This window comes from Fundulus heteroclitus, chromosome 16 (genome assembly GCF_011125445.2).
Source record: "Fundulus heteroclitus isolate FHET01 chromosome 16, MU-UCD_Fhet_4.1, whole genome shotgun sequence".
NCBI lineage: Eukaryota > Metazoa > Chordata > Actinopteri > Cyprinodontiformes > Fundulidae > Fundulus > Fundulus heteroclitus.
In genome coordinates this window covers 36621767-36681823 of record NC_046376.1, presented here as the reverse complement: position 1 = coordinate 36681823, position 60057 = coordinate 36621767, and the positions used below count along the sequence as shown (strand labels likewise).

The window sequence follows — 60057 nt, the reverse complement described above, 5'->3', positions numbered from 1 at the left end:
GTCCCGATTCACACTCCATTCAGACAAATTTCAGAGATTTTAATATAATACCAGCTTCCTTACCGTGCCACATGATTTCCAGAGATGATTCTGCTTAGCAGTGTGATGAACCTCAGTGTCTGTTGTGTGTTTTCCTGCGTCTGTAAATCCTGATTAGACGTTAGTTTGTCTTATCCATCACGTCCCAAAAGCCGACTCTGTCTAACCATAACATCCAGAATGTTACGGGTGCTGCATTTTGATTTGCTCGGTCCCGCCTTCTTACCTGACTCCGCCAGATAGATTTGCTTCACATATCCATCTGGAAACCTTCTGTTAAAGTAATTTTGGGAAGGGGCGAAAATACTGGTTAGCTGATTGGCCTATGTTGGTGATAGACGGGCCAAATAAACCAATCAGATTCGTCGTCACTCGTAACAGAGCGACGACGAAAACACAACCACAAGCCAAGCTACTCTTGCTGCTGCAGGTAAAGAGCTCGTTAGCTCAGCAAAGAAATACTCTGTAATTCTGATAAAACTTGCTCGATAGCCACGCTAACGCTAGTTTCATCGGCTGAAGCCGCCATGTTGTTTAGACTGAACTGTCGCTCCTCGTTGCGTCACACCTCAACCCGCCTCAAAGCCAACGCTGATTGGACGTTCGTTTGGTGAACGGCTCCAAATTTTCTTAACGGAGAGTAGCCAGACTGATCTGCGAGTGAAACCTTGAAAGCTCGCGAGATCAGGATGGTCTCACGAGACTACCTGCCTTCAATCCCAGAGAGCAGCAGTACCGCAGATCGTCACTAGGAGGCGAGGAGCAACCAAGGAACCGGGATAGTGTGGTGTGTAAACGGTCGTCTCGGCTTGGTTAACTGATCCAAGCTCAGACTGGTCTCGGCTCGGCTCGGTTAAAAAAGTGTAGTGTGAACAGGCCTTTTGTTATCCAGTCTCAGGAAGTGGAGAGGTTAACACAGGGGGGCCATGCATACGCTAATTATCAAGTTTATTTTAATTAATCATGTAATTAAAATTTATCGTGCGCTTAGCTGAGTTATTGGTTATGGCGACAGGCCTATTTGTTTTAGGGCACAAGACTAAGTTTTGTCTGAAGTCCTATATTTGTGACCTAAGTGCGACGCGAGTCAGAGTGTCAAACTGGAGTCGTCATCTCTGGAAAAATGTAATGATTCCGTTTTCTAAATTTGCCAGCAGAAAATAACAAACTGTCTCTTTATCCACTTAATTAGTTTGAGAAATTAAAGTTATTCTGTTATAACAATAACTATATACTGCAGGTCTGGACACAGTCTGTTTAGGAGTCACACAGCATCAATTTCTCCGGAAAGCCTGGAGAAAAACAAAGGCTTTCCAGAGTCCAGCAGCGACTTTCTTTCTCTTCTCATCTCGTCTTTTCATCTGTCCAGCTTTAAAATTCGTCTTGATTTCCTAGAAATTCCTGCCAAATCCAAATCTCTGGCCGGTGAACTATTCTCACACAAAATCTCAAGAAAATCCTCCAGAAAACCTTGAATTACACGTGCGCAAGTTATTATAAATCACACTAAGAATGAAATCTATTATCATCTAATGACGGCACAAGAGTTTTATGTTATTGTCTAGATTCTAGTCAGAGTCCTAAAGAGAACAAAGACTCTAGCACTCCCTTTATCAGTTCAAGGCCTAAACTAAAGCATTCCCCATGAGCTGGAACAGGAACCTGCTAGTCTGAATTCTCCTGGGGAGAAACCAAAAGTGTCACATCGGACAGTAAAGCTAGTTATTCAAATCAGTAGCCCATTGTGACAAAGCGATTTTTAAAAGAAAAAAAAAACAGTATTTTATGTGTAAATGTGCCAAGCTGTTTGTTTGTCATGTATTGAGTAACCTGAAGAGTGCTACTTTTTATCTGCTCTTATGTTAGGCATGTCAGAGCCTGCAGATCGTAGATGTTCTGTCTCGTCGGTCTCGCTGATAGAGATCAAGGCTGAGACTCATCTAGTCCTCCAGGCATTCCTTGAACGAGCTCTATCCACATCTCACAAAGAGAGGCCCGGCAGGATCGCTGGAGCCTATGAGGATTATAACCAGTACAGGTAACGCTGCTCATCCATGTTTTTCTTTTTTTTTATCTAAGCACAGTAAAGCCCAATCGTTATTTAAGTAATATCTTCTTATTTTAAATCAGTTTTTCTCTTTAATTAGATATTAATATAAGTCAATTTTTTTCTTTTTTATATGTTTACTGTTGAATCTTAATTGTATTATATATAAAATAGAAAGTAACTTTAGTTTTAACATTTCCCCATGTGCTGGGAGTGCTGTTGCTGATCAGCATTGAGGATGAGCTGCAATCATGATGCTTTGTTGAGTCTGTAGTGACTTATTGTGATTAAAAAAATCTCTTGTTTGGGTTTTTCTGATTGAAAGGTAAAATGTTTGTGAATAAAACTTTGGGGTTGTGGTGTTTTTTTGCTCCTTTGGCATCTCTAGATTGATTTCAGTTTAGAAGCCATGTAAGGGATAACGCCCAACGAGTTGTCCATTATCAGAGAGTAATGGAGGCATCCGCGGAGGCGAGGAAGCAACCATCCCACGTGAAGTGGAGGAAGGTTGCTTCTGTGAACTCCATTCATTTCTGATAATGAACACCTCCAAAGCCATTATCCTGCTTATACCATGGCCACTTACAAAAGAAAGAAATATTAAATCAATTACCAGTTCTTTAATGCTGTGCTCAATTCATCATCTGAGAAAAGAATTGACACAATGAATGGTTTAGACCAAAGCATACTGCAGGTATAAGTACTGAACACATCAACTCTTTTCTCAGTTGCGGCCATGGAAATAAAATCAACTCCAGAAGTCGGTAACAGCCCGAGTAATTCACACATATACCAAAATCAAAGCTAATTAGTCTACAATGGACGTTATGGATAACTAATTGGGGATACACAGATAATAGGTATTGAACACCTGAAATAAAGTATGTGCAAAAGCAGAAAAAACAATTTACTGTGAAAAAGTCTTTCTAGGTATTTTTTTTTAATCTTTGTTTAACCAGGAAGGTCAGCTGAGAACAAATTCTCATTTACAATGACAACCAGGGCAAGAGGCAGCATAAAAGCTAGATACAAATTATGAACAAAAAGAGCATAAAACATAGAAATAACATATGAAATATATACATGGGATGACATATATAAAATTGACAAGGAAGTTCAATAGTCTTGTACTGTTGATAATAGTAACTTTCCTTTAAGGGTTCTCCCTATATGGAGAAACTAGTCAGAGGCTTTTCTCATGTGATTTCTCTCATTTTTCCTTCTGATCTTCAAGGTTCTGGGGGTCCTTTCTATGCATTCTGAAAGGGCCGATTCTGTGGCCCTATTTGACCAGACTATACTTTCCCACTATTTCACTGGCTTGTCTGAATCTTCTCTAGCAAACTTTAATTGAGCTTCCACATGCTTTTTCTTAGACTATTGCGGTTGAGTCCATTATTCCATGTCCACAACTGTTTTCTTGGGAAAAACTCTAGCTGCCACTTCCATGTCTTTCTGAAGCTCTATGTGGGTACTCCTTGGGTATTGGACAATTCCTTTGATTATTTTCGTGACTCATTTGTCAGAAGTCTTGTGAGGGTCACCTGCCCGGGGCTGGTTTATGGTGAAATTATTTTCTTTTCCCCTCAGGATTATAGTTATAATGGAGCTCCATCAAACATTCAGAATTTTTAAACATCCAGCAGTAACCAGACTTTTTATGTAAAGGTTTCTTTGCTTTTACCAAATTTCCAACTCTGTGCAATACTTGGCTAATGAGAGCCCTTTTTCTAGGCCATTAGTATATATTAAACCAGGCGATATTAATTTGCACACACTGTATCTACTAGGATGCTCTCTGCATCCTGACAGATTTCAGCTGCTTTCTTGGTTTTCTTTTCCTTTTTGCACATGCTTTACTTTAGGGGCTCAATACATATGCCCTGTGTCATTCCACTTCTTCCCCTTAACTTAATTTGTAGATTTATCTGCTTTGATTTCTTTGTAAGGATTACTTGGATTGTTAGGAACATATGCAAATTTTATTTTGATGGCTCCATAAGAAAAATTTCAGCTGAGAAACAAAGTTGACATGATAGGTGCTTATCGTACGTGCTGTATTCAAGACGTCTGTACTTATTGCATAACAGCAGTGTACATCAAAACTGCTGTAAAAGGTGAACAGATTTTACACTTCATTTCTAAACTAAGATAAGTTGAATAGTGAAGCCCATGCATGTCCTGTGGTTGAGCATCTATTTTTCATACTAGCTTGACACTACAGTCCAAACAAAAGGATGGATCTGATTCTCAAGCAGAAAAGGAAGATGAGAAGAAGACTGGATTCAAGGACCTCATGAAGAACTTCCCTCGCACTTCAATTATCCGTGGTAAAGGATCACTGGGCAAGAGCAGCAAGGCAAAGCAGTCCCACCAAACAGACGTAAGAAACTGTTGGTTTTATTAGACACTGTCTGTGTTTTTATTTTCCGTAAAAGTCATAGACTTAATTAAAAAAGACAATTGAAGCCTTGATTCTGTAGTAGCCTTGGTAAGCAAATGTTTTCTTAAGGCCATGAAGAGGTTTAGTCCCAGCTGCCTGAATCCTCTTTTGAGGGTGTGAAAGTAATTATCACCTGACAAATAATTGTCATACTCACACTTCTCTATTGGTTTTATGTAAAAAAAGGGATCTTAGATTGTGAACCTTTAAACTAATTATAAAACCACAGTTTTACTTGAAGACCACTTTCACTGATGGTCTCATCTAGAGCTGCACAATATATTACATCTCAGTTGGCTTTGAAGTTGCAGTTTGAGCAACACTGCAGTGCTATTTGGTATGCAATAATATTTCAAGTGCCCTGCATTCAAAGCAATAATTCAAAACATTCAAAACAATAATGTATTTAGTGAGTTAGGTTGCCTTCCATTACCTTTTATGATAGCTGCTGATGTAGATCTTGGTGATGGAAGAGAATAGGGGGGACATCGTAGGGTAAATTAATGAGGATTTTAGACCGAAGCATTGGACTTCCTCTTTATACAGACAACTGAATGATTTCAATGTGACAGGGAAGAACTGAAAAGCATACTATGCCCCCTTTAATGTCTTGGGACTTTCTCACTGTGGAGGACAGAATTAAGAATAAAAGCAGAAATATATAAAGGGCCCAATAAATAAACCAATACACTTGAATGTACTAATTATTAAAAAAAGTAGAAATGATATTTATACTTATTAATATTTGTTTGTTTGAAACATACAGTTTTTTACTTTACCACATTTTATAATTTAATTGACCTGGCCAGGCCCACTCAGCGATCACAGAGATTCGGGTCATTGTTAATAAAAAACATTGATGCCGTTCATGCGACTCACCCGAGTATCTGCCTGTAATTCCCCAAACTGCAGTTGCAAGAGGGAAAAGATCCCTGCTCCACTGATTTATTAATAAAAAAACCACAACTTATCATCCTTTTTCTGTTATTGAGGGAGCCGTGATTCCCTTTCCACCTCTGTAGTCAGCCTCATAGACAGCTGCTGCTGTCTCCTCATGACTGCAAACCCTGCTATGGAGATTCTTACCTCCCTGCAGACGGAGCAAAGAAATCACAATATCCACTCCATTTGCACTTTGCAAAAATGTGTCAAACGCAGCGCAGAGAGATACACAGCTAGTTGCGTACCGGAACCCTTATAGACCATGTAAAATGGAATGAGAAAGTAAAAAAAGAAAGAAAGGGGAGCAAAGAGGGAGAGGTCGAAAAAACAAGCACTGGCCACTGATGTAGTAATTTGCACTAAACTGATATTTTTCTCTCTCCATAAAGGAGCAGATAGGCTAAGAAATAAACACTAGAGGTGAACAGTAAAAAGGCCAGCAGCCAATCCTGCACGATAGTTTAATACATATATGAGTCTCTCTGTGAGGAACCAAGGGTCAAAACTGATGCAATTAAACAAAGGTTTTAAGGTACTGATTTAAAAAAAAAAAAAAAAAAAGGTTAAAAAAGAGCCAGTGGAAAATAAGTGAAATTCTAAAATGTCTTTGAATTCAGATTTAGTTTACCCTGGATAAACTCAAATTCTAAAAATATTGAAATTGTTGTTATATTACTTTGTTTAATCTGGCAAAATCCCAATGGGTTTCAGAAAATATTTGTTGTTTTCTTAATATAGCCAATGTATTAAATAGTACATTAAAAAATTAAGTGGATTTGAATAGATTTTTTTACATGAAAGCAGTGTCAGTTGAGTGCAGCAGTAGTGCCGCAATAGCTCCTGCTGGCATGGAGGTGGTGAAAAGCAGCAATAAGGAGTCAGAGCAGGAACCTTCAGGTACCTTGTAGAGCACAAAACACACCTGCAGCTTCTAAGGTAATGCTGGTGGTGGCATGGCCTGAGATGGTATGAGATTCCTGGACAGAATTATTGTCCCAGTCCACCCCTGGTTCAAACTGTCATGCGAAAAATATCACCTGTCATTGTGGTCAAAAGAAAGTATAGCTGGACAGACAACGGAGAGAGAGAGAACAGTCTGACTGGAGGAACACAAAGACAAAGGTTTTGTGATCGCTTGCTGTGGTTTTAATTATGTTTATTATACCACTATGCTTAGCTGTAGGCAAGACACACTTGCCTGTGTCCACACCTGGATGCTGCCACGCATGCTTTGTATGGCATATGGTCTGAGGACTAACAGGCTGGCCCCCACCCCTTCAACCTCTACAACAACGCTAGCAGTTGTCAACTTCTTTGTTCTGATGGCCTCGGCCATCTTTATGAAGAGCAGCTGTTCGTTTTTTTTTTCAGATCTTCTGAGTTCTCTGGCTTGAGGCGTCATGTTGAACTACTAGTGAGCAGTCTGAGAGCGATAACACCATTTCTAACGCACCTGCTCCCCATTCACACCCGAGACCTTCTAACATTAACGGATCACATGACCTCATGGAGGGAAAATGATTGGGCACAATTTGGACATTTTCACTTAGGGTTGCACTCACTTAGTTGCCAGCGGTTTAGACATCAGTGATTTAAATTGACACTGTTTTATAAGCTGAACACTGAATACTTTACATTGGATCAGAGTGTCTTCAGTGTTGTCCCATAAAATGGTACAGTAAAAATACTAAGAAAATATGAAGGGTGTACTCACTTAACTGAGATACTGTAAATTATACTTGGTGTAAAGATTCAGTGTTAAAATGAAAAAGTTGTTTTGGCAGGATAGCTTGTCTCCCTCCTCATCGTCGGATGAAGATGAAAGTGAAAAGAAGATGAAGTTAAGACAAGCAAACATTAAAAAAAAGCTTGCTTCGTTCTTCAAAAAGAAGGTAAAGGAGATAAAAGAGCAGAGTGACCTGCCATCTGGCAGGAGTGCAACCAATGACCTGGTCTCTCCTGGTAAGTTCCACATTTACACCCGTCCCACTGAAAGCTCAAATACAGATTTGACACTATTTAATGTCTTCTTCAGAACCTTAAACTTTGTGATTGTTAAAGAAGCAAATTGTTACCTATGATACCTTGATTGCAGAAGAAGTGTTTTTTTATCTAAAATGTATTTATGATTTTTATTGAAACAGGTCACTCAGCTGACTACTACGATGAAATAGCACAGAAGCTGGAAAACATTGTAAAGAAGTCCACCAAGATAAAGAGCCCAAGTCCAGGATTAAAGCCTCCGTCTGGTAATCAGACTCCAACTTATTCATTGCTATGTAGCACAAGTGCATCTCAGTAAATTAGATCATAGAGAAGTTCATTTATTTTAGTCATTCAGTTTGGTTTTAGTTCATTATATTGTTCATTGCCAATTCACAGCAAACGTTCCCCTAAGGCACTTTTACGAAACAGATTCAACTAATAAATCCTATAGATAGATTCCAAGTAAATACATAGATTCCAACTTGAGCCTAGTTCTAAAATATTGATGTCAAATTCTCTGAGATAAGTAAATTCACTTTTCAACTCAAATTTATTGAGCTTCTCAGAATAAAGGCCCCGACATTCTTGCGCAGACAGAGTCAGCCTTGAGTATGTGCGGACTCCGCTGACTACCTGATAGCTCCCACCAATCAGATGTCTGTACCATTTGAAATGGTAGGAACCTATTTGAATTAACGGAGAGTAACAAGGCAAGCAAATGTTTGCTGGATTAATCCACCTCATCAGTTCATTTGGTGGATCAGTTCATTGTGAGCAGCTTCGGATACATTTCCATTGACTATGGCAAGTTGTAGTTGATCTGGTGGATTGATACATGTGGCAGGCTGAAACACATAAAACACTGATGTATTTCTGCCCCAAACTGCATTGTTATGTTTGGTGATGTATTACTGTTCAAAAAGTGATGTTGTAGACTGCTGATCTACTAACAGCTTTCTGTCTCACTGATATGCACATTTGCAGTTTGAGTCTTGAAATAATAGGTCAGGTAAAACAGGTAGAGTTGGTCTGACTACCTGATAGCTTCCACCAATCAGATGTCTGTATTTACTCTCTGGCTCTCTGTGATACATATTTCTGCTGCAGGTAAAGGAAACTATTACTGATAATAACTTTAGAGAAGCTAAAATCAAAAAATCCAAACTAACCTCTTTAATGACCAATGTGATAAAATACTTTTAAGTACTCCATGTACTTAAATGTTTATACTAAACAATTTAGAATAAGAATATTGACATTTTAGTCTAAATTATTATGTATATGGCCATCTGATACTTTATTTATAGCTTGTTAGAGCTAAATGAACCTTTAAGTTTAGTCATGTCTTGAGTCAAAAGACATTGCTCCAGGCAGGTTTATTTGTATAGTACCATTCCTACACAGGGTAGTTCAATGGGTGGAAAAATAAAGCACAGATAAGACATAATAAAAACACCAGATATATAAAAACACAAAGCATCATATAAAAAGAAAGATCTGGTAAATAGACAAATTTATGCAAATAAAAAGCTGAATGAAATGAGTTAATAAAGTTAACATTGAGCTTGATGGGGGAGCTTCGGGAAACAGAAATGTTTCAGTCCAGATATGAAGGAATAAACAGTTTGTGCACATCAGGGAGTTTATTCCAGATCTCACAAGCATAGAAACTAAAGTGCTAACCCTAACCCTGCCTCACCTTGTTCAGTTCTGGTCCAGGCAATACTGCACAAGAATGATTACATGAGGGATTAGCGTGCTTTATAGAAATTTGCATTGCAGTTTGCTGCAAACCTGTTTTCTGCTGCCATGTTGTTTTTATAGAAAATACATTTCCTCAAGCTTTGTTGGTCATTTTTCAGTCTCTTTTTAGCCATACCAAAGCTAAATGGGCTGGATTTATACAGTGCTTCTCTAGTCATACTGACTGCTGAAACCGCTTCACAGTGGAACTGCACTCACCCAGGGCAAGGCAGTGGAACTGGGCACATTCACGTAACGGGAGGAAGCAGGAATCTGAGCCACAGTTGCCCTGAACCACGACTTGAGACGTAGCGCTCTAGCTTTCTCTGAGCATTGCATGGTCTTCCCTGTGGAAAGAAACCAGTACCACCAACAACTGAGACAGAAGGTTCCTGCTGCCCTTGTAATGCTCTGAATAGCCGAGGTGAACAAGGACTGGATTAGGTCATTATTATTGAATAGAAACAATCACATTTTCATTCTTTGTCAAGGGCAGTAATAGTGGAGGGAGAAAGGCAGCCATTTTTGGTCGGTCTGAATCATTTATTGCAGACAGACACCCAGAGCTTTAAGATGCATTCATGGAACTAAACTGATGCCTCTATATTTTTGCAGTGGATGATAACGAAGCACTGGCACAGCAACTTGTGAAGCTGCTGTGTTCAGAAGGCGATGTTATGAACACTAAGGTATGTATTATTATGTAATAAGATGTGTAATTGTAGATGATACATCTGTTGGATATTAAACGTTATTTGGTTTAGCTGTAAACAAAGCTGAATGTATGATATTTTCTTATTTCCTAAGATATAATTGTCAAAACTCAGTTACTTTAATGCAAATTATTTGGTAGGACATTGGTAGGTTTAACATGCTGAATGTGACTGCCTGTCTTCTATTCAGCAAAATAAACTTTGATAATATACCAGGCATGTAAACTGGATGTTTAATGTAGAATAAAATAAAGTTTACGATAAACAATACCTGCTGCTGTCACTTTGTGTGCAGATCCAGGAGAATCCAGAGCTGATCAACAAATTATCACGGCTTTCCTACAGATCATTCGAGAATATTTTAGACTTCTTTGGAAAAAGTCAGGCAGCTGAGGCTCCCCCCATGAAACCATCTGCTAGTCCAACTCTGCAACGAATAGCTGTTTCTATGGAGGTGTACCGGCGGATGGTGACAGCCACAGGAACGCAACGGCTGAATGGCCACGCAGAGCGCTACATGGACAACTTTGTCCCATGGGTCAAAAGTCATGGAGGATGGGTGAGTGATCTTATTACATTCTCAGGAAATTACAATACCATCAAAAAGTTAATTTATGTGATAGTCATATATTTGTTAATGTTGGAGGGTTTTGCAGAAGAAAATGATGTTAAAAGGGTCTAAATATGCTTTTATAAAGTCGTTCAGTAACTACAACTAAGCTGTTTCTTTGTTAAAAGAGCAGGTGATGTCAGGTGAAACTTTTTTCAAGAAAACCATGTTCTTAAGATGGATGTAATTCAATAGAGTTTTATTCATAAAGCAGCTATTCACAACAAATTGTCTCAGGGCACTTTACAAAGTCGATCCTATCTAATGAAACCCAGCAGATTGCATCAAGTCTTTGACTTAGCCACGGTGGACAGTTGTCTGCGTTGGGTCTTTGACTTTGCAGCAATTTTTTTTTTTTAGTAAAGTTTGGCTTTGATTTAGAAATCAAGTTCCCAGAGTCTGGCAGAAAAGTGGGGAGAAACAGAATCCAAGCTGCTTAAGGTCCGGTGTGAAGTTTCCACAATCAGTGATGACTTGGGGAGATAAGTCGTCTTCTGATGTGGGTCTGTTGGGTTTTATCAATTCCTAGTGAGAGCAGATACCTAGCAGGACATTTTAGAGTGTTTATGATGGAAAAGAACTTTATGATGGTGCTGGTTTCATTTTCTCGTATCATATTACTGAAAGAAATAACTTTTTCTGGTACTATTTTACTGAGATAAGGTTGTATTACCCTGAAAGCATGATACAAAAGCTGATTTTCTCTCAACTCATAAATGCTTGTGTTTTATCTCCAGGAAAATGTGCTCAATATAGAGAGGACAGAGGAGTGGGATTGACTGCCCAGATGTCTGTTTATTGCAAACAAATGCTGAACTGGATGATGCCTGCCATCTAACAGAGAGACAGAGGAACCCTGCTTCTCTTCAGAAACTGACCAACAGAGTTTTATCTGCTCTGTCGCATTACATGGAACGAGTCTGTTTGATTGCTGTTGGATCAGAGGAATCGATCAAAACAATGTTACCCAGAGTTTGTTTTAAGGACCTGTCTGTCAGTTTGAAAGTAAGAACTGTTTTCACTTCCACTAGTGTGTGATTACCATATTTACCACATCTAAGCCCACTACAACAGGTAAGCTGAACTATGTATTGGAGGAAACAAACAAACAAAAAACTACTCATATGTTACATATTGGATTATGTAGTCCCACAGTGAGACAGAAATCTCCTTGTATACATGATGTTTTATGGCAAGTTTTATTGTCAGGTATGTTCAGTGTGAGTGGCAAAGGCACAGGAGCAGCTTTTTTTTTAGTATTTTTAAAATTGGAAACGCTCATGGAAGATTGTTTACAATGTTTAGCTTGCTATGACCAAAAAAAATATCAGCAAGACATGGCCAAGTCCGACCTTCTCACGGTGTGATAAAAACTAACAGTATCACTTTGTCACAGTTTGTAAACGTGAATTTAAAATGAAATATTCAGAACATCATGAAATATCTTTTTAAGGGGAAAATTTACAATAATTTCTTGTGATGCCAACAATACATGCCATATTCCAGTTGTAATATTGTAATTTATAACATTTATGTATATTTATTTTGATTGATACATTGAGTGAGACAAAAATATACAATCTGGTGAAGCTTTTGTTGTTGGTTCCAAGTGAATGTGGTGTTGAAGATTATCTCTTTTAGCTGTTTTGCTCTTCATTGAGCAGCACAAGCACAGCGGCAGATATTTGCTGGGTAATCAGCCCGGGTGGTGCTGCGGCAGAGGAGTGGCTGTACAGCCACCCTGCAATTTTCTCAGGCAACTCAATAAAAACCCCTTTAGACTGTAGGAACAACATGAGAGAATTTATGCGGTTAGGAAACTGAAATTTTTAGCATACTATGATATTTTAACCGGCCCAAGGCTCTTAGAAACCGTTTCTTCACTAGCCATAGTTGATCATGTATCCTGAACATGTTCTGAAAAACCTTTTAGTTAGAATAGTTAGTTTTACAGAAATGACGAGCATGTCAACATGACTTCCCATTTCGATGCCCCATAGATGCATAGATAAATGAACATTATGTGATTTAGATTGATTATACTATGTGAAAATTGTTTGGGAAAATTCAGTGGTTGTTGAAGTTTATGGGTTCAACTGCAACTGACTGATGGCCAGCTCCTAAACCTGACCATATGTTTTTTTAAAGACATAAAAATGTGTTTCCTTTTAGTCAAAATATTGGCATAGGCTTCTCATTTTGAGTTGAAGAGTTTCTGATGAGTACATCTAATATGTACTGATCTAAATGGTACGAGTACTGTTAAAAAGCATTTGTTCAAATGTCAGCTGCTAATACATTACTGTACTATTATCACTACTTTTGTTTTTTGGTGGGGTTTTCTAAAAAAACAAAAAAAAAAAAACTACAAAATATTTGATAAATACAAAAAGATTTGGGGATGGTGCTGGATCAGGACTTTGTGGAACATGTTTACAATAATCTTCTGTTGATAGACCAACAGGATGTCAGAGTTCTTTTAGTCATTCTTGTTCACATCTGGTTTGAAAATAATTTCTGTTAATGTGAAAAAGAGTGTATATTTCTCCTTTGTGTTTGCTCTCTGACAGGAGATTCCTGATACTACAGTCAGTACTAAGCCTGCTGTGTTCTGTTAGTTTAAGGAGCAGCAGGAGATGTGACACAGGTTTAAAGTAGTTTCTAAGCCACCTGGAACACAACCTAAACTCTGCATTGCACAACAGTGAAGAAGGGAAGCTGTGATGTTTTTGCTATTTAAATATTATTGTATTTTAGATTTTTGCCTAGTCATATAAGGCAGAGTAAAAAAGTTTTATGTCTTTATTTATTCTGAGAAATTGCTGATGTAAAAAAAATAATGTTCTATAGTCAGCATCCAATGTCTCTAACTGACTGTTAAATTAAATGTTGATATATGTCCTCCCTTGTTTTTTTTATTAAACTTGAAAGAATATATTGATAACTACACTCTTATGGTTGTTTTCTGTAGTGTACAAGTTAATTATTTTGGAGCTATTGAATCCATTCTCTCTAGAAAATATCTGACTGGAATAATTGTCCACTCCTTTATTTGATAAATGTTTTACATTCCATAACCAGATATTTCAAATGTCCCATTGACCTTGTGGCATAAAAGAGGACCCTGAACCAAGAACAGTAAATTTGACCTCCTAAATAGAACCTTCTGCAAGCAACCATTCTATACCATATCAACTTCTAGGGGTTTTAATAATAAAACCTAAATCCAGGTTCAGACAGTAAAAAGCCAGTCCAGAGATTAGTTCCAACCATTTGCATCTTTAACTACACAGCATAGACAGGGGCTCAATCTGAATACCCTTATAGAGTAGGAACTCTTCAGTCAAAGCAGAAATGTGTTAGCAGTCGCCATAATAAGCGCTTTCCAAATAGTGCAGTCATGTGAGTTTCCGTCACGTAATGACATGGGAGTTAAAGGCTGTCTGAATTCGGCACATCATCCGTAGCTCCTTTCTTACCTTATGATAGAGTTCTTACTGTTGACCCCACGAAAGGTCAAGCAACAGGAGCTAGGAACAGGAGCTAGAAGCTACCATTAAGGGTATTTGGATGAAGCCATGGACTAGAATCCCCTGATTAAGTAACCAGGATGAAGGAAAACTAGGCCGAGTTTTCACTTTCTGAATCCAGATTTATCAACCTCTGCCCAATGGGAGCTAAACAAAAATAGACATTACGTGCTGGGCCATGTATAATAACAGAGAGGGGTTAGTGGATGCTGAGGCACGAACTACACAAAGGTCACAAACTTTCAGCAGAGTCAATAGCTACATATCTCTAAACTTCCTGTGCCTTTCAGATTGGCTGAGTAACATAAGAATGCATAGAACGGGTTTCCATGGCAGAGCAGCTGCACCCATGTCTTGCATCACCAAGTGCAATGCAAGACCTCTTGATAGCACTTTGTAAAGTGTCTTGGGATGATATGTTGTGAATTTGTGCTATATAAATAAAACTGAATGGAAAAATTTAAAGAATGTGGAAAGTGGAGAAGAGTTCTATAGAGTGACAAATCATGCCCCTCTGTCTAGTAATCTGATAGGGGAGTCTTTATTTGGCATTTGTTTGAAGAACACTGCTTTTCTGACTGCTTTTAATTTTAGTTGGTTGAAATTTGGGCTCATCCCCTTAGTTCCAGTGGAAGGAACTCTTGATGATTCAGCATACCAAAGTCTCCGGGACAATTTCGGAATCCTTAATTTGAGGTTACAGTTTAATTCAATTCAATTTTATTTCTGTAGCACCAATTCACAACACATCATCTCAAGCACTTTACAAAGTCAAATTAAATCAAATCATATAGACAGATTGGTCAAAAAGTTTCCTATCTAAGGGAACCTAGCAGATTGCATCGAGTCTTGACAAGCAATATTCACTCCTCCTTAAAGAGTAGAGCCACAGTGGACAGTCATCTGCATTGTCAATGACTTTGCAGCAAGCCTTCATACTGGACATGCATGAAGAAACAGTGGAAAGGAAAACTCCTCTTTAACAGGGAGGAGAACCTCAAGCGGAACCAGGCTCAGTGTGAACTGCCATCTGACACGACCGACTGGGGGTTAGAGGAGACAGAGCAGAGACACAAAAGCACAGAAGCTCACATTAATCCAGTCTTATTGTAGGGCATAATGTCATTTGTCACTATGGCTGAGTTAATTTCTCCTGTATTGCACAGGATGCCTCTAAGTTCGTAATTACGCATGCTAATGGCCGAGTTTGTGGTTGTTCTCCGAGCAGATGTTCTATGTGGACCGAGTGGACCCAGTGAGGTATGGACATCCTGCTTCCCCTTTAACCCACTACCAATAGTTTTAAAGGGCGAAGCCTACACAAAATACCACTTTTAAGTATGGATTGTAACCCCAGATTCTATGAGTATAGGTGCAGCCCTTTAATCTCTGTGCATCATTGGTTCCTAAATGACTGTAGAATAAATAATATTTGGAAACCAATCGTCTGGTCCCATCAGAATCTATTGTTAATGATACCCATATATATACATATATATATATATATATATATATATATATATATATATATATATATATATATATATATATATATATATATATATATATATATATATATATATATATATATATATATATATATATTAAGATGCTTTTATTTTTCATTATACATACAAGGTACATACAACAAAATTTCGTAGATCAGATGCTGTGACTGAGCACGCCGCCTCTAATGGCCGACTTGACCAGCATATCTTTAGTGGTAGGGGAAACCGGAGTGCCCAGAGGAAACCTACGCAGACACGGGGAGAACATGTAAACTCCTCACACAAAGGCCCAGGACTCAAACCCGGGACCTTCTTGCTTGGAGGCAAGAGTGGTAACCTCTCATCCGCCAAAAAATGGTAAATGGCTTGTACTTGTATAGCGCTTTACACTACAATCAGTCATTCACACACACATTTACACCCTGACGGTGGTGAGCTATGTTAGTTGCCACAGCTGCCCTGGGGCAGACTGACAGAGGTGAGGCTGCCATACAACAGCACCACTGGACCCTCTGACCACCGCCAGCAGGCAATATGGGTGAAGTGTCTTTCCCAAGGACACAACGACTGAGACAGTCAGAGCAGGGGATCAAACCTGCAACCTGTCAATTACAGGATGACAACAAATTCCAAAGTCCAGTGAACATCCCAATGGCAGACATCCAACAAAGACTCTTAGGTATGAAGAACTGGATAGCACCTGGCACAGATATGATCCACGCCTACTGGCTGAAGAAGCTGACTTTCCTCCAAGGGATGAAGCGCTCAGTGAATGTCTCAGACAATGGAAGCTGGAAGACAAGGAACTGAAGGAACAATCGTGGGAGGAAAAAACCCTGCATGGGATTTACCACAGACAGATAGATGAAGTGGCTTATATGACCAAATCCTACCAATGGATAGAGAGGGCTGGACTGAAGGACAGCACTGAAGCACTGATCATGGCAGCACACGAGCAGGTATCGAGCACCAGAGTAATAGAGGCTCAGATCTACCATACCAGGCAAGATCCCAAGTGCAAATTATGTAAAGAGGCCCCAGAAACCATCCAACATCTCACAGCAGGGTGTAAGATACTAGCAGGGAAGGAATACATGGAACACCGTAACCAAGTGGATGGTATAGTGTACAGAATCTGGACATCTGTTCAGAATACCAACTGGAGACCCCCAGGTCAAAATGGCAGTCACCTCCCAAGGTGGTGGAGAATGACAGAGCTAAGAACCTGTGGGTCTTTTTTATTATTATTATTTTTTATTAAAAAGTGGGTCTTCCAGATACAAACAGACAAAATGGTAATGGCCAACCGAATGTACATTGTGATGATCATTGATAGGTAGCAGAGGACAGCCATTGTGATTGTGTGGCCATCCTGAGTGATGGAAACATCAGGAAAAAAGAGCATGAGAAACTGGATAAATATCAAGGGCTCAAGGAAGAACTAGAAAGAGCCTGGAATGTAAAGACAACAGTAGTGCCCATGGTCATTAGAGCACTCGGGGCAGTAACCCACACTCTAGAGAAGTGGCTCCAACAGATACCTGGCGAAACATCAGACATCTCAGTCCAGGTGAGCGCAATCTTAGCAACAGCTAAGATCCTAAGAAAAATCCTCAATCCTGATTGGTCTCTTTGGGCTCCTCTGATCAACACCATCACTTAGTGGAATAGGGGGCGGTGGGTTGCTTCCTGCAGGGCGCAGTGGCTGGATGGAGGGGTTCCTGGGGCCCTGGGGGCACTTGGAGTAGGGCACCTGGTGGATCCGGCTCCGGCGTCTGTTGCCCCCATCTGGGAGGAGCTTGGGAGGCCTACGGGTGGCCTACAGCAGCCGCTTGCGACGCTCTTTGGGTGCTGCGTGTTGACGGACGTGGGTTACTGACCTGGTAGCTGTGCTGCCGCTGGGTGGGGCCGGGTTGGGTCTGGGGTCTGGGGTCCCCGGGGCGCGCCGCCCTCGGGCGGGGGCCCCGGCGGGGCCTCGGTGGTTCCGGTTCCGGGGGGTGTGCCGCTTTTGGTGTGGGCTGGCGCGCGCCCGGGTGTCCGCCCCTGCACGGGGCCTCTGGTGCGCTGGGGGGCCTCGGGGCCCGTTGAGCTGGTAGGGGGGCATGGTCATTAACATCTCTGGGCAGATGCTCTTCTCCTTCATTGGATAGGCACTCTGCCAGTGGGGGGAGGGGGAAAGGAGGGGGAGTAGGGACCTACCCAGCCTGGATGTCTACTGTCGAATGTATGGTGAGTTGTTTGAACGTTAGTGTTGGGGAGGGATTAAATCTACGGGTGGGGGGGGGGGGGGGGGCGGTGGACGTTCTGGTGGGCTTGTGTCCGGCCCCCTGTCCCAGTCCTGATCCGTGTCGTCTTCCGGTGCGGGTTTCACTTGGGGGGTGGGGTTTGGGATGGCTCGTGCGGGCCGGCTGGCCAGGGTCCCCCGCTCTTATTTATTAATTATTATTATTATTATTATTTATTTATTTAGTTAGTTAGTTTTTTTTGGGGGGGGGGGGGGAAGCCAGTAGGCTTGGTGGGTGGGCTGGGGGGGGTTGAGGTGTTGGTCCTGGTGGGTGGTTGGCTGGCGGGCCCTGCGGCCTCTCCCTGGCCCCTGGGCTACGGTGGTGCCGCTGGCAAGGCCCCCTTCTCTGGGTGGGGCTTTCGGGGAGCGGGGGTGCCTATTGGTGTCAGTAGGGGAGCTGGCTCCCTGGGTTGGCTTCCCAGTCATTTGCTCCCCATCCCCGGACTCCTCCCTCTGCCTGCTCCATCACGCCGCCACACATGTAGGTCCTGGGGGAGGGGGAGTTACTGGAGGTTGCCACTTTCTGGTGACGCCCCTCTCCCCAATTTTATCATGCATCTTAGACACTTTCACTTCAAACATTTTTCACATCGCACACTCATGTAGGCCATGGTAGGGGGTGGGGTGGGGGGAAGACGTCTGGGGGTGGGGGGGGGTGGGGGGGGGGGACTTATGTTGTGTGAGCCTCACCTCGGACGGCTCCCTTCACCTCCTCTCCCACTTAGACATTGAGGGTTCTGGGCAGTCGCCCGGAGGGGGTGCGCTGGCACCCCCTCCGGGGGTGTTGTGAGTGTTGTGTTGTGGGAATGTGTGTACAGCGTCTTTTTCTTTTTTTTTCTCTCTGTGTGTGGTGAGTGGGGCACAAGGAAGGGATGGTGTGAATGAGTTTTCCATTTTTTTTTTCCAGGTATGGGTGTGGTCCGCTCCCTCTCCCAAGAACATCTCAACTCTCCGCTAGGTGCGGAGCCCATCCCCCCACGTCCTGCCCTCCTCCACTTCGTTGGCGGGCGCCTTGGCCCTCTGGCGCATTGGTTGGCTTCGGATTTGGGGCGGGTTCCCGGGCGTGCGCCGGCCCACTCCCGGCGGCCTCTTCGCGGGGCCTGGCCCCCCGGGGGGCGGCCGGGGCCCCCGTCGCGGGGGCGGGGCGCCCCTGGGGCCGGGACCACTTCAGCGGGGCTAGCTGCCGGCGGAGCCCATGGGCTCGTCCCCACGGCTCTTGAGGGCGTCGGCATTGCGGTGGCTGGGGGATTTCCTCAGGGTCGTCTCTCCTCCTTCCTTGGGGGGGGGGGGGGGGGGGGGGGGGTGCAGATATCCTGTGTCGGCCCCTCCTGGGCGACCTGCTTTAGGGACCCCTTTGGGAGTCCGGGGTTACGGGTCCCCTGACGCCTGCCTCTGTGCTCGGGGAAGGTGGGTTTTTGGTTCTCCACAATCACTATCAAGCTATTTCTGGATAATTTTTACCTAAACTAGTGTACTCTCACATCTCCCACAGGTGCTGGGTCCCAGGTATTAAGTGTTCACTTATATACAGTAATCTTATAATTTATTTATTTATTTATGTTCTTTCACTTTCTTTTTTCAAGTATCACATTACACATGTCAGCTTACATAATAATATATATGATTTAGCAATGGCATCTAGGTGTTATTCGATTGTATCTGTTGCTTTATGTCTGTTGGTTGTGCTGTTCTTTTTGTGTCTCTTTCCAGGTGATGGAGCAGACAAAGAAGGTTTTATCATTCTCTCCCTTTTATCTCCTCTTTCTTTCACCTCTACTCTTTTTTCTTTTCTTTCACTTTTTGTTCTTCCTTTACTCTCCCATCGTCATGTCCATATAATTTGAAATTCTCCTTGCAGGAATCATAATAAAGCTATTTACAAGCATAAATCAAGTGGAGCACTATGGCGAAAGCTGTACGCTCCACTTGTAAAAGCAAAATCTGTCGCGCTCTATCTGGCATTGAGACATCAATTCCTATAGCCATATTGCTAGACAGGACACTGGGGAAAAAAAAGAAGAAAAATCCTCAAGCTCCCAGGCCTCTGGTAGAGGACACGAGAATGAGAAATGGAGAGCCATGGAGAACCTTGCAGAGGAGCATGAGGGGCAGATATTAGCGCTGCTTTTTTTTTTTTTATCTATCCTACCCTATGCCCCTGTTATGATCTTAATTTCACAGCTGCAATCAAGACTCACTGGAACAGGGGACGTTTTTACAATCAGTTTTTGTCAATTGTTGGTGACCATGTGCCAATTATAGCCAAAATCTCCTGTCCTTAGTTGGCAATAAAGGCACCTGCTGTGGCCCATCTGCTTCAAAGTTATATTTTTCTTGCTTTCAGACCTTGGCTGTGATGGATGGTTGTTTAGACTATTATTATCCATTATTTTACCTCCGATATTAGCACGGCATTTTTCCCCACATTTCCCTTTTTTATGATTTTGTGTGAAAATCCCAATAGATCAACAGTTTCTAAAATCCTCAGACCAGTCTGTCTGGCATCAACAACCATGCCATGTTCAAAGTCACTTAAGGCCCTTTCTTCTTCATTCTGATGATCAGTTTGAACTTTAAAATGTTGTCTTCACCACACTGATGTTTGGAGTAGTGAATGTCATAACATGTGCTATTTAGGTTAGTAAGTAGTGGGCAGGCGTAATAAACTTACTTACTAAAGTAGTAACAGGCATACCTAATAAAGTGGCCATTGAGAGTATTGTACATATGTTGGATGTTGTAGATCTTGGCATTTTTAAAAAAGGAACACAAACCGATGATTGTATAGTTTTATTTACTTTAATGTGATGATATAACAAGTTTTTATTTGATTAATTTTTTTTCTTTTAGAGTCCTTTGACCAGCTATGCTCTGACATTGAAAAACAAACTAGTTATACACATAATTTCAACATCAACATTTTTTTAATTGAAAACATTCACTTGTCTGCCTATTCAAACATCGAAAAAAAATATACTCCATGTGTCATTCAGACACACACAGATTCTAGTTAAGCAACACCATAGACCCAATGTTTAAAGATGTCTCCTCCTAATTTGCTTTAACAAACTGTGTGTCACTTAATTTAAATGAAAAGTTTAAATTTACCCTTAATGATGTGACAAAATTAAAGGAGATACTGCATGATAATCTTAACACATTTTTTATGAAGGAATATAATTTATAGAAACTGACCACAATAATATGAACAAATGCAACATTTACAATCATGTAATTTCAGTTTGAACCTGACAGAAAGGCTGCAGAACTAGTTTACCCTGTGAAACAGTTGGAAACATAGTCTTTGCTTCAAAACATCTTAACCAGCAAATAATCTGAAAACACTGCAGAATGATATTGCATTCAGCTATTTGAGATGAGTAGAACAGAAGGCACAGTTGATAGTCATTCATGAATGCTTATGTGAGGAAATTTGATTATTCAGCACGAGACAGCGGGGACTGAGTAACGGGACACAGAATCAGCAGAGAATTCAAAGACAGTGGGTTTTCCCTCCAGCTAAAACTTTGCATCGTACAAACTACAGCACCCTTAATTCGGGATTTGCATATAAAAAGAAGAATGTAACGCGGCAATCAAATGTAATTAAGCAGCATTTTAAAGGCATTGTTTATGTATACAATAAACATGCTGACTAGTCAAATTTGTATTTAATTACATATTTACTGGATAATAATAAAATACATACAAATGTGTTCAAGTTGATGCATTTAAAGACAAAAAAAACAAACAAATTTGGACCAATCTACATCCTTGTAGTAACTGAACATATCCATTAACAGCAAAAGTCAAATTGGAATTGTTGGGACCCTGTCACAAGCTTTATGATTTCTGGGCCATGTCCTAGACCCCGTAAAGAAATCTTAAGATTTTAAGTGTCCTTCAGCAACGTAGAAGCCTCTGGAGGTTTCCCCCTTGAAGTTTATGCCCAGTCAACGCATGGTACCCCGCTGTTAGTCCAAATTCTTCTCAGCATGAAGAATTTGACAGTACATCTGCATGGAGAACACCATGGCCAAAATCTGTCAGGAGAAAGGGTCAAATGGGTCACAGAGCACTTGTTCATTATTTTGCCATTCACTGAAACTGATTCCATGTTACAGTTGCTTTAGAAGTCAGAACTCAGATTTATGAATGGCATCACACCCAGCTTGACCATGTTCAGAAGAAGAACTTGCAAATTGGTGTTGGTCACAGCTCTGCTTTTGAAGCACTCAAACAATAAAGGGAATATGCTCTCAAATAGAAATTGTGCATTACACAAAACTGAAAAACAAACAAACAAATAAAACATGTGGCGTAAATACTTGCATATGTTTTATTCAGGTAAATTTTCATCAAAATTTCTGAGCGGAAATAATTTCAGTGTCACTTCTGACTGTCATGATTCTGACCTGTCTGCTGTCAGCATTCTGCCTCACCATCCCTGCTCTCTGTAATCAGCATAATTCAGCACACCTGCAAGGCTGCCTCTCTACAGGAACCCAGCTCAGCTCACCTGCCCGTTTCCTGTCCTTTATAAGTCCGCAGACAGACAGTGGCAGGTTATTGAAAGCTTTTGATGAGTAGATATCTAGTGGTTCATACCTGATTAAAACGTTATAGACCTTGTGCATGTCTTTTGAATTTCCCTGCCTGTCCTTGCCCTTGTCAGACATCTATCAGGCTGTTGATTTCTGGACCATGTCCTGGAGTCATCCTGCCTTTCTCCTCTGCAGTAAGCCAGGGTTGGGTTACTGCAGAGGATTTCTGATTGTTCTATTGATCGTAATAAAGACAGGTTACTCACATATTTAGATATCAATCTATTTTTAAAATCCAGCACAGATAAATTAGTTCCATTCTAAATATTCTAATCATTAAGAGTATTTTGGGCATCTAGGTTTTCCTAGGTTAATCATTGTATTCTTGGGCAAGACACTTAACCTGCTTTGCCTGCCGTCGGTGGTCAAAGGACCCGGTGGCACCAATTGTCTGGCAGCCTCACTTCCGTCAGACTGCCCCAGGGCAGCTGTGGCTACGATGTAGCTTGCCACCGTCAGTGTGTGATTGGGTGTTACCAAATGTTGTTAGAATTTTTACATTTTTAAACTAAAATGTTTCAAACTAACATTCATAAAATCCTTCTTATAGTGTGAGTTTTTTCCCAAGTCACAAGTTTGATTTCAGGGACTGCTCTAGGTGGTTTTCCTAACTTGTAAGTGGAAAATGTTTTCCTAAATAAATGATTCAAATGATTAAAATCAGACACAGGGAAAAATATTATACACTTTTCTGCTAGAAATATGAATTTGAAATTAAATAACAGTGGACCACAGTATGTAAATCTTTGTCTGCTGATGTTAAGTTTTGCTTGGGTTAACAGAGATTCAATTATTAAATTCTTCTCATATTTTAGCTTCCCTTCATTGGCTTCCTGTTAAATCAAAAATAGAATTTAAAACTCACCTTCTCACGTATAAAACCTTTAATAATCAAGCTCCATTACGTATCAAAGATCTGATTACCCCGTATGTTCCTAACAGTGAGGCAGACATCTGTCTACTTTTAAGACTGGGCTTAAAACATTTTTTCTTTTTACAAAGTTAGACTGGCTTAGGTTACCCTGAGCTATCTCTGTAGTTATGCTGCTATAGGCCTAGGCTGCTGGAGGATATTAAGACCTATTTTTCTCACTCTGCTGATTCTCCGACTGTTCTACAATTTGCATTATTTATTATTCAAACTTTTAACCTTATGTTTTCTCTGTTATTTTTTTTTTCTTCATAGTAGGTACACCTGATTTGGCATTGTGTTAGCTGTGACACCATCCGGGGGTGAGGTGGGGGGCAGATCATCTTCCATTACCACATAACATAGAAAGGATTCTTGGATAACCGAGTGCTGTTTTGTGCTGTATATAAATACAACTGAATTAAGTTGAATTGTACTGATACAAGGTGTAAAACTGAGTTGTTCAAATGAAAAGCAATTAATACATGTAAGAGACAAAGTACCTGTACAATACCGATGCACACACCAACGGGGATGGGGTGGATGTGTTTTCCCAGCAGGGTTTTTGCCCTCTCATAGCACCCCTGCTGCAGACAATCCCACAAAAAAATGTAGGAGAGATTCTGATGAGTAATACAGCAAAGGTGTTCATCAGATGTAGAAGAATGGTGTCAGCAAATGGACGAAGAAGAGGAGCTCTTCTTAGAAACAATTTACAATGGTTTTCCATTTCAGTGAAAACATTATTTTTTTTCTTCAGAAAAATGGTAATAGTATAAAACAACAAAGGTTGCCTGTACAGCTTTGGTAATTAAAAAATTATAATAAGTTGTGTGTGACCCATCTCTTGATCAACTTACCTAGACAACACTACCGCAGAAGGAAGATGTATCTAGTTTAATATTGATTTATTTGTTAGTGAGTTTATATCCAAAAAAAGGCCCGGGTACTTTTAACAGTATATATCAAGAAGGTACACTATCTAAACACATTACATTTAAAAATACGTTAATAACTCCAAAAGAACAGTGAATGTTGTAGCTCATATTATACAGGTTTCTTCAAACAGTTGTTTTAGGGGCTGATGGCTTTGGGCAAGAAGGCTATAATAAGACCCTGTACTGTTCAGGAACAGCTTCCTAATCTCTACAGATTGTAAACTTGTAACCTTCACCACCAGTGAGACAAATCTGCACTCTGGTTAAATTAAGGCAATTCTGGTTTGACTCTAAATAACTGCAGTCTCAGCAACTCTGCATCTAATCTTGTCCTGTGCATGGTTATTGCTGGCAAATATTTGTGGCACTCAGATGAACTCATGCATCTGGAAAACATTTAGTGTCCATTACAGAGTACCAACCCAAAAATGTGCTTTGGGAATTGAAATGTCACCCCATCCTGTTGTTCCTAAGGTTTTCCATAGACTGAGTGACAGACCAACCTCATTCCATACTTTACACGTCTCCTTCTCTGCTCCAATGCAGCAGGATAAGGGCAGGGTTCCGTTCAGCACTTCATACCAGTCTGTTTTGTTGTTCACTCCACAGCATTTGAACTGTACACAGAAACAAAAAGAAGATTCCATTCTGCAGCTATACACAAATTCAGCATATATGTTTTTTTTCCCCTGTTAGGTAATAAATCAATTTCTGTGGTCATCAAATCCTCACCACGGCTGGCCATAATTATCTTTAAAAAAGTTTTCAAGCATACAAATTTTAAGGTAGCACAGTGTAAGTTGTTACCCAAGTATTAGCATAATTTGAGATATATAAAATAATTTTTCAGGTCAATATACAACACTTGGCATGTATCAATACTTTGTGTGGTCTGCCCTTCTCAAAACCTTGCCTATGTAACTTGAGAGGGTCAGATCCATTGCTGAATAGGTCATGTGACGTAGATTGGCGCTCTTGGTCACATGACCCATATTAGGTTACAGGAGTCTGAGCTTAGACTGCTGTACAACAAACAAAAACAGATATGACACTTACCTGCTCTGACATATTTTTGGTTCTCTGATGTAGGATTTAGTCTAGAGGGGTGAATGTGGCCTAGTTTTTACATGTAACTCCATGACTTCTCAGTTTGCTGGTCCAAAGTGGTCTGCTATCAGATTCCAAAACATGGAGGGAGATTGTTTAATTTTTTAACAGTGCAGTATTGCCAGTTACCTTCAGGGGCACCAAAACCAGAAGTTACAGGTATAGAGCCCCTAGTGACTAAAAGCTACATGTTGGTGCTTTAAAGTTATCAATGATAATAATAATCTTTATTGTCATTGGAACATGCTTTCAAACGAAATGTGTCCTCTGCATTTAACCCATATCTTAGGAAGCAGTAAGCTGCCACTGTGCTTAGGGAGCATTCTGGGGCTAAGGGACCCCTACTCAGGGACCCAGAGTGGCAGTCTGTGGGAATTGAACCAGGAACCTTGCTGTCTCCCCAGAATGGAAGCACCCCTGCTCTTTAACCACTACTCGACCACTCCCCTAAAGTCAGAAAGCTAAATGCACCTACAGATGCTTCAATATCAGTGATAACCTGAAAAACTTAGCATGCATAGTTTTCAATGATTCATGTAGCATTCATACCATTTTCTGCACATTGTCCCAGGATTTTTGCAGTTCGCGTTCTGAATTGTATTTCTTCATACCATCCTTTAAATCACCCTTGGCATGTAACTCCACCTACGATAAAGAAAGATGAATAGTTACTTATTCAGACAATAACTCACTAATTTATTGCAAGATAGTTTAGGAAAATGTATTGCAGAACAGATTACTGTATTGGTCTAGCTATACTCACACAGCCATTCACACTTTGTGTTGTTATATTTTTTTATATTCCGTTCTCTTACTAGTTAAATTGTGAATTAAATTAACAAAGCAAGTTAGAGTTTCCTTGACAATCAATCATCAGTCATTGATGACTGACTTGAAAAAGTATTCACACCCCTTCAACATTTTCACGAAGATGTACAACTTCATAGTTCACCAAGTTGTGCATAATTGTGAGAAGGACAATGTTTTCAAACATTTTCACACATAAACCTTTGATATATATTCAGGCAACATAAATCTAAATGCAAATGTTGCTTTCACCATCATGCTAAAGCACAGTCAGATTAAATGGATGACCTCTGTGAACATTAATTTTCTTGTAGGTCTGAACTTTGACAGGGCCTTTCCAATTGATGAATTCCTATTGAATCAATATCAGCAGTTCTCTGAGAGTGCTTTACTTATTTTCCCTTCTTCCAATGAGCATGACGAAGTAGTGCATATTGGTTCGTGAATGTGTGTGCGTTACTGAGTGTGATTGGGTGAAGCGCAAAACACTTTGTGAAGCATATGGACATTATGGTATATATCAATAATCTGTCCCAGTCAATGAATAGATAGCTACAACTATTGTGGGCCCAAAACAGAGCCTTGAGCCCGTAACGTTTTTTTCATGAATGTTTTTAATAGAAGTGTGCAGGGCCAGAAGGCTCCTGTCAATGATGGGCTCACTGTAGATTTTTATAAAGCCTACTGGAACATCCTAGCAGAACGTCTGGCCACTGGTTCACCTTCGCTTTCGGGCCGCAGGATGGCAATTATTCTACTGGCAAAAAAAGGAAATCTGTAGGACATTAGGAACTGGCGCCCTTTGTCTCTCCTGTGCACCAATTACAAAATCCTTTCCAAACCCCTAGCGACTTGTCTGAGCGAAGCTATGAAACAGCTGTGAGCAACATCTACCTAATTAGGGATGTTTTGGAGGTCTTTGGTTCACTGGGTCTAAAAACAGTCTTTATTGTATTAAATCAAGAAAAGGCATTTGACTGCTCTGAACACGGCTAATCTGGGGAGGACTCAGAGTAGAGCCGCTGCTCCTCCACGTCGAGAGGAGCCAGTTGAGGTGGCTCGGGCATCTGGTCAGGATGCCTCCTAGACGTCTCCCTGGTGAGGTGTTCCGGGCATGTCCCACTGGGAGGAGGCCCAGAGGAAGACCCAGGACACGCTGGAGGGACTATGTCCCCTGCCCCGGAGGAGCTGGCCCAAGTGGCTGGGGAGAGGGACCTCTGGGCCTCCCTACTGAAGCTGCTACCCCCACGACCCGAGCCCGGATAAGCGGAAGAAGATGGATGGATGGATAGATGGATGGATGGATGGATGGATGGATGAATGCATGAACACGGTTAATTGTGGAGAAAACCTCTCCATTGTTTTCTTCTGGAATTTGGAATTTCCCATTCCAAATTCTTTAAGATGAACTTTGGTTCTCTTGGTGCATTCTAAGAAATTATTCAATCATGCTATGGTTATGGTTTTCAATCATTTTTATTTGTAATTTTTATTCTTTTTGTGTGTACATAGTCCTTAGTTTCTTTGACCTTGATTTTGCTTTTTAGCTTGATTTTGCTTAGTAGTTTTGGTAATGTTTCATTAGCCTTTTATTTCACTGCTTTTATCTTTCTATTGTCTACTTCATTTTTTGTTGTCTTTTTATTGTGTTATATATTTAGCGAGTTTTATTTTTGTTGTACAGCACTTTGTAAACCTTATGCTTGTTAAAATTGTGCTATATAAATAAAGTGGATTGAATTAAATAGCCTAGTAAAGAAGTTGAATGGAATATGTTTGAGTTGAAATTTAATTATTTCTATTAATAAATTCTTCTACTTGAAGAAAAGTTGTCACTTGTTACGGTCCATATTATCATTTATATGTGCGGAGTTGTTTTTAGATTGCTGTTAGAGAATCTAGAGTTTGAATCCCTCTTTAATATATTGTCCTAATCTCAAAGCAAACTGGACTGATATATTCACAGGATAATACCTGACTGACTGAGGGTTATTTGATTAAGTGTTAAATAACTTACAAGCTTTTAATTGCACAATACATCCTCCATGAGATGGCTGGTGTAACATGTTGTACAATTCAACAATGGTTGTTGAATCCATGAACCTTCTCTAGGGTCTTTTTCTTTATTTCCTGTCCAGCAGCTCCATCTCCAACATCCTCTTTCCATTGTATTATCTTTTGTCAAAACTTGTCCAAACCATTTGAACCTTGCCTCTATAACTCTCTCTCCAAACTGCCCAACTTTAGCTGTTCCCCTGAGTTGCTCATCTCTAATCCAGTCCATCTCAGCCTCTACAACTCCACCTGTGTTTTACACAGAATCACTGTCCCCAAACTGTACATTATAGCAGGTCTCACTACAGTCCTATGTTGAGAAAATTAAGTTTTACAGAAACACAGAGTTTTTAGTGATAACATAATGGAGGTGAATCCAGTAAAATGGGAGAGTTGCTCACTACAGATACATACTGTTTTAATGACGGTTAAGAGAAGATGCAGCTACAATAAGGAGAGAATTTAGGCATAAAACAACAAGAACCGAAGTAGACAAGACCGGATGAGATGTCCTTGACCAGAGGCCAGAGGGGGGAGACGGAAACTGCAGGATGTAGGCAGGCTCTGGGGCTGGCTATATCCCACCTTCAGGGCTTAGATGATTCCTTTAGCCTCATGTATTTCTTTCATTTCTAGTTTCATTGAAAGGAATCTAATTGTTTGAATTTCTTTTATTATCATAATGTTGACTCTCCTAGACCTTTTTCTTTCGCTAAAGCCTGGTTTCCTATTTTTCTCTCTTTCGTATTTCTGAGGTTTTTATGAGTATTATTTTATCTCTTTTCCTTACTTCTAAGGTTCTCATAGACCCCTTTCTGGGTAAAGCATAGTTCATGAGTTTTATTATGACTTCCTCTAAATTTCTAAGGTTTTTATATTTTGCTTTGAGTCTTCTTTATTCTAAATAAGGACAATTTACTTTATTGAATTTTGGTGTATTTCTTTTTCCTTTTTCTTCCAAAGGTTTTGGCTATTGGTTGCAACTGTAAAAGAGGGAGTGAAAATGATCGAAGGACATAAGAAATGTGCCAAAAACAGAACTAGACAGAACTGAAAGAATGGGTATAGAGTGGAGTTTTGAAGTGTGCTGGCTCAAAAGATATGCAGAAAGTTAAAAAGAGGGCTGACAAGGTGTGGGACAGATGGGTCAAGCACGGCGAATTGGAAGCTGATCTAGAAGGCTCTCTTCCCCAGTGTCAGTTTAGCCATTTTAAAAGCAGTCTGATATTGAACTGAAAGAAAACAAATAAATCAGAAAATTCTGGGAAGAAGTCATGGGGCACTCTGGCCGTGCAATATTCTTTTGTTTCCTACAGCATCCAGACTGTCAACACATTTTTGTCTTCACATATCAGGGGTGGCAATATACTTCCTGGCGTCTTCAATCATGTCCTGAAACATCTGTCAGAACTACAGTTACCTAACAATGTCACCCTCCTCCAATATGTGGATGACCTCATCCTAGCTGCACCAATTGCAGAGGCCTGACAGCAAAGCACTCACTTGATGCTGTCTCTATTAGCAGAAAAAGGCTACAAGATAAAGTGAGAAATACTACATGTTTGCAGAACCTCTGTTACTTTCCTAGGAAGAGTTATCTCCACAGCCACACCCTCACACAGAAATGCCATTCTGTGTAATCCCGAACTTGAAACGGTGCAAGAAATATTAGACTTTCTTGGACTTACCGGATACAACAGAAATCATGTCCCAGAGATTTCACTTATTATTAAACTGATGAGAGACATCGTTACAAGAGTTGGGGGCAGAAACTTACAAATAACACTCCACTGGACAAATGAAGCAGAGGAAGCTGTTACGAAAACAAAACAGGCCCTTGCCACTGCTGCTACTGTCTCTACCCCAGACTACAATCTTCAATTTCATCTGGATGTTTGTGAAGCAATGGTTTCCATTGCTCTTTTTCAGAAAAAAGAGGGATAGAGAAAAGTATTAAAGTACCTCAGCAGTAAACTAGACAATGTTGAAATAGGACACACAGGCTGCAAAATACTTAGCAGCACTGTCAAAGGCCATCCAAAAAAGTGCACACATGGTAATGTGCCACGACATGGAAAAAAAAAACACCATCTATGGTGTGAGACCATTTCTGAGTCCTCAAGCATTCACATCGGCACAAAGAAAGCAAATAAATTGCAGATGTCCCGCTAAAACCACACATCACTTAGGTCACTAAACCAACAAACTTGGCCGCTAGGATGCAACAAGAGTCTGATCAGCCTGTGAAGCCTTCACGACTGTAAAGAACCAACATCACAACAGATCAAGCTGAGAAGTGACGTGGACACAGAACTACTCCCAGATCCAGACCTGGAGTTATTCACAGATGGATGCTGTTGCAAAGGAGGTACTTGAAATGTGGCCTTATCTCCTGTTGTCCAAGCAAACAATGACTGAATGATTTTTTTTTTACTGTGGTTATAAATGGTCTTATTTCACAATATGCATTGGCACAACTTAGAGAAATAAAAGCTTTGAACAAAGCACAGAAAATGCAGAAGGAAAATGTGTAAAGCCTGATTATGCTTATGGCCATTGAGCCACATGGATGCACCACAGTGGGCGAGGAGAAATTCTCACATCAGCTGGCACCTTGGTAACACAGAATAACACCGATGTCCTGAGTAAGACTGGAATCAGTGCTGGCACAGTTTGACAAAGGGAAGTAACAAGTTGAGGGAGAGGCCAACATTAACACTCCTTTGTGATTGTGGAGATTTTGAAGCATTTGTCAGTCGCTCTGTCATGTCATCACCAGGGATAGATAAGTGGTTTGAGGGATTCGGGTGAGGTTGAGTAGGGAGGGGTCAACACAAAGTGCTCTCCTCTGGTCACAGATCACCTCTTCTGTCCAAGAGGAAGAGGGCTTTGCAATGGAGCTTGATCAATGTAGCTTTCTTGAGGGCCCCAGTAAAATTATATCTTCAAGAATAATGTTCTGGTTGGGTTAAAAATCTGAATAGCTGGAGAAAGGTGCATTTAAAAACATTTCTGCAGTTCCTGTGAGGGTAGTTGTATATGCTACTTAAACTTTTTGTTTGCCTTAAAAAGCATGTCCTTGTCATTGTGGGGAAGGAGCAATTTGAAGTCTGATACCAAAGCCTGTCCCCTCAGACCATAAAACACATCAAAACAATAATAAAAAAAAAAATCAGGGAAATCTAACTGTGACAAAATGAGTCAAAGTTTAATAGAATGAAGTATATAATTAAAGCACAAAATAAAAACTATATAGATGGCTGAGCAGGTATGTCAGCTCTTCCCAGTTATCTTTGTAGCACTTATGGAGTTAAAACCAAGAGGTACCATGCTCTCAGCCCAGCTGCTTAGATGTTTATTTGTCTTTATATCCACATTATGGGTTGAGTAAATTGTATTATTCTGTTTATTTGTTTGAAATTGTTGTTTTTCTCCTGTTTGGTGCAGATCAGAGACTGTGTGGACAGTGAGCTCACCTGGTCATGGAGGTAATATAAAATCAGCACCAAGGTGATCTCTGTCAGGATCAGAATCACCAGGATTACAAAGAACTGCAAAACAGAGAAGATCAGCTGAAGAATGACATGTGCCTTTCAAAGGTTAGAATGAGAATTTCAAGTGTAACACGGTGACTCTATCTCCTGTTATTTAGTAACCTTTTTTGTAATAATGATCCCCAAATTTTCTCTGGATAAAAAAAGTTTTTATATAACCGTATGACATCATATTCTTACAGTGAACAAAAGACAGCGCTGCTCCTTTAGAGCTCCGAGGCAACCCAGGAATCCTGTGACCATCGTGATACCACCAGCAACCAGCAACACATTGGCAGCTGAAAGTGATGGGAAGGACAAGGGCAGAGAGGAAAACTCTGCCTGTTTGAAGGAAAGCCAGACCCCGACGCCGAATAAGCCACATCCTCCAAGCTGAAAAGGAAATATAAAGTCAGAGCAGGATTAAAACCCCCGAAAGGAAAAATAAGGGTTTGATAAGGCTGTCATAGTTTTGAGTTTTTAAAGTAGCTGTTATTAAACCTTTACTTAAGAAACCTTCTCTTGATCAAGATGAGTTAGTAAATTACAGACCTATATCTAATCTTCTTTTCTTATCTAAAATTCTTGAGAAAGTAGTTGCTAATCAACTTTGTGAACATTTACAAAGTAATGACCTACTTGAGGAGTTTCAGTCAGGCTTCAGAGCTCATCATTGCACTGAAACAGCTCTGGTGAAGGTCACTAATGATATTCTCATGGCCTCAGATAATGAACTTGTGTCTATACTTGTCCTGTTAGATCTCAGTGCTGCGTTTGATACAGTTGATCACAATATTCTCCTACAAAGACTTGAGCATACTGTAGGGATTAAGGGAAAAGCATTAGGCTGGTTTAAATCTTATCTGTCAGACAGATTCCAGTTTGTTCATGTTAATAATAAATCTTCCTCAAACTCTAGGGTCACTTGTGGAGTACCACAGGGTTCAGTCCTTGGACCAATTCTCTTTACTATATATATGCTTCCCATTGGCAAAATTATCAGACAGCATGGGATTAATTTCCACTGTTATGCTGATGATACTCAGCTATATTTATCCATAAATTCTGATGAATCCAATCAATTACTTTGACTGCAGTCATGTCTTGAAGACATCAAAAGCTGGATGACTTTAAATTTCCTGCATCTAAATTCTGACAAGACCGAAGTTGTAATCTTTGGGCCAGAGTCCTCAAAAAATAAAGTTCTTAATCAATCACTTAATCTGGGTGGCATTAACTTGGCCTCTGGTAATAAAGTAAAAAGTCTTGGTGTTGTTTTTGACCAAGACATGTCATTTAAATCCCATATTAAACAGGTTTCCAGAGTTTCCTTTTTTCACCTCTGGAATATTGCCAAAATTAGAAACATTCTGTCCAGGGGTGATGCTGAAAAACTAGTCCATGCATTTGTTACTTCAAGGCTGGACTATTGTAATTCTTTACTATCAGGAAGTCCACAAAATGCAGTTCAAAGTCTTCAGCTGATCCAAAATGCTGCAGCAAGAGTTCTGATGAAAATCAACAAGAGGGATCATATTTCTCCAATTTTAGCTTCCCTTCATTGGCTTCCTGTTAAATCAAGAATAGAATTTAAAATTCTCCTTCTAACATATAAAGCCCTTAATAATCAAGCTCCATCATATATCAGAGCTCTGATTACCCCGTATGTTCCTAACAGAGCACTTCGCTCTCAGACTGCAGGTCTGCTGGTGGTTCCTAGAGTTTCTAAAACTAGAATGGGAGGCAGATCCTTTAGCTATCAGGCTCCTCTCCTGTGGAACCAACTCCCAGTTTTGGTCCGTGAGGCAGACACCCTGTCTACTTTTAAGACTAATCTTAAGATTTTCCTTTTTGACAAAACTTATAACTAGAGTGGCTCATGTTACTCTGAGCTACCTCTATAGTTATGCTGCTATAGACTTAGGCTACTGGATGACATCAGGGTCTAATTTTCTCACTCTATAGAGTTCTACTGTTCTTCAGTTATGCATTGTGTTGTCATTTCTGCTTTAACTTTCTGTTTTCTCTCTTTTATCTTCATAGTAGGTACACCTGGTCTGGCGTTCTGTTAACTGTAACATCATCCAGAGAAGACGGCTCACCCGCTACTACCATCTAATGTAGAACAGATTACTGGATCAATGTGTGCTTCTGCGCTTTTTTGTCTCTCTTGTTGTGTCTCTGCTCTGTCTTCTGTAACCCCCAGTCGGTCGAGGCAGATGACCGTTCATACTGAGCCCGGTTCTGCCGGAGGTTTTCCTTACCGTCAATGGGGAGTTTTTCTTCCCACTGACGCTTCATGCTTGCTCAGTATGAGGGATTGCAGCAAAGCCATGTACAATGCAGATGACTCTCCCTGTGGCTCTACGCTTCTCCAGGAGTGAATGCTGCTTGTCGGGACTTTGATGCAATCAACTGGTTTCCTTATATAGGACATTTTTGACCAATCTGTATAATCTGACCCAATCTGTATAATATGATTGAACTTGACATTGTAAAGTGCCTTGAGATGACATGTTTCATGATTTGGCGCTATATAAATAAAATTGAATTGAAATTTAATTGAATTGAGTTCTATTTTAGTTTGGTTTGTGCCATAGGGTGGTTTTGGGTTGATTTTGTACTTGTATTCTGTTTATGTAATAAGTTTTACTTGCGATCAGCCACGGTTTTGTTTTCTCTGTTTTGAGGTTTCTTTTGCAGTTATTGTTTTAGGTTTGGTTTCTGATCTGTTCTTGTTTTGAGCCTCAGCACTGATGTCTGGTCTAATTACTTACTCTGCACACCTGCCTTACTCCACCCCTCCTGCAATCACCTCTCACCGGTTTCACCTGTTTCCACCTCCATATAAACTGATAAGACCAGACATCAGTGTCAGGTCGTCTTGTTAAGTTTATGGGTGAGTCTTCGCCTGCGATTTTCAGTGTATGTTTTGCTTTTGGATTTTTGACCCTGTTGTCTCCAGAAACCTGAGCGATCCTGTCTGTTCTGCCTGTTCCTGTTTTTAACCTGCCCTGCTGGAATGTTTGTTTTTCTGCTGTCTTTTGGTTTGATGTTTTTTTTTGGCTTTTTTCCCCTGTTTTTTGATTTTTGTTAATAAAGAACCTGATCTGAACCTCTGCTGTTCTGGTTGAATTCTGGGTCCCCTGCCTCTGATCATTACCAAGGCAGTCTTTTAAGAGTCAATACAAAACATTTCAGAAACAATAATCGACACAGAGCCCAGATGCTACTCTAACGTTTAGTGATATTATTATTGTAACTTTTTCTGTAGAAAATATAAAAATAGGACTGGCAGCTTGTGTCTGGTGAAAGTACTTACCCAGAAGATAAGATTGAAGACAAACATCAAATATTTAACGCAGCACAAGCACCTCCGAGAAACAGACATCCTGCAAGAAAGGGGGACAGATAAGAGCAGAAGACCTCAACTTAAACAGTTTCACTGTACTATGTGCTCTTCAAGGGTCATAAAGCATTGTATCTGTTGTGGCCTGTTTAGCACAATTTTAAAGAGATCCAAAAGTTTCTGGCACAGCTTCACCGACTTCTGAAGTGCACGAAGAGGGTCAATGAACTGATAGATGAAAACTTCAACACTTGGAAGTTAAGGAGCCGACTTTAACAGACCAATGCTTTTCGACTTGTCCTTCTTAGATGGAGGGAGATGGAGGATGAAATATAAATGACACTGAAAAACTAGTCCATGCATTTCTCCTATTTTAGCTTCCCTTCATTGGGTTCCTGTCAAATCCAGAATATAATTTTAAATTCTCCTTCTCGCATATAAAGCTCTTAAGCTCCGTCATCCATCAGAGATCTGATTGCTCCGAGTGCTCCAAACAGCACTTTGCTGTCTACTGGTGGTTCCTAGAGTCTCTAAAAGTAGAATGGGAGAGAGAGCCTTTAGTTATCAGGCTCCTCCACTGTGTAACCAACTCCCACTTTTAGTCTGTGAGGTACACACCCTGTCTACTTTTAAGACACTTTAAAACTTTCCTTTTTGACTAAGATTATAGGCAAACAAAAAATAGTGGCTTGTTACCCTGAGCTATTTCTGTGGTTATGCTGCTATAGGCTTAGGCTACTGGAGGACATCAATATCTATTCCTCTCACTCTGAGTGATTTTGCTTAAATTGTCATTTCAACTTTTAACTGTAGGTTCTCTCTGTCTTTTTTCCTCTTCATAGTAGCTACACCTGGTCTGGCATTCTGTTAGCTGTGACCCCATTCGGGGTATGGGTGGGGGTGGGGTAGATCATCTTCCATTACCCTATATAACAAAAGATTCTTGGAGCAATGTGTGCTTCTGTGCTTTTTTGTGTCTCTGCTCTGTCTTCTCTAACCACCAGTCAGTCATTGGAGATGGCCGTTCACACTGAGCCTGGTTCTGCTGGAGGTTTTTCCTTCCTGTTAAAGGGGAGTTTTGTTCTGCACAATTGCTTCATATATGCTCAGTATGAAGGATTGCTGCAAAGCCATTTATAATGCAGACAACGGTCCACTGTGGCTTTACAGTCTTTAAGGAGGAGTGAATGCAGCTTGTCAACAATACAATCTGCTGGGTATCCTTAAATATGAAACATTTTGACCAGTCTATGTCATGATTTGGGCCTGTTAAAATCTGTTGGGCTCTTTTTGCTCTTCATTGCCAGCCAGGACTCAGAAAAATACCTAAAAAAGTTATCACCTAGAGTTTTGTATGCCTTGAAAGCTTTTTTTTGGTAACTGTTTGGATTTATGCTTGCTCTAACCTTGTTGGGAACTCATCAGCTGATTCGCTCTGGTCATGACCCGGACTGTCTTTGACTACAGATTCTGCCAAGCCCCTTGGACTGCTCACTCCAGCTCACTCCAGCTCACTCCAGCTCACTCCAGCTCACTTATCTGATTTCTGCCATTTTCTCCTGGTCAGCCTGGTTCAATCATTCTTCACCTGGTCTACTCATGCCATCTATGTATCATCTGCCGTTACAACCATTTCCTGTCTTGTCAGCCACCACCTTCCCTCCAGACAATAAACTTTTAAGTAAACATACCCTTGCTCGAATATCATGTTCTCTGCGTACAAGCCTTACAATCTGTCTGTATGATCTGATTGAATCTGACTTTGTAAATTGCCTTGAGATAATGTGTTGTGAATTTTTGCTATATAAATAAATAGGGCGATAACAGAATAATAGTACCTCAGGTGAAAAACGCACATTTTTATTAGTATATTTCTCTTTGCAAAACCACAACACAGTTCTGGGTAAAAAGTCCCTTTAAATTCCCCTGACCATCACTCCATCATCTAATGACCCTTAAACAGAAAATGCATAGAAGATATTTTGGAATTCTTGTTTAACTTTAAACATTGAGTATACATATGTAATGATGTATTTGTGTGCAAGAGCACGTTTACACTGGAAGTCTAATCTGAATTGTCCTTCCAGCCACCCTACACAGGAAGTCTAACTGCTGAAAGGAAGGAAGCTCCCTCCCCAGCTCAATAGCCCTAATTATACTGCTGAAGGCATTTCCCATGTCTACTATGGCTTACAGCATCTTCCTCAGGCACAGATCATTTCTCCAACAAAACAAAACCCATACTTTAAAATTTCTTTTGACACAGAGATTGGAAAGCCAGAATAACATCCTGTAAGTTTAGTATACCATATGAAACATAGTTGGAGTAGGTTTGAGACTTCAAATCTGGGTCATAAACAGGAAAATCCAAAATGGCGCCAGTGATGAGTGCTTATGATTTTTATCAACACCACTTCACAAGAAAGAACCAGGACAACTGACTGCAGTATACCTAATCTGATAAATAAAATAAAGACAAATTTAAACTAACATTTTCTTTCAGTATTTCTTTTCAAATGTCGTAATACAGATTATATTTGTTTTTATTTAGGTATTCCTCACCCTATGCTTTTTCATATGCTACATGATTTTCCATTTTTTGCAAATAAAATTCTGAAAAGTGTGTTGGGCATCTTTATTCAGCCCGTTTAATTCTGAAACTCTAAATAAATTCCATAGTTATAAATAGCTTTCTGTTGTCACCATATTGATAGACACCTGGTGTCTAATTCAATCCTACTGTTTCTGGATGCAGAGGTTTAGAGAACACATTGCTTTGTGTAGACCAAGGAACCCAGCAGACATGTCAGGGAGAAGGTTCTGGTCCTATTTGAAGCAGGGTTAGGTTCTACAACAATAGCCCAAGCTTTGAAGATCTCCCTGAACTCTTATCAATCCATCATCTGAACATGAACAGAGAATGGACCAACTGCTGAGCTAGCAAGACATGGGTGTCCACCTAAACTGACAGGTCAAGCAGCCAAGAGGTCCATGGTGACTCTAGAGGATCTGCAGAGATCTACAACTAAGGTGGGAGTATCTCCTGAGAATACTAGCATAGCTATGCTCTCCATAAATCAGATGATTATGGAAGAGTAGTAAGAACAAAGCAATTGTTAAAAGGACTCCAGTATGGACTACAAGCCATCGGGGATACAGCAAATGTATGGACAAAAACTACCCCAGGACATCATTCTGAAGACTCCCTTTTCACTGTAAAGTATAGTGTTTACACTGTCATGTTGTGGGGAGGCTGTTCTTCAGGTACATGGGTCAGATTGATGGGGAAATGGGTCAAGCCAAATATGGAACAACCCTGTATTTAGAAGCTTTTAAAGGCTGGGGTGGAGGTTTACCTTCCAGCAGAACATCCAATGATTCAGTGAAATGCTGGTAAAGATTCTTAGTCATGCAGAGCATGGTAAATCCCAAATAAGTGAAAATAACGGAACAACAGGGCTTCAGCTCTTGTAGACGGACACATTTCACTCTTCATCTTAAGGGCTTTTTCAATTCAAAGCAAATAAGGGAGAAGTTCCAAGCTTTTAGGCTGTTTTGGATGTGTAATTCTGCAGATCTAAATTCATATGCAGACTAGACTCACCTAAGAGTAGGGCATTGTTATTGCAATTGTTAGCCTGGCTATCTGAGAGATGTATGGTCACATGAAAACGGGGTGAATTGTATGTTTTTGAAAGCTGGAATCTGAGGCCTAATTTAGAGTTGATTTGTCTCATTTAATGTAAATTGCTGCCTTAAACCCTCTCTCAAACCATCTATCTTCTCCGTCCAAATTATGAATATTTTGGGTCTCAACAGAGTGTCCCTTATGCAGGAGGTGTAGGTGGACAACTGAGTCTTGTCCAGAGGAGCTGGCTCTCCTGTGTTGAGCCATATGTCTGTAGAGAAGTTTACGTTCTCCAAAATGGAGGTCTGGAATTCCTCACTGTACTGAATTGCATATACTACACCACTCAGTTTGTTTGGGAATTTTGTCCTTGTGGCCTGATGAAGCCCACAGGTACACCATGTCAGTCATCAAATAAAGTTGTTTCTCAGTATTTCTGGAGTCTTCACTTCATCAGATCTTTATACTTGCACCATGTACCTTATGAGTCAGTGAAGTTGTGCCTGAAACCTTTTGATCTCCATGATAAGAGATATGCTATCTACTATTTATCAAAGTAAATCTTTTACTGTAACTTGTTATAGGATTAAAAAAGTCCCTGACATAATACACTGATGCAAACAACTTCTGGCCTTCATATGGGCATTGCCATCTAGTTTAAGAAACACTACAATGACCTCGGAGTTTAGTCGTAGCCTCAACACCCCCTCTTACCAATGTGATTGAGTATTTGGGGAATGACCCCATTGCAACCTTCACTGCGCCACCAGCTGCTAATATCTTTGTAACAGACCTCACCAGAGGTCCTGTAACCATAACCTACTGAGTTTGTGCTATATAGCTTAATTTGGGAGCCCACAATATGTTAAACATCTGAGATGATCAGTACTCGGATCTTATAAATATAAGAAACAAAAATTAAACAGCAAGTGTTAATTGAGCATGCAATTGCTTCATTGGGAATACATTTAAAATCCTTAGCTTGGATGATAGTGATTAATAAAAGTGGAGTAAAATCTGAAGTTAAACTTTACCTGAAGATGACTTTTATTTCTTTCAGTTCTTGTCACACTCCGCTTAAAGCCAAACTCCCTTAATGCTTTGTTAGGTTGGCAAATGTCCTAGAATTGGTCTCTGAACAGGCCAGGCCCCTGAATCAGTTTTTCCTCCTTCCTGAGTGAACTTAAACGCGTTCTTTTTACAGCTTAACTCGTTTTTCCACAGGCTTGAAATGTAAACATAATTTCTATCTTGAAGAATTCCACCTATGTTTAATGCCTTTCTTCTCACAGAATTCTGCCTTTGTCAGTCCCACGCTCGTCCACACTGTCTCTCTCCTCAATGTTTTCCAGATGTGTGTTGTTGCCCGTCCCCTTCAGGATCCCTCCCCCTCCTGTTTTTTCACACTACTGGTCCCTCCTTGGGCAGCAGATTCTAGTTCTTAGCATGTCTTTCAAATCACAGTTTTTTCTTCTTTGTTCCAGAAATCTAAAGTCAGCCTCCTGTTTCCTCCATTTCAGTGATATGACTCAGCATACAGCAGAAGTTCAAGTACATTCTGATGCTATGGAACTTACAGGCTGGCGTACTTCCTGGCTAAACAATGGATCATGCCCTAATATTGCTGATCACGCTCAAATAAAATGGTTGTGTTTATAGGATCCTAGGTTTTTGAGCCACTTATTACTATTCCTTTCACAACTTTAACTTTTTATTTTGTCTGAACACATTTTGTTGTTGATTAATTTAAATGCAGCTTTATTGAATTTTAGTGTACTGCTACTGGTTAGATTCTGATAATAACTGAGACGCTTGCTTCATGTAGTGGGAGAAGGAATAACCAAATCCATGGGGGCAGTATCACCGGTTTAATGTAAAGCAAATCTAATAATATTCAATTGGAAAGATGACTCTGGGGTCAGATTTTGAACAAGTTAGTTTAAAGTATGACATGTGTCAAGATGATGCTATGTCTCACTCAGCTACTGTTCTCCATAATTCACATATTGGCACACTGGTTAGAGTTGCTGTGCTTTCTTGCAGGATTCCTGTGATTTAAACTCTGCATAGACCAAGCTCCATGGAAAAACATACAGAGACATGAAAATGTATTAACACATTTTGTCATGTTACATCACAAATATCAATGTTTTTTAATAATGTTTTTTTTGTGATAGACCAGGACAAAGTGGTTCGTTGTTTTTGAAGTAAGAGAAAATACAGGATTTTTCACAATTAAAAATCAAATTTAGGATCACAGTCCTGCTGGAATATGGTCTTCCACCCCTAACTAGCTTTCTTCCAGGATTGACCTATATTTAACTTCATCCATCTACTGTCACCACCATGTTTCCACACCATGGGATGTTTTTCAGAGTCATTAGCTGGGACACAATGTTTTGCACGTAGGTCAAAAAGGTCAATTTGGGTCATATTCAATAAATTAGAATGTTACTGAAAAGTTAATTCATCTCAGTAACTCAATACACTAAGGGAAACACATTATATAGATTAACACAGACTGGTGAGGTTTTAAAGCCTTTGTATTTTCCCCACCTCCAGTAAAAACACAGTACTTAAGATTAAACTATGTGTACAAAGTTGTGTGGTGGCATTGTGTTGATTCACTCTTTCTACCAGCAAGGTGCAGCTGGCAGGCTGCAGCAACAGGTATACCTAATCATCTGCAATTAACAAGAGCATTAATGGGAGCAGGAGTCAGTTGGAAGGTGTCAGAGCATTTGCTTACCAAGAGTGGTAACCTGACCAAGAGCCTGTCTCTAAAATGTGCCTTTACACCAAGTATTATTCCCATGACTCATCCATGCTTCTCCCTTGTAGGAACCTTTTGATTGGCTGTTGGATCTTCACTTTGCTTCAGCTCTGTTCCTGCATTCTCGAGAGGATCCAAGTAAGCCACCGAAGCCATTTATTCAATTCAATTCCTGGAATTTCCGTTTAGCCTCCGCTCCAGTATGGAAAAAGACTCTCCTTGCTCTCCTGCTGAACCATGTGTTCCACCAGCAACGACTAACCAAGAAACTTTACACAAGCCATCACTCAGACTGTCAGCTACAGCCCTCTGTGCACCGACTCATTACTCTCCTGGCCTGATCTACAAATCCACTCAGTAAAGCTTGCTTTGTGATTGTCACAGGTACGCTCCACACGGAAATCAGATGTGCGGACACGTCTGCAGCATTTATGCTCCATGCGGCTTTTCCTCTGAAGTAGCCCTATTCTTCCAGACTATTAGAGGCAAGTGTTGTACTATACCCCACTACATGAAGAAGTAGAAAACATTGGTGTTTCAAACATTTTAAAGCCTCTTTCTGTCTTCCAAGAATGACAGCGATTTCTGGCCAGGAATTGTTAACGTGTTGATCACAGTGATATTTTTGAGCCAAATCTGTCACCAACTACACTGGCAATGCAAGATTGAGGAATAATGGTCTCTGAAGCAAGGGTGTGTTCCTCAGAGGACAACTGTCTGGATAATGCATCTGGTTTTACATTCTTGGAACCAGGGTAGTAAGTTATAGTAAAATGATACCGGGTGAAAAAGTGACCACCGTCACCAGTGGAGATTATGGTGTTTGGCGTATTGAAGGTACGAGAGGTTCTTGTGATCAGTCCAGATGATTATGGGTAACTTAGTACCTTCCAACCAGTGCCAACCAGTTCTCTAGGACAAACTTAATGCCTAGAAGTTCCCAATCACCCACATCATAATTCCTTTCGGGAGGTGTGAAACATCTGTAATAGAAGGGTGGAGGTTTCCATCAGAGGGAGATATCTGGGAAAGGACAGCACCCACCCCTGTCTCTGAGGCACCAGCCTCCAAAGTGAGCTTGATAGGGGCCATTGAGAACCTCTCCTTCAAAGGGAGGAAGGCTTGGTTGGCATCAAGCGTCCAAGAAAAGGGCTTTTTGGTGGATGTAAGATGTGTGAGAGGAGAGGTGACAGGGCTGAAATTCTTAATGAAGACCCGATGAAGATTGGCAAAACCCAGAAACCATTTAACAACTGTTTTATGGAGGCTGAGACAGGTCTCTCTAGGACTGCTTCGACTTTGCCAGGATCAGTCTTCACCTGCCCACTCTGAAATGTAATTGAACTCACATTTTTCCACCTTGACAAAGAGCTAATAGTCTAGGAGATGTTACAGCACAAGGTGGACATGTTGCTTGTGTTATTTAAGATCGTACGGAAAAAACATGATGTCATCTAAGTAGAAAAATACAAATGCATTGATGAAATCTCATAGGACCTATTGGCCATTTTGAGTGGCCAATAGGGTTCTTGAAGACCGTCTTCCATTCATCGCCTTCACACCAAAGGTTGAGTTTGCTAAATACCTTCACGCTGTGGAAAGAATCAAAGGCAGAGGCCAAAATGGGAAGAGAATACTCAGTCTTAACTGTAATCTGATTCAGACCTAGATTATCAATGCAGGGCCCGAGTGTCTTATCTTACTTTTCAACAAAAAACCCCCGGCCCCAACAGGAGAGGATGATGACCTGATGATGCCAGCTTGCAATGGCAATGGCAGCTTGCTCAGACCTAGATAGTTTATACAGGTACCCAGAGGGTAGAGGAGCTCCTGGAAGGAGGTCAGTGGCCCCATCATAAGGGCGGTGGGGAGGTAGGGTTAAGGCTTAGTTTTTACTAAAGACTGGTTGCAGATCATGGTAATCCGGTGTGACAGATCGGGGAAAACCTCGGGAGGAACAGAGCTAGGAGCAGAATGGGGAACAGCGGATTGGAGACAGGAAAACTTGCAATTGGAGCGCCAAGCTTCAATATGGGACTCCCTCCAGTTGTTATTAGAGTTGTGCGTAACCAACCAAAGATGACCTAAAACAACTTGGGAATTCTTAGTGGGGAAAAAAAAAGAGAAAGAAATGGTTTCATAATAGCTGCCTGATTAAATTATTGCCACAGCCCATCTTTTAAACGCGTTGTCTCAAAGGATGTCAGGGTGCAGTTTTGCCTGCTGCACCCTGAACATTTTCTGGCTCCTTCTTCCTCCAGTGTAGCCCTGATTGATCAGTCACACCTGTCAGGCTACAAACAGACGAATCTTTGGTGAATCTTGTGCTGTGCAAATCTTGTGTGCTTGTGTGAATTGTCCTGTGCATGTGTGGATCTTGTCCTGTGTGTGTGTGGATCTTTTGTGCTTGTGTTAATTGTCCTGTGCATGTGCAAATCTTGTGTTTGTGTGTGTGTATCCTGTCCTGTGTGTGTGTGTGTGAATTTCTTGTGCGTGTGTGTATCTTTTCCTGTGCGTGTACCTTGTCCTGTGCATATATGAATCACATGTGTGTATTTGTAAATATTGAGACTGTTCTAGCTCCATAGAAAAGCACTTGATGGGAAAAAAATGCTCCATAGCTCTGCCTCAGGTTGGTCTGTTCTTTCTGTCATAATGCTAGTTAATTGGCTCTGAAAAGGCAACAATCAAGGACACAGAAGGTAAGTTAAAGAGTTTATTGAAGGTGGAATAGGACAGATCAGTAACTGGTCCTGGCCCTGGATCACTCAGTTCTGCAGAAGAGAGACAGGAGTATTTTAACAGTGAACCTTATATGATCTGACCGTAATGAGGGTGAGGAAGGAGCTTTCCTTCTGCTGTTAATGTGACAACAGGTGGGTGAAAGGGCCAGCGAATGGCAGAGAGTGGAAAGGCAGGTGGAATGATGGCAGCGGAACCACAAGATCAAGATGAGGTCTAGCCTGAAACTTGTCTCTTCGAGATATGTAGATAGCTTTGCTTCTGCAATTAAAACATTTTAATTGGAAATTTTGCCTTAGTGGGTCTACTGTAATGCATACCGTTAATAAAAACAGCACTGGTAAAAACCACGGCAAAAAGGCTAAAAATTCTAATCTAAAGACTGAAGGTCACCAGTCCGCTTCCTCACCAGAGGCTTGTAAAGAGTCCTCCATTGGGGCCTCTGTCCTCTGAGCTTGTCTCCCCACACGCTGACAGGTCTGTCTCTCAAGGTCTGTTTATTCATTACTTTCATGTTGATCTTGTACAGCACCTTTGGGCTCGTGCTGCACAAGATCATCTTGGGGGCCATTTTACATAGCAGAGGACCACTGTCCTCTGCAAAATCAGGACCCATGTGAACATCTGGGAACGGGCCTGTCGGGTCAGGCTCACATTTTCCTGCTGAATGCAGCTGCAGGAGATGTCTTTCCTCAGCTGTCATCCTCTCCTTCAGCCGGTCGAGGAAGCGCTGTATCAGCCTGGCAGACCGGACCCACAGCAGCGAACCCACTGCCTGGATGTTGTCGATGTACGGTCTGGCCACCTCCACCAGCTTTTTCACGGTCACCGTGCCAGACCTGGACAACGCCTCCAACAGACAAAGTACCGTCACTGACGTCAAGGTTGTTTAAAATTAACACCTTGCTGCCGTCAAGGCAGCCTCGAGCCAGGTTTGAGGCTGCCGTCAAGGCAGCCTCGAGCCAGGTTTGAGTGTCAAAATGACCCTAGGAGCTATGCTGTCAGGGGCTTTATGCCCCTTGTAGGGTCACCCAAGTCAGACAGGTCCTAGGTGAGGGACCAGATAAAGAGCAGCCCAAAGCCCCCTGATGATGAATACAATAAATGGATGTAGTGTTCCCTCGCCCGGACGTGGGTCTTCTGGGGGACTTCAACGCTCACATGGGCAATGACATCGAGACCAGAAGGGGCGTGATTGGGAGGAATGGCCCACCTGATCTGAACTTGAGTGGTGTTCTGTTGTTGGACTTTTGTGCTCATCATGGATTGTCCATAACAAACACCATGTTCAAGCATAAGGGTGTCCATATGTGCTCTTGGCACCAGGACACCCTAGGCCGTAGTTCAATGATCGACTTTGTTGTTGTTTTATCTGACCTGCTGCCGCATGTCTTGGAAACTTGAGTGAAGAGAGGGGCAGAGCTCTCCACCGACACCTACCTGGTGGTGAGTTGGCTCCGACGGTGGGGGAGGAAGCTGGTCAGACCTGGTAGGCCCAAACGTATTTTGAGGGTTTACTGGGAACGTCTGGCAGAGTCCCCCGTGAAACAGAGCTTTAACTCCCACCTCTGGGTCAGCTCTGAACATGTTCCAAGGGAGGTGGGGGTTGTTGTGTTGCTGACCTCGACTCGGGACATCATGTGTTGGTGGGCGGAATACTTCGAAGACCTCCTTAATCCCACGTCTTCCATTGAGGAAGCAGAGCCTGGGGACTCCGGGTCAGGTTTTCCCATCTCTGGTGCTGAGGTCACTGAGGTGGTTAAAGGCTCCTTGGTGGCAAGGCCCTGGGGGAGGATGAGATTTGCCCTGATTACCTTAAGGCTATGGATGTTGTGGGTCTGTGTTGGTCAATGCGACTCTGCAACATTGCGTGGACATCGGTGGCAGTTCCCCTGGATTGGCAGACTGGGGTGGTGTTCCCCCTATTTAAAAAGGGGGACGAGAGGGTGCGTTCCAACTACAGAGGAATTCTGGAAAGGAGGGTCCATCGGATAGTCGAATCTCAGATTCAGGAAGATCAGTGTGGTTTTCTTCCTGGCCGTGGAACACTGGATCAGCTCTACATCCTCAGCAGGATCCTGGAGGGTGCATGGGAATTTGCCCAACCAGTCTACATGTTTTATGTGGATCTGGACAAGGCATTCGACTGTGTCCCTCGGGGGGTCCTGTGGGGGGTACTCCGGGAATATGGAGTACCGGGTCTTTTAATAAGGGCTGTTAGGTCTCTGTATGACCGATGTCAGAGCTTGGTCCGCATTGCTGGCAGCAAGTCGGACTCGTTTTCAGTGAGAGTTGGACTCAGCCAAGGTTGCCCTTTGTCACCCATTCTGTTCATAACTTTTATAGACAGAATTTCTAGGCGCAGCCAAGGTGCTGAGAGGATCCGTTTTGATGACCTTAGGATCGCGTCTCTATTTGCAGATGACGTGGTTGTATTGGCTTCATCAGGGGTAGGAGAGAATCTCATAATCGGTGCACAGAAGGGACACAGAGCGCCAGCTTTTGATCTCCTGCAGATTCCCTTTTTTGGAAGGAGAGTGATGACCGCCCTGTGGCAAGACACCAGTCGTCAGGCTCTCATTAAAGACATTTAACAGGTCCCCCTGCTAAGATGTGCCAATAGGACTTGTAGAATTCTACAGTGAGCCCATCGATGCCTGGGGCCATAGACATTATATACGTAGACGCCCCATTGGACGCTGCCAGCCGCTAGGCTGACATGCCTACAGGGCGGCCATCTTGGGTCAGACCACAGATCAGACAGGATATATATATATATATATATATATATATATATATATATATATATATATATATATATATATATATATATATATATATATATATATATATATATATATATTAGGGCTGGGCAACGATTAAAATATTTTATTTGCCTGATTAATCGCATAGTATTTACAAACTCCAAGAATGAATTCAAAAGTAGTGTAAAGAGCACTTTTATTTTAATGTTCTGCTGCCATATGAACAAAAGTGTTGTGTCAGGATGCAGCTTGTAGGCTGCATGCTGAGCCTCTCTCCCTCTCTCTCGTTCCTGCGCAGCCTGATTGGTTTCACCTGGCAGGCTGCAATTAACCCCCAACTGCTTCCACCTGGTTCCACCCTTATTTAAACGTACCTCTTTCTGCTCTCGTCGCCGGCCCGTAGTGTTCACTCCAGCTCAGTCTCAGTCAGTCTCCAGTTCCGCAACTCTGTTCCTCGCTCTCAAGTCCTGCAACTCTGTTCCACGCTCTCAAGTCCTGCAACTCTGTTCCACGCTCTCATGTCCTGCAACTCTGTTCCACGCTCTCAAGTCCCACAACTCTGTTCCACGCTCTCAAGTCCCGCAACTCTGTTCCTCGCTCTCAAGTCCCGCAACTCTGTTCCACGCTCTCAAGTCCCGCAACTCTGTTCCACGCTCTCAAGTCCCGCAACTCTGTTCCACGCTCTCAAGTCCCGCAACTCTGTTCCACGCTCTCAAGTCCCGCAACTCTGTTCCACGCTCTCAAGTCCCGCAACTCTGTTCCACGCTCTCAAGTCCTGCAACTCTGTTCCACGCTCTCAAGTCCTGCAACTCTGTTCCACGCTCTCAAGTCCTGCAACTCTGTTCCACGCTCTCAAGTTCTGCAACAGTTCCACGCTCTCCGGTCCCGCAGCTGCTTCACGGTCTCAAGTCTTCCGCTCCAGAGTCTCCTCCCGGTCAGTCTCCCCGCGCTCCTCCTGTCAGCCTGCTTCCGCACCCTTCATCTCCGTCCATAAAGACTCTGGTTCTTCTCGTCATTTACCCTTCACTCTGTACAATAAAACTCACTTCAAGAACAAGCTCTGTGCGTGCGTGCTGTGTCCAGGTTCATCCAAAGACAAATCATGACATGTTGTAACATTTGTAGCACTTATCAGTAACACATATTTAGTGTAAAGCTCAACTTAAATATGTAAAACAAAAAAAGCAATAATGATAAATTAAAGCTTATTGTGCTGACAGGTAATTCTCTTTATGAGGAAAAAATCTACCAGAAAACAGGCAATTTCTGAGGTAACCGCAGGGAGCAGCATTACCATTTTGTGTTCAATACCAAAGTTTAACTTGGCAGTGGTTACAACTAACTTGTTTCTGTCATATTTGTTGCTGGAAGAACTTTAAACTGAAATGCTTGCTAACTCGATATGCTTGCATGTTTATTTTCACGTTAACACGCGATTTTTTTGTTGTTGCTTTCTCGCGGGCATATAGTGAATGGCAGGGGTAAAACAGGCAAAAACACATGGATACTTTGAAACGAGAAGCGACTTCACCGACAGCGTCGATGCAGACCCCGCTCCGCTCTGCACAAAACTTGTTCCGGCCGCCAACTCACCGCCTCGCCTAAGCAAATTCCTGCGGGAAACACCGCCTTCCCCATGTCAGCTTTGTTTTTTTCCGGCCAGCACCTTTCTTCCTCTTTGAATCCGAGGCTGGGCTGACAGCGAGGTTATTGGCGCATTATCGCCATCTACTGTTCTGATTCAAACCCCTACACCGCAGCAAACAGACCTTCACAAAATAAAAGCATGTGAGCAACATGCGTTAATGCGCGTTAAAGAAAATATCGCCGTTAATAGTCTAATGAGTTAACGTGAAATTAACGCGTTAACTTGCCCAGCCCTAATATATATATATATATATATATATATATATATATATATATATATATATATATATATATATATATATATATATATATGATGGATATTTACTTTCATAGACTACTCATTGCAATCCCTTTTATCATCAATCGGATCCAACAGGGTAGCTTCCTACTTCATGTGTAAATACATTTACAAATGACACTTTAAACTGTACAAAAAACAGATACTCATCAGTGACCATCTGACACTTTTTAAGAGTATGTGATGACAACAGCACTTATCTACATAGGAGCAAAACTATATACAGACAAGTGAGACCAGAGGTGCCAATAAAATATATAAAAATGTATTATATCAAATATAAAAATGATATAATACAAACCACAATGCGGAGGGAAAAAAAATCAACAAAAAATTTAAAATGCATCTTAGAATCAAAGAGATTACAAAATCATAGCAAAACAATATATATTATTGTTTATATTATTATAAACAATTTTTATATATATATATATATATATATATATATATATATATATATATATATATATATATATATATATATATGGCCTCTTACTGTGGGCAGTCTAAGTCACACATGTGCACTAATCGTGGTGTCTAATCAGCATCTTGATTTGGCACATCCCTTGATTTGGAATGGATTATGTCAGCAAAGGAGAAATGCTCACTATCACATATTTAGACTGGTTGGTGATGGAAATGGTGATATTGTGTATGTGGAAAACGTTTTAGATCTTTGAGTTCATCTCATAAAAAATGGGAGCAAAACCAAAAGTGTTGCATTTATATTTTTGTTGAGTGTACTTTTTCATATAGGCCAGATAAATGTCTGCAGTTTTTTTCCTTTAATTAATAAAATCTTCAGTTGAAAATGGAACTTTGTTCTCAGGTTTTCAATGTCTGATGTTGGATGGTCTGAGATTTAAATGAAATTTAAATCTAACCAAAAAAATAAAGAGGGCAGATACCGTTATACATCTATATAATTTGAATGTGTCCTTGAAGATCTTTTGCTCATGTACAGATACTGTTTGAATGAGGGCAGCCTTAATTTAAAGCCTGGCTAAAATGGTTAATGTAACCAGAGCCTTATAATTTAGAAATGGCAGTCGTCATGAATATCTTTTCTATTTTCGTCTCTGTCATCCTCTAGTTCACTTAGATACTTATCTTTATCGTAGCCTGATAGTTTCTTGAGGCTGAGTATCTCAAATGTGTTATTCACAATTTTGAACTACATTAACTTGACAGAACAGATCGTTTTGCATTTAGCAAAATCAGAGAATGCAGTTCAATCCAATTCTCAGATATTTCTGGACAGACATCCTGGAAACATAAATCCTACTACTCCGCAATAACCGTAGTTTCAAACTTTACCTTATTATGGATTTGTGACAAAATGCAACATTTTTGTTTAGTACTAATGAGCAGGATAATATAAACTGTTATCATGTCCCCTCAGGTCACTATTGTAAGATCTGATTGAAAATTAAACAGTGAGGTAATGATTCTTAACAAACAGATCAAATTTCAGTTAGTTCCCTGTTTGAGCCAATGATCTGAAGTCGTGTTTGTAAAATGGTGCCAAGGGGACCATAAATAGATCATGACAGAAGCTCCTTGCAATATTAAGAGCTTCGCACAAACACATGCAGACACCGAAGGGGAATGTCAGCAATTGAGTGAGTCAGTTCATCCTTAAGAGAAACAGTGATGAAACCGTAAACCGAGACACTGCTGGCTTTGTTTACACTGCTGTCCTGCCAGCACTGTCTGTATAGCTGCTGAAGACAAGTCTCTGTTGTCAAATTAAACATCATCATAATGTTTACATACGTAGCAAAGAGTATTAAATTCATTTGTTCTTTTTTTTTTTTTTTTTTTTTTTACAAAAGCCATATCATTACAGACTAATCTGCAGTTGTTTACAAAGATTTTTCTTTCAAGCACACTAGACACTGAGTTCTGGACCTCTTGATCTTGACCGAAGCAAGGAGGGACAATGAGGTCTACCCAATCTTGCTTTATGGGATTAGGACAATCTTTAGGAATTTGAGGCATCAGCCCATACCAGCATGTGACATTGGAGCTTGTTATGATCTGAAAGCAGTTGGGACTACAGTCACACAGTTGCTAACATGATAAACTACAACAACAGATTAAAATTTAGCTGCTTGTGCTACAGAAGTTCAACCTGGTGGCTTTGGATGAACCTAAACATGATGTCCCAGAGATTTTCTATTGGATTTAGGTCAGGGAAGTGTGGAGGCCTGTCAGTGGTATCAATTCCTTCATTCTCAATCCTTCACCTGGATTTCTCCATTGTGGGAAAGTAAAGGAATCCTTATTCTTAACCTCCAGCAATTGCCTACATACTCTTGTGGGCATTATAATGCACCAGGAGGAACCGGGGACCAACTGTGCTGGCGAAGAGTCAAACAATGGTTTTAATCTTGATGCCTAATGGCAGTCAGGGGGCCATTGTTTATCCTGTATAGGTCTGTGTGTTCCTCCATAGAATTGCCTCCTAGACCAATACTGACCCACACCAAGTTGATCATGCTGAACAATGTTCAATCAATCAATCAATCAATCAATCAATACATTTTTTATTGTCAATTACAATTTGCATTGCAATCGAAAAAATCAAATGTTGCAGCATAATGTGTACCAGAAACCTTTCATGTCTATCACATGGGCTCAGAGAGAACCTGCTCTCATCTGCAAAAAGAACTTGACACCAGGGCCACACCTGCAATTTCCAGCACTCTCTGGGAAAAGCAAATTGAGCTCCACGTGCCAGTCAGTGAGGACAGGGCCTACTAGAGGCCATTGGCCCCTTAGGCCACTGTGATAAACTGTGTTTATCGTGATTGATTAATGCCAGTGACTTGCTGGAGGTCATTTTGTAGGGCTCTGGCAGAATTCATCCTGACCGTCCTTAAGCTATTCTACTGATGGGAAAAAAATCTGCTGTATACTACTCCTCTTCTTACCTTTGCCCCCTGAATAATGCCTTTTCCTTCTTAGAATGTCTGCTTACTGTTGTTTGTTTGCCTGTTTCTTTACTTGATGCAAGCGTTAGAATCCGAAGTCAAGTTCCTTGTTTGTACCCTCCAACTTGGCAAAATAAAGTTGAATCTTATTCTTATAAAGGAGTATCGGTTCTGCTGTTGGGAATCTCCTCTACACTCTTAAGACTGTGCTGGGAGACACAGCAAACCTCCTGGAAATGGTACACATTGATGTGCCATCCTGGTGAAGTCAGACTTCAGTAGAGTCCCTACTGTATGCTACTAGCTGTCACTAACCCTGGTCAAAAACAAAAGCATTCCACACAAAATAAAATAAAATAAAACAAAGTAAAAATAAGGAGGGAAACATTTTTGTGGCCTCCACCTGCAGAACCATTCCTGTTTTTTTGGGGTCTGCTCGTTGGTGCCCCTTTAGTTTAGTTATTAACCTGCTGTTAATTTTGTTACCCCCAAAACATTGGACACTCAGTCACAATACCCTGTACTATTTAACTGACCAGATCAATAATCAGAAGTTTGACTTTATATTACAGTCTGATTAAAAAGTGTTCCTTTAATCTTTTATCACTGTATTTTATGACCTAAAACACTGTCAAATCAAATTGCAATGACTTGCTGTGGTGACCCCTGAATAAAGGAGCAGCTGAGAGGACTCACTCACTCACAGACAAGCTTTTAGACTTCAGCACAGTTTATTGAGAGTTTAAAAGTGCAAGCACATGGGATTTAACTGTTTAGATTTTTCCTTAATACCACTTAGTAAACACACATGTGCGCATTATGCTTGCATCATATGGATATCCTTCAACATGCCTGCTTGATCGAAGCAATAATAAGAACAGTTTAGCTACAGCCTTTCACAAGGCATCCACCTGTCCGGCGTCCGTTCTGTGACTGTGCCTCAGTGGGTAGAGTAGTTGCCTGTCAATCAAAAGATTGTGGGTCCAATTCCAGCTTCCCCTTGTCACCTGTTGATGTGCTGGTAGGCTAGACACTTTACCCCAAGTTGCCTACTGATCTGCATATCTGTGTATGAATATGTACCAGTCCATTTAATTTGACAATATTCAGTTTAATTATAATGAAAACTTGTTTATGAAGCATTATGTGGGCTTAAGGTGATGTTATTTATGTGTAAATATACAATGTAAAAAAATTTAAACAATATTCAATGTCAAAAAGGACAATCATTTGTAAAAACAAATATGGACACTGCTAATATGGACATTCGATTAATTTTCAATGCTTGGTCTGTCTTTCACGTCAACTACAGCAGTTGTGTCACTTCTTAGGAATGAAAGAAAACAGGTGTATACTAGCCAGCAGCTGAGGGGATCCCCCAGAAATAGTAAATCTTCTTTTCACATCCACATACACACCAACAGATGATAACCATGAGCTGTCTTTAGCTTTTTGATGAGTAGCAGGGCATTCCTGACCTGGCTGCCTCATGCTGACAAACTGAGCTCATGGGGCTTAAATAGCACTGTGGGAGGGCCACAGCTCCGAGCCTGTGGTTTATAAGGGATCTAAAACCAGGAGAGCTAAGGGGTGTGAAATATCTACTTGGAGCAAACAAAAAACATTTTTTCTTTAAAACTGAAATCTGGAACTGTTTTGGAGTGCGGTTATGATGTCCCAGTATACCGCTTTGAGCAGCCTGTTAGCTGACGATCCTTTCCTCAGCCAGGAAGGGATCCTTTGGCCACTGCACCATGAAGCTCTTTCCTCGCTGCAGCAGAATTTCTTCAGTCGGAGAGCCAAGCTGGCTGAAAGCCTCCTCAGGGAGCTCCATGACGGACCACAGCTTCTCAAACTAGCCCAGTTTCCTGTCATTTCCTCCACATTGACAAGGTAGGCACAAAATTGAATTCAATTCAATTCAGTTCAATTCAATTTTATTTATATAGCGTCAATTCATGAAATATGTCATCTCAAGGCACTTTCCAAAGTCAAATTCTATCAGATTATACAGATTGGGTCAGAATATACAAATTGGTCAAAACATTTTCAATCTAAGGGAATCCAGTTGAGATCATCAAAGTCCCGACAAGCAGCATTCACTCCTGAAGAATCGTAGAGCCACAGGGAGAGTCGTCTGCATTGTCCATGGCTTTGCAGCAATCCCTCATACTGAGCAAGCATGAAGCGACATTGGAAAAAAAATTTCCCTTTAACGGGAAGGAAAACCTCCAGCAGAACCAGAACCAGGCTCAGTGTGACGGCCATCTGGCTTGACCAACAGGGTGTTAGAGATACAACAAAAGAGACAAAAAAAAGCACAGAAGCACACATTAAACGCACAGAAGCACACAGTTAAGACCCTCAGTGGCGGATTCACCTTATCTGTTAAGTGTTCAGACCTGTAGAGTTTTGATTTTTTTTTATTTTTTTTTTTATTAGTTTATTTGTCAGGGACAATGCAGCGCACATTATTACATTCATAATTGTAATAGGCAGAGCCATAACAAAATGGATATCGGATATTGGAGTGAATCTGATCTAATTATTTGGTTCTTTTAGGCTAAATGATGACAGAGAGCAGAAGACAGAGGCAATCAGCAAAGAGCTGCACAGAGGCACTGAAAAGACTAGCGACAACAGGGATCTTCTTGTGACCTTAGATGCCAGGGGTTACGCTCCGGGGGACATCACGGTCAAACTGGAAGGGCGAAGTCTGGCAGTTGTGGCTATGAAGCAGGCCGGAGCAGAGGAAAGTCAGTGCTGCTCCTCCTCTTCCTCATCCTCCAGTGCCTCCTTCTCCTCCTCAGCATCGTCCCAGATGGGTTTTATGCAGAGAATAGATCTGCCTGCTCACCTGGATCTATCTGGCCTCTCCTGCTCTTTGATGGATGATGGCCAGCTTCGCATCCACGCCCCAGTGGCCAAGCAGCCAATCAACGATGAGGACCAGGTACCAATCCGGTACAGGACATCGCTGGAATTTCCTGTTAAAAATGACAACACAGAAGAAGAACATAAAGACTGAAGCTGCAGACTCAGTCTCAAAGTGAGACACATTTCAAATAAAGATGTCCACACTTCCACAGAAAGACTGTATAATAAGTAAAGTTTACATAAATATCTTAAAAGCTTATTTTGAATATATTTTGTAACATTTTGAAAGTGTATAAATTATTAAAATAAACAACGAAAAGCAAACACGTTTAAAAAATTATTTTTGTTAAGACGTTTGTTAGCCACATGGTGGCGCCAACACTTCACCTGAGTTGAAAATGGAGCATGAAGGGGAGGTAGATTGAGTCCTAATCGCTAAAATCACCCCTAACTACCCTCAAGTGACTGAATTAGTACCTTTAAAAGGTTGTAGTGACATTTGCTTTGCTGATGAAACATTTGTTTGCCGCTTGGAGCTGGTAGTGGCAGATTTATGTTTGATGAGTCTTGCCCTGAGGAGCTGAGGAGAAGGAGGTGAAGTCATAACATGAAGAAGAGGAGGAGAGCAGAGGGGAAGAGAGTAAACAGCAACACACTTTAAAGGATTAGTTTGGTTGAATTCCCCAAATATATCCATGCTTCCACTCTCCTCTAATGGTATTTAGTCATGAATATATTTTAGATTTTATTTTAGAAACTGCTTGCATCCCACAGGGGCTGAACGAAAGGCTGTGGCCATAAACATATGGATTGAATAAATGAAAATGATTTAGAAGCTGTAGTATCTGTTATGCTTCTGTTCAGGTTAGCCATCACAAAGAGATGTTCTAGGTTTGCAGTATGCTAAAACGGTAATGGTGATGAGGCATGGGTCAGTATAAATTCTCTCAATATGATTAATTATGTATAATCATATCCATATAGCCACTAACACATGAAACATGATCATTTGAAATCAAAATTTTTTTTAAATAAAGAGCAACAGTTATTCTAGATCATTACCATAATTATCATTTTGTTTGTAACAGTGGGTTCAAATTTTATTGACTATGATACATAGACTTTAGCAAAAAATAATAAACACTTAGGGATTGATCTTCAAAAGCATTGCATGTTTTAAAACAGGTGCAAACTAATTACCATGTACAGAGCCGATCTACAGAACAGGAGTATATCAATCTGCGTGTGTAAAATGAGCAGAACAGCGGGTGCACACTTTTTTTTACGTTTATGCCTTCATGAATACGCATCTCGCATGCTAATAATTTTCATGCAATTAAAATGTCATACCTGATCCAAACATTGTGGCATGCTTGTAAACAAACAAAACTGAATATTAACCCCCACCTGAGAACAACCATCAGTCAGCATAGACTGTTGAATCCTGGGACAAAACTATTTTACCCTGCTAGATAGTAGTGACTGGAGTGGGGTCAGTCTGAGAGAAGAGAAGGGTGGATGAAGGGAGGGCGCTGTGCAGGTCTGATGGTGTGCCTGTGTGTGTGCGTTAGTGTAAGTGTGTTTGTATATGTTGCCGTTGAAAGTGTCACTGACAAGCTCCCATTACAACTGTCGTTGTGCAACTTTTGGCCTAGCTCTCATTCATGAAACGGTGAAATTGCAGACACATCTGGGTACATTTTAAAAACATAATTTTGTTAAAAACATCACTGACACATTAACTGATATATCCAATTTATCAGCTGTAATATCTTCTTATTATACTGAGACAGTACGTCTGCTGACAAAGCAACCTTTTTGTCTATTTTTTTACAGTAATTAATATTGTCTCTAAAAAAGTTAAATAGCAGAATAGAATAGAAGTTATCCATTGATTAAGAATAGTTTTGTGAGTCCTCGGTGTCTGGAGAGATTATGTGAAGGATTTGATCTACCTCTGTGTTTGACAGCAACTCCAAACTGCCTGTAATATATTTCCACGGTGCACCATTTAAATGGTTATGGAGCCGGAGTCCATGGGGCGGATAGTTGTTGGGCCCGGGGAGTAAGGGCGGTGGCGGAAACTTGTGGATGCTGGTGTGGAGTGGCATCCCACAGGGAAACTGCCCTGGAGAAATTATTCAGCTTACCACAACGCTGGTATCTCTGTCCCAGGGCCGGGCAGCCACAGTTGATGTCCACAGCGTAGACATCATTCATCAAATGACAAGGAAAGGGGTTGTGGTACGCGGAGATGGAGATGGACTGGGTTTATAATACAACTGGACTTTGTGGGAGTAAATGCCCATGTTGTCTTCTAGAAGTGGACTGGTAGCAAGATCCTGCAACAGATGTTTGCAGAAGCTGGGAGAGGAGCTTTGAGCTCAGTTAGGGGAGACAGCCATCAAGGCTGACTCCCCAAACAAGAACAAGGGGAACATCTAAGCCACCAAGACTCAAGCGTAGTGCTGGACGATAATTCAAAGAAGCAGAGAAGCTGCAGTAATACCTCAGACCCATCCAGCAGATGCACAAAGCTATGTGTGGGAATTCTGCCAGGTGAAGAGGAGATCTGCTCTAGTTGTGAGTTTTAAATGTTTAACTGTCTCTTTGTCAGGACACTTTTGTAAAAGAGAATCACTCTTTCAACTACTATAAGAGAGATAAGCTGATTGGGCTGATATTGACCGGACAATACTAAACAGACCAAGAGTTATTTTATAAACATTAAAAAATTGAAAAACATGTGTAATTGTTGGCAAACTTTCTGGGGAAAACCTTGTCTGATCAGGAGAGACGGCATTCATCCCACTTTGGATGGTGCAGCTATTCTTTGTAGGAATCTGGCCGGATTTATTAGTTCTCCTAAATGCTGACAAGGAAGCAGAGCCGTAGTTTAACACACCTCTCTGCAGCTTCTGTACTGTTACTCACCCATTATCCTATTGAGCCGGTGTCTTTCCCACGGCCAAAACTTAACAGATCAAAAACTGATCTAAAAGGAACAAATTATAAAAATCTAATACAAATCCATACGGATCACTTTCAACCAAAAAATAAAAGAATTAAATGTGGTCTATTAAATGTAAGGTCTCTCCATCCAAAGACTTTGTTAGTTAATTAATTGATTTCTGAAAATCAGATTGATTTGTTTTGTCTCACAGAAACCTGGCTACAAGAGGACTGCGTTAGTTAGTATAAATGAGTAAACTCCCTCCAATTATTCAAATTTCCACATTCCCAGATCTGTGGGAAGAGGAGGAGGAGTGGCAACCATCTTTCAGTCTGATTTATTAATTAGTCCCAGGCCAATTAATAACTACAGTTCTTTTGAACATTTAACCCTCAGTTTCCCTCATCCAAACTGCAAAGCAATAAAACCTCCTCTGTTTGTTGTTTTATATCGTCCACCAGGCCCTTACACTCAGTTTTTGGATCAGTTGTCAGATTTCTTATCTTATTTGGTGTTAAATACTGACAAGATGACAAGGTTATTATAGTGGGTGATTTTAACATCCATGTTGACACTGAATATGATAACCTTAGTGTAGCCTTTAAAACTATCCTAGATTCAATTGGTTTTGCTCAAAATGTGCATAAACCGACGCACTCTCGGCTCCATACTTTAGACCTTGTTCTGACATATGGCATTGATTGTGAAGACTTAACAGTATTCTCTCACAACCCTGTCCTGTGTGATCATTTTTTAATAACATTTGAGTTTAATCTAACTGAGTTCTCCACCCCAAAAGAGGGTTCCATTATAGAAGATCTTTATCGGATAATGCTGTATCAAAACTTAAAGAGTCTGTCCCCTTTTTAATATCCTCAGTATTGCAGAAATGCCCTGTAGATGGCAGCAATGCTGTTTCTTCCCATTCACAAATCGATACCTTTGCTAACAGTGTGACTTCCTCATTGCGTTCTGCATTAGACAATGTAGCTCCCTTGAAAAAGAAGGTGATAATTCACAGGAAGCTGGCTCCTTGGTTTAATTCAGAGCTGCATTCCTTGAAGCACAATGTTAGGAAATTGGAAAGAAAATGGCGCTCTACACACCAAGAGGAATCCTACTTAATCTGGAGGGACAGTCTATTGTTGTATAACAAGACCCTTCGCAGAGTTAGAGCAGCATATTTTTCATCATTAATTGAAGAGAATAAAAATAATCCTAGATTTCTCTTTAGTACAGTTGCCAAACTTACCCAGAGCCACAGCTCTGTTGATCCATCCATTCCCTTAGCTCTTAGTAGTAACGATTTTATGGGATTCTTCATAAATAAAATTGATGCCATTAAAAATAAAATAATTGGCATCCTCCCAAACATGATTACCTCGTCCTCAGTAAGTGAGGCAGCTTTGGAGGAATCTTTAGAACCTCCGCAGTGTCTGAATTGTTTAGAAGCAGTTGAGCTTTCTGAGCTATCTAAAGTTTTAGCTTCATCTAAACCTTCTTCCTGTATGTTAGACCCAATCCCACCCAAGTTGTTTAAGGAGATATTCCCTTTGGTCAGTGGCCCTATTTTGGACATGATTAATATATCCTTAATAAATGGATATGTACCACAGGTTTTTAAAGTAGCTGTTATTAAACCTTTACTTAAGAAACCTTCTCTTGATCAAGATGAGTTAGTAAACTACAGACCTATATCTAATCTTCTTTTCTTATCTAAAATTCTTGAGAAAGTAGTTGCTAATCAACTTTGTGAACATTTACAAAGTAATGACCTACTTGAGGAGTTTCAGTCAGGCTTCAGAGCTCATCATAGTACTGAAACAGCTCTGGTGAAAGTCACTAATGATATTATCACGGCCTTAGACAATGGACTTGTGTCTATATCTGTCCTGTTAGATCTCTGTACTGCATTTTATACAGTTGATCACAATATTCCCCTAGAAAGACTAGGATGTACAGTAGGGATTAAAGAAACCCTAATGCTTAAATCTTATCTGTCTGACAGATTCCATTTTTTCATGTAATAATAAATCTTCTTAAAACTCAAGGGTTACTTGTGGAGTACCACAGGGTTCAGTCTTTGGTCAAATTTTCTTTACTATATATATTAGAGGTGGGCCGATATCGGGATTTTTAGTTTTGAGCCATTACCAAGTAAATACATGGTCAGTATTTCGATGTCGATACCAATACTTTTTTCTATAGTTAAGCTTGATGAATCATGAAACTGTTGACTTTTGGTGTTTTTGTGATTTTTACATTAATCTAATATATTTTTACCTTTTTT

At 40.8% G+C, this 60057-nt stretch overlaps 3 protein-coding genes across 4 annotated transcripts; 2 read left to right on the top strand and 1 right to left on the bottom strand.

Moving 5' to 3' along the window:
• Positions 1–1908: 1908 nt before the first annotated feature.
• bcl2l12 (BCL2 like 12) lies at positions 1909–13464 on the top strand. Its single transcript, XM_036148601.1, has 7 exons — positions 1909–2077; positions 4298–4469; positions 7256–7433; positions 7616–7720; positions 9816–9889; positions 10209–10472; positions 11261–13464. Exons 2-7 carry the CDS (start codon positions 4383–4385, stop codon positions 11300–11302), a joined length of 750 nt encoding a protein of 249 aa, XP_036004494.1. The 5' UTR covers positions 1909–2077; positions 4298–4382; the 3' UTR covers positions 11303–13464.
• Positions 13465–20620: 7156 nt separating this feature from the next.
• On the bottom strand, positions 20621–40132 carry tspan4b (tetraspanin 4b). Of its 2 annotated transcripts, none has more exons than XM_021307633.2 (8): positions 39811–40132; positions 35122–35191; positions 32001–32192; positions 31743–31817; positions 25954–26049; positions 24801–24914; positions 23863–23946; positions 20621–21888 (listed from the first exon to the last, which is right to left on the bottom strand). In XM_021307633.2, exons 2-8 carry the CDS (start codon positions 35188–35190, stop codon positions 21820–21822), a joined length of 699 nt encoding a protein of 232 aa, XP_021163308.1. In that variant the 5' UTR covers position 35191; positions 39811–40132; the 3' UTR covers positions 20621–21819. The 2 variants fall into 2 exon arrangements, with proteins under 2 accessions (XP_021163308.1, XP_012736461.1); XM_012881007.3 differs by having other exon boundaries at positions 23863–23943.
• A 13352-nt stretch (positions 40133–53484) lies between these two features.
• Positions 53485–55138, top strand: hspb9 (heat shock protein, alpha-crystallin-related, 9). Its single transcript, XM_012880619.3, has 2 exons — positions 53485–53830; positions 54500–55138. The coding sequence occupies exons 1-2, from the start codon at positions 53607–53609 to the stop codon at positions 54963–54965; spliced, it is 690 nt and encodes a 229-aa protein (XP_012736073.2). The 5' UTR covers positions 53485–53606; the 3' UTR covers positions 54966–55138.
• Positions 55139–60057: the final 4919 nt, after the last annotated feature.

What these genes read in the sequence shown, in the direction of transcription:
- bcl2l12 (XM_036148601.1), top strand. Translation starts at nt 4,383, where the DNA reads ATGAAGAACTTCCCTCGCACTTCAATTATCCGTGGTAAAGGATCACTG. An exon ending in AGCAGTCCCACCAAACAGAC is followed by an intron (nt 4,470 to 7,255) that starts GTAAGAAACTGT and finishes TTGTTTTGGCAG; the next exon opens with GATAGCTTGTCTCCCTCCTC. An exon ending in TCAAAAGTCATGGAGGATGG is followed by an intron (nt 10,473 to 11,260) that starts GTGAGTGATCTT and finishes TTTTATCTCCAG; the next exon opens with GAAAATGTGCTCAATATAGA.
- hspb9 (XM_012880619.3), top strand. Translation starts at nt 53,607, where the DNA reads ATGATGTCCCAGTATACCGCTTTGAGCAGCCTGTTAGCTGACGATCCT. An exon ending in ATTTCCTCCACATTGACAAG is followed by an intron (nt 53,831 to 54,499) that starts GTAGGCACAAAA and finishes TGGTTCTTTTAG; the next exon opens with GCTAAATGATGACAGAGAGC.
- tspan4b (XM_021307633.2), bottom strand. Translation starts at nt 35,190, where the DNA reads ATGTCTGTTTCTCGGAGGTGCTTGTGCTGCGTTAAATATTTGATGTTT. An exon ending in AGCGCTGTCTTTTGTTCACT is followed by an intron (nt 31,818 to 32,000) that starts GTAAGAATATGA and finishes TCTGTTTTGCAG; the next exon opens with TTCTTTGTAATCCTGGTGAT. An exon ending in TATATTACCTCCATGACCAG is followed by an intron (nt 26,050 to 31,742) that starts GTGAGCTCACTG and finishes TCTTTATCGTAG; the next exon opens with GTGGAGTTACATGCCAAGGG.